Here is a 71474-nt window from a genome sequence, read left to right as displayed (position 1 = left end):
TTGGTTTTTTCAATTATTATTTTAAATAACTTTTTTATTTCAAAATAAAGTAAGCAAAAAGAAAGTGTTTAGTACGGAATAATTTGAAAAAAATAGACACGAGACAAAATAAAATAATATTTAATAAAATATATTTTCAAGCAGAACTAATTATTTTCTTGTGTTTTTAAAAACAAAAAGCAAAACGTGTCCATTTTTCAGCTTTAAGAATAATCAAATTGAATTTTTAAAAATAAAATAAATAATTAACTAAGTACCAATAAAATTTTGTTTTTTTTTTTTAAATGGACCATAATATATATAACTCAACATAACAAAGATGTAAATTTACGTTAGATGCTTGTCCATTTTAAAAAAAAAACAGAATTGAAATTAATATATTGGATAGAACATTAAAATAACACAAATTGCAGGGAAGATGATAAAAACATTGACTTAAATGATTTGAATATATGTGCAATCAGAAGAAGCTTTATAAAATTCTTAGTAAAAAGAATAAACCAATAGAAGTGTAAACAATTTTCTAAAGGTAAACTAAACCATAGAAAAACAATCAATAATGCATCCCTATAGTTGAATCAAGGAATATACCATTTTATTTGAAACAAAAATATCTCAATATATATATATAACAACCTATACTAAAACTGATAAAAAAATATATATCTAATCATCAGAATCATTTTTCTATTTTTTTTTCTTTAATTATTGTTTAAAATCCTGTATGATTTAAAATTTAACCTTCTATTATATATTTAACTTCTAGGTTGGTCGGACACGAGTACTGATACGGCACAATAAGAAGATATGACTAAATTGAAAAAATATAAGACATGAAACTGTCAATTAACACAAAAATAAATCAAATCTATCTATTTAATATTCAATATGGAAAAAGTAGTAATAGAATAAGATTTGTTTTTTATTTTAATCATCAAAATCATATTCAAAAAAAAAAAATCTTTTAAATTATACATAATGTATCCTACAAATATCATACGAGTATCCGTGTCCGACGTGTGGAACACATGACACTTTCAATCATATGCAATAAAGAAAATCATCAAATGATAATAATATAAAAATCTGTCACGACAACTACTCGATCTCAATAAAATTGCACATTATTATAACTTATTTAAAAACCTATAGAAGAAGAAAATTAGATTTGAAGTTATTAAAATAAATACGATAGAAAATGGAAACAAATGAGAACATCTGTGTTTCTTATAAAACCAAAACAGAAACACGAGTTGATGAAAGAAAGACATATGATGTCCAGAAAGAAAAAAGAGAGAGATTTGAGAAAAGAAGAGTGAAGAAGGTGAGATGAAACAGAAGGTGGGTAGCATCAGCAAAACGTGAGAGACTTAAAAAATGAACAAGTTTGAGAAGGAAGTGAATATAGAAGACAGGGATAATCACAGTAGGGACTTGTTGCATGTGACTGTGACAATTATATATATATTTAGTGAAACGTCAAGGTTCATTGACCCTATATATTATACCACTCCATTTTCTTTCCCTAGGCCACCCACTTCAAAATCATCTTTTTTAAAATATAACTTCCCAGATCAACTCCATTTTCATGTCTACTACCTTCGAAATTTTAATTAATATATCACCTGCCACCTCATCCATCTAAACAAACAACACTTCTATACCTTAACCATGATTAGAGATGTCGGATCAGTGCATGTAATACTCTTTTTTTATTAATTTTTAGAAAATAATCGGAGCAATATTGAAATGAGACATTGATTTAGTTGTCGGGGCATGCTTTTCGGATTAGGTAAATAATTTGGGAAAATAATGGAATCTGACCCAGTTGAGTCTGCGACAGCCTGGGCAGGGGTCTCTCTGCCCCCTTTTAGCGACCCTAATGAATTCATAACAAAACGTTTATTCATTTTTATCATAAATATCTTCGAAGTTGCAAAATTTAACTACAAAACGTGTGATTGTGGTTTGGGGGAGAAAGTAATGTAGATTGAAAAGGGTACACTTTGGTCACATTCACACAAGTTTGCGATTAGCGTGATGCGCTTGAGGAACTGAAAAAGTGACACCCTAGTGTTTGAGGTAGCGAGTGAGTTCTTGTCTTGCACATGTCTCTGGTTTTTGCTTCTTTGTAATTTGAGTGAATCAGAATGTTGTTTTCGACTCATTTATTATTGTTGTTATGATTTGGATCGCAGAGGACAAACACTGAAGACAAATTTCCCTAATCAGGATTACAATAATACACTTCGATACACAACAAAAACAAAACCACTCACTTCTAATCTTGTTACCTATCAGAAAACCAGTTATTGAGTAAAAAATGAAAAATTGAGGTAAATGAGAGAATATGAACAAGTGAAAAATGATGTTTGTGATGTGGAGATTGTTGGCACCGCCAAGTTAAATAAAAAAAATGTGAAGATATGATTAATTAGATGTTTGAAATTGACATGTGGAGCCCTTTGTGGTGATGGTTGATTAGTTATTTATGTTGAACAATTAGTAATGATATTCTCCCAGCTACATTCTTCTAACATAACATTCATTTCTATCTACATAGGAGCTGTATATTTGTTTCTGTCTGCTCCACTCTTCCAACAATTAATACTAATTTATATTATATTTTTCTCTGCAAATAATTTTATTTTTGGTTCCACTACGTTTCTTCTCCCATGGATACAAATTTTATATATAAATTAAATTTATGTTTTATTAATGTTATGTTAATATGAATTATGAAGGAATTTGTGTTTAATATTAATTCTTCTCGCAACGCTGTGATCAAAATAAATTAATTAGCAATTATGCAGGTCGGCGTTTTCTCTAAACTTACATGATAATATTTAAAATGTTGCTTTCAGGAATCCAATTCACACATTTTTGCTGTCTTTGTAAACTGATGCCATGTAAGTGTTATACATGTAGAGTATGCATACAATTTGGTGTACCACGTTTTGAAATTTATTGAAATTATTAATTTTAAAGAATTATAAAAATAGACAATTTGTGTTTGTGTGACACACACTTTCATGTTTTTTTTTTTAATTGTCAGTTTGGATAAACTTGATGAAAACAGACAATTTAGTAAATTTGTTGCCATATGCCATTAATGTGTTTGATGGAAGTTAGAAACCATGTATGTATTAATTGCTGCAAGTGAAACTTCTTCTAGATTATTTATTAGTACTAGAAAGAAATTATTATTCTGTACATAAACCTAATACATGTATGTGTTCACTAATTTCCATTAAATAATTCATCAATTATAATTGTCAAAATGGATTGAAATCTGCGAATTAACTCAGTCCACTACGAGTTTGAGTCAGGTTAAGCTAAAACTTTTTTACAAATTTCAGTATGGGTTAATTTTTGACCTGACCCACCTAGAACCCGTGGTGAATCGAGTTGGCTTACCAATATGTAAATAAAGAGTGACATTAGTGTTTTTTATTATATTGAGTTTTGTATTTGAGTCAAGTTAGATTGTTTTTTTACCTAACACATTGTTAATTTGTATTTTTTGTGATTTTGGTTTGTATTTGAAGTTTAACATCCTTTTAGATTGTATTTGGATTCTATTGAGATTTATTTAGATTTTAATCATAATTACAATTTAGTTTTTTTGATATTCGAAGAAAAAAATTATATATTTTTTAATTAAGTGAGTTTGTGAGTCAACCTGTTTAACCTACCAACCCGTATTAGATCGGATCAGATTCAAAAAATTTTGACTCGCTAATAAGTGAGCCGGATTAGATTGATTCATTAAGTAGTCAATCCATGGTGGATCAAGTCAAGCCGAACCAGATTATCCGTTTTGAAAATATTACATCATTAATATATTTTTTTATGAAATGTATTTTTTATTAGTCTTACGGATACGTATAATTACATATTACATAAATTTTCATTTAAAACAAATGAAAACTAATCAACTGATTTATACATTATGAAAATTTTGTTTTATACAAATGAATGCATAGAATTTTTGAAAATAAGTGAGAAAAAAGCTTTCAAGCTAACATTAAATCTTGAATATAAATTACTTCACCAAAAAGGTTATTTTAGTCTCTCTTTCTTTGAATACATATGTTAAATTTATTTTTTCACGAATTAATTTATTAACCCCACTCCATCTGAAAAAAAGATAGAGATGTTTACACTGTTCTCTCGTGAAACTTTTTTTTAATCAAATTTAACTTGCATCCACATGACATCTAACTGTGTTTTTTTTTTTTAATGGTGGACACATCTTGGAGTACAGTTGTTAAAATTTAGGTTTAAAGTTTGTTTGAATAATCATATATGGAACTTGTTATAATTGAGTTGTTTTCAAATTTAGTAATTATTTTTGTTTAAAAAGAATCTTTTTCTTGTGCGTACATATCTGAACTTTGAATACATATTAACTTGATTTGAACTTTAAGTGCAGGAGTCAAAGTTTATAGGAATCAAAGTAATGTGAACAAACATTTATCCATAAAATAATGTGATTTAGATGCTTCACTAGATTCAATAATTATTGTATAACTTCTTTAGTCTTATTCCTTGCCCAAAGCATGGAAGATGACAAACCTAACCCATGCATTCGGTAAAGAAAAAAACTCTTTTGCTTTTGCTTTTCATTACGATGCATACACTTTAAGAACTTACCCATTATTTCTTACATTTCTAACTTTATGCTCTTTATATTCACATCAAATCACATTTTTCCATATATAACTAAGTTTGAATAGACGGAACAAGACGTTTCCATCTTTGTTTAATATATATATATATATATATATATATATATATATATATATATATATATATATATTTTAAAATATATATCGATACATTTAATAAAGTTTCAAATCGTTTAAGAGTCGATGTCAAGTGAAGTTTAAATACTCTTACTTCTTTCTATTCTTTAAGATTTCTGTTAAGGACAAAACCATAACAGAATTCAAACACTCTAAAACAGACAATACTTTAGAAATACGGTTGTTGTTCCTATCAAATTAATCATAAATTATTGATAGTTTATAATATCTAAGTTTTTTATTAATGAATAACCCGTAAAAGTTAATTAAATGTCTTTGATATGACACCATATTATACATTGGTAGGTACTTTCTTTATTGCATTTTCATTCCCCTCGATCCTAACCAAAGTTTTCTTAGGATCGATCAATACAAGTCAAAACGTGATGAGTGTGATTATTACGACTTGTTATTATTTTAACAACAGAACGATGTCGTTTTCACATCCAACTTTTAAGTGTCTAACTAATTCACCTTTCAACTAAAAACAACACTATAAAGACATCATTGATAAAAAAAAAGTAATTAATACAATTTTATATGAAAATAAATACAAAAATTGTCCAAAAACCTCACGTTTTTTAAAAAAAAATAGGTATTTTATATAAATGGATTTCCCACTTCCCGAAATCTAATTGCATGATGGCGGAAATCTAATGGTCATTATTCTTCATACCTTTCAAAGTTTTTGACCTAAGTTAACCACACCTTAATAGTGTGTTTTAGTTCATAAATTGCGGAGAATTTGCCTTTCCTCATCCCTCGTATAAGGTATATATTCAAACCACACATTTAATTCATTTAATCATAAATAGACGATTAGGGTAATTACAAAAACATATACCCACTTCCAAAAAAAAAAATAAGAGAGTCGCATAATCGTTCATATCTTAATTTCTAACATTACTTTCTTATTTTAATCTCCACATATAATTTTTTTTATTTTATTTTAGTATTTGTAAATATACATACATATATATAATTCTTTAGTATTTGTTAATATGGAAGTGAATATCAATTATTAAGTTGATGATGTATCAGATTACCCTAATCATTACGGGACCAGAGTATATAATACACAATTGAATATTTTGCTGAAAAGAGAAAATAATGATTATGGGACCAAAATATAAACTGAGCCCTTTAAGTATTCGTTCTGAAGTTGGTTGGTTCCTTCAAGAAGTAGATGCCCACTGTTGTTGACATGTTCAAATGGTAATTGATAGTTCTATGATTGCTACTCACTTTTCATCCATGGAAGAGAAAAAAAAGAAAAAAAAAAAAGCAAAAGAAGGACCGATTAACTAAGCTAGATAAGTCATCTATCACGTTCTTTAATGCAAAAGTTTTAGATAAAGAGCACACACAAAAGTCTCCAAATAAAGTTTCTTCATTTTATCAATATCCACACCTATTCTTAAAGTTATTTCTCTTTACCCAAATTCTATCATCCCGACACAAAAAAGAAGAAGTTATATTACATGTATGTTTAGAAACAAAATAAATACAAAAATTGCATCGATGTTGTTTTACTCTTTTTCGAAAAATATATATCGTTAGAAATTTCAAGTGTGAGTCTAAATTCCACGTTGGATAGAATGAGAAAGTAGAGTACTATATAAGAATAAAGACTCATAAATCCATTGTCTTAAGGTTTTGGGTTGAAAGTGGTGTCAGTGTCTTATGTGATTAGGCTCAGGTCTTATTGATGTTGTATCTTTGCAGCAGAAAAGGAGTATTCGTGTGCTTCCACTGGAGGGAGAGTGTACCAATGTGGGTTAAGGTTTTTGGTTAAGAGTGATGTCAATGTCTTATATGATTGAGCTCAGATCTCATTGGTATTGTATCTCCATAGTCATACTCCTTTATAAAACCTAACAGTTAATATGGTGTACACATTAAATTATGCGATTGGATGTTGGTTAATTAAAATAATTATTGAAGGGTGGAAGGTTAATAAAGCGAAAATTGAGTTGCTTAAGCCGAGAAAGATCATATAAAAAAGTAATAAGATATGAGGACCAAATATTGCACCGAAAGTCAAATGCTTTATATGGTTATGTGTATGCTACTAATGCTCCACTAATCATATTCCCCACTAATAATCTTTTATAGGACTTAATAGGATCACCACCATCGGGTTAGCTAGGGTAATTACAATAATATTATGCTCGTATAAATCCATTACGGATTTTCAGTAACTATCACTTTTTTAAATTGCGTGTTTTTTTAATTCCACTACTACACGTGATAAATGTAGACGACAATACAAAAATGAGCATCGTTTGATGTGTGGTTTGTGAATAATGGTAAATATGGATTGAGAAATTGAATGGTGATTACGTGAAGCGAACGGTGTGTTTGATGTTGGGACTAGAAAGAAAAAAGTGTGTGACGTATTTTATGTATGTGTCTGTTTTTTGTTTTTGTTTTCCTTAATGTTTGCAACGCACGTTAAAAGACAGTGATATTGGTTTGTGTTGCTTCTTTGGTGATGATCTTCCCTGAACCATGCAAAAGCACTGGCACATGATATGATGCCAACAAACTCAGACACCAAACCCTATTTGCGTGCCGTTTCTTACTTCTTTTCAACCCAACTTAACATGCAATTTCTTCCCACTCTGCAACTTCCATGCTATATATATTTAATTCATCGTGTCTAGTTTTTTTTTTTTTTTGTATTAATTAAAGTGATTGAAATTTTGGGATTTCCATTATTTTTTTAATGAGTTTTGTTCTCGTAATCAGTATCCATCTTTCTACAAATGAATTCAATTACCTTATTAAATAAATAAAAAAAAAACATTTAGATTTATGGCAATGTGTGATGGTATGTTTAAACATAAACTAAAGTAGATTGATAAGTGAGATAATCAAATTGTTATCTTACAACATTTTTTTTTTATGAGCATACTATCTTATATCCTCGAAACATTGCTTCAAGGTTCAACTTTCTCCTGAATGATTCTTTTCTTGATAAATGAGAACCAATTTTTAATATTGGATCATTGAATGCTAGTTATATGCTTTGGTACTTTGTTATAAAATGTTAAATAGTTGAAATTTCGACATAACGGGAATAGCCCAAACTGTTCCACATGAGTTTCATTACTACACCATCTTGATTATATAATAAATTCTCAATGACTCTAATATGATATTAAGCTAGTGAAATTTAGACCTAGTTTAATCATACCAAAACGGATCAAGAAGAAAAATTTTACCTCCACTCATGCATTATAATTTAACATTGTCTTTAAAACACATGGTATTTCCAACAACTTAGTTACATAAATAAAGTAATATGCCATATTGATGTTTGAAAAAAAAATGATGGCAGAAAATTTGTCTAATAAATTAGTTGGTTAGTTTAAAGCTTAGTTTTTTCGTAATATGTCTTATATATTTATACAAGTGTAATTTAAACTCATATATACCGACCTCTAATCCTCATTTCGCAGTAGAGATTTTAATATATTTAAAAATTTTATTAAAATAAATATTCTTATTATTCTTTTTAATTAAGCTCACAAACAAAACCAAATTTTTAATTTAATAACATATTTTCATGAAGCTTTTTATGTAAAAAGAAATTCCTTTAAGATTTAATAATAAAAATTATTACAAAAAATTTTCATATTACATGGAACTTTTCTTGCAAATTTGTTAAAAAAATTAGCAAATTTTTTTTTGTCACCTTTTATAAAAATTTTAATTGGCAGTCAATTTCTTCGTGAATAATCATTTCTTACAAAATTATAAAATTTGTAAATATTTCTTACAAAATTTGTTACGAAAAGTGTTATACAAAATATTTTGCAAGTTGATAGCAATTTTTTGTAATTTTTTTTCACAACAAAATTTGTAAGTATTTTTTATGAAAAAAAATTTAAAATAAAATAACAAGAAATATAAATTTTTTTAGTAAGGAATATATAAAATCTAATGCAAGAGATTTTTGTCTTGAAAAAAAAAATTAACATTGACACGTTTATTTTATGTAGAGTAAAACGATCGTAAAAATAATTTATAATGAATGATAATATCAAATAAAAAGTAAAAAAGAAAAATAGATGTAGAAATACCATTGTTCTTTAATTTATTATGTTATAATTTAGTTGTGACGAAGATATATTTAATTTATTGTAATAAAGTGGCACAGCTTTTGGAAGATGTGTATGAAGATGACAGGATGAAAGAAGGAAAAAGGTATTGTATACGGCATTAAACGCGGCCAATGCCACCATTGCGATTCATTATGTCACACTAATCAAATCAAACCGTCACCAAAGAGATCAAACTGTAGCTACAGCTAAATCCATCACTATGGGATCCACCAATGGATTGGATTAGGTTTATTTGTGGAAAATAAATATTTTTTTATATTTTTTTAGTGTCTAATCTTTTGTCAAATTTGTAACGTGTCAATTTTATTAGGATATAATTTTAAAAATAAATAAAACATAAAAAGTTTTATAAACGGACTTAAAATAATTTATTATTTACTTTAATTAAAACTTTGTCTCTTAAGTTCTCAATTGATCAATTATCATCTTCAAACAAATTTCATCATTAAAAAATAGAACTGAAGATAAATTAAAATAAATTTAACAAACTATATATAAAATAAGTTTTGATTTTCTCTAGAGTGTAAGTCCCCTTCTTCCTTTTCAGCTGAGTAGTTGGGGCCTAGTCTTCGTGGGCCTAAGGCCAGCCCAATAAAGGGACCTAATACCCTTGTCAGTCCCTAACCCCTTCATTCTGTTCCATTTTCAGAAAAATCAGCTCCTTGTTCCCTCCCCTCGTCTAGTGTAAGAGCTCTGCTAGGGCACAGAGATTCTCCCCTTGTTTCAAGCTAGCAAAGGATATTGTACTTCCAGCTCCGTACCTGCTCTAGTGCTCCACTACTTTTCTTGGGTTACCACTCTATTCTGCTAGCGTATAACAAGGTAAGGGGAGCTAGGTTTTAAGTTTAAAGTTATTATGCCATGCTTATGTTCTGTTCCATATTGTGGGTGCTTGAATGGTGTTGGAATTGTGTAAAAATGGTTGGCTTATATTTTGGATGTTGCTCTATGTCGTTTTTCTGCCTTGCATGTGTGGAACAGTGGGGGAGAACTGATATTCTTGCCCAGGCGAGCTCGTCTCGCCTAGGCGAGAATACCAGCAGCTCGCTCAGGGTTCTGCCTTGAGCACTCGCCCAGGCGAGGGGCTGCGTTTTGAGCGACAGGCCAGCTCGCTCAGGCGAGACAGCCTCGCCTAAGCGAGGGATCGTGAAACTCTCCAAGACCCACTGTTGTAGGCTCGCCTAAGCGAGAGCCCGTCGCCTGAGCGAGACAACTTCTCTCGTCTGGGCGATGACTCCTAGCTTGAGCGAGGCTGCTGCAGCGGGTGGTTTCAATTCTGCTTTTCTCTTTGTTTGATGGGTGAATTGTGTGATTTATTTATTCACCCCTTTCTTTCAAAACCTAAAGCATGTGAATATATATGGTTGCTTGAATCTTATGAACTAAAAGTTGGTATGTTGGCATGAATAACACATGGATTTTGGTTGGTTGGTTGGTTGAGAACTTGCATGAGAATAGGATGTTTTGAGATAAAGGTGGTGGATATGGTATGAAACATGAATTTGTTGTGTGATAGGCGTAATTCCATGAGTCTCGTGGGGAGACCTCGTGGTGGTGTGTAGTGTATATATTAAGGTATGGATTCAAGTAAGGATCGCATCTCGAAACTCAAAGGGGTCAGTGAGTCTCAGGTAGAGCAAATTGACCCAAGTGGTGAGAGTGGCGGGAGGCCTTAGTCTTTGGCAGGATAATGGCCTTAGATGCTTGAAGGTTAACCTTGTGTGTGGTAGGGTGAAACCCATTGGCAATGGCTCTGCAGAACAGTAGAGGCCATCACAAGTGCAAGCGTCCAATGAATCCGATCTTAGTATATTTATCTGGATAATCGAGTCATAGTGTCTTGCTTGTCTGCGATAACATGATTCTCTGTGCTCACTGTGTTGAAATGCTTGAATTGTGTAAGTACTTGTTTGCTATACTATGTTAACTTTAAATTACACTAGCTTACCCTTTCTTTGTTGTGTATGTTCTTGCCTTGATTCTTTTCCTTTTGCGATGATCACCTTATGGTGGGAGCAGATGAAAAGAGCTCTGGAGGTGGATCTGCTGGTGGTAGCGGTGCTGCATAGTTTGGACCAGTTACCTGTAGCTCCTAATAGTAATTTTTATGGCTTTAATACCCCTCTCTTTTGTGATTTCTTGCTCTAGGAGCGACCCTTTTGTAAGACAGTTAACGTTCAGCCCTTGTTTCGATTTTGGCATGGTGTTATGCCTATGTTTCCTTTTAAGTACTCCTATGAATAACTGTAATAGTAGATCCGTACGTGTTTTGTTCCTCTGATTGTTTCCTATTATCATAATTATGCGATGCTTTGTTTAGTAGATTTAATCTATTTAAATGGGATGTCACATAGAGCAAAAAGTTATATATATATATATATATATATATATATATATATATATATATATATATTCGTATTACACAAATCATCTTAGCTTCTAAAATGTAAATATTTATTCTGTATGTCTAAAATGTATATAAATATATTATAATATAAGATGTTTAAGGTTTAAGATTTGAAGTTTAAGTTTCATAATTGTTATTATTGGATATCGATTTTTAAAAATATTAAAATAAAAATGTAATTAAAAGTTATATGTTATAATAATTATTAAAATAAAATTTTCAAAACAATCGACATGATTTTGTTATTAAAAGAAAATATGAAAGGAAGAAAAATTATTTAAATCGTCTCGGATCTCGAATTTTAAATAAAATGAAACTATTGAATATAAGAGGAACAATTATTATTATTATTATTATTTATATTAAATTTATAAAAGAATTAATATGGAAAAATAATCAAAAAATATTTTATCAACTTTTATAATATTATAATTTCAAAAATATTTAGAATATTTATTATTTGTAGTAAGTAATTTTTAAATACGAAATAAATTAATAAAATGGGTTCTATTATAACTATAAAATCATTAAATTAAAAATTGGTTAGCATAGTCCCTTATTAATAGCTATAACTAATAGATTGATTTTTTATTGTGATTCTGATAATAATGACTGTACTATGAGTAACAATTGATGAAGGATGCTATTAAAAGAAGGATACGAGAACCGAAAATAAGAAATAAATAAGGGTGTTGATTGGTCTTACTCTTGTCCAATCATTTTCTTTTAAATCCACTTTCATCATTTAATTTGTATTTTGAATTTTTGCATATAAAAAACTGCAACAATAGAACACGCCTTAATTCAGTGTCCTGAACTGTAATAATAGTATATTCAATAATATAGATAAGTTTCTGGAAGAAGCTAATAAAGCAGGAGCAAAAGCAAACGAAATAATTGAGATAAAACAAAAGAAAGAAAACGTCTTGCAATGGACGCATTAACCATTGGCGCATTACTTCCCATAACAAAACTAAACCACACATCTCCCAGAAACAAACACAACACAAAGGCTCTTGGAAAATGACTCTGAATCCCAATTTTCCATCTCTGATACCATCCTTTTCTGGTTCACCTAGCCATAAACACATAAATCCATCCGAGACACTTTCTAAGTCACATTCACATGAATTTTAGCAACACTTATTTACTAAAACTCGAAATCAAGTGACTTTGTGATACTAATTATTGGATGAAATGTTTGTAAGAGTTCAAGTATCACGAAATGATCGATACCACCTTGCAAAATTTAAAGATACTGAATTCGTAAAATCTGAATCCAATCATATAAGACATTAACACTACTTTCAATCCAAAATTTTAAAACAATAAAAATATGAGACTTTATCTTTATATAATATTATACTTTCTCATTTTTAACCAATATAAAACTTAGATTTACATTTAAATTCTTAACGATATCATCTTCATGATGATCAACACACCCACATAATGTGATCGAGCGCTTACCACTTGGTCAAAAGCTATAGCTATTAGTCAGGGTGCAACTCTTTCTACTTAAGAGTGTATGAGCCCAAGGACATGAGTTCAATTCCCAGTGGAAAATTGTTGAGGAGAAGATTATTGAAGGTGACAACAATTGTCCCGTGACAAAGGTCAGGTGAGCCGAGCCACAATCGAATCATGACACATAAACTCGTACACTCTTAAATAAAAAGAATTACGTCCTGATTAATAACTATAACTTTTAACTAAGTAGCAAGTGCTCGATCCAACAAGTAATACTGAAAAACACACAAAACCTGACCTGGAAGTGTGAGTGGTGACATAGTGACACACGCAGAGAAGGGTCCAAAGCGAAGGAAAAGGTGTAGAAGTAGTAGTAGTAGGTGTCTCTGGTTGATGATAATAATAATGGGTAGGTGGCACAGAAAGGACACACACACACCATTTGAAATGACATCAACATCTTTCCCTCAAAGCCTCCTTTCTGACAGCTGAGTCAATATTCTCCTCTCCATCAATTCCTATCTATCTATCTATCTGTTAATAATTTGCGTTAAACAGTGAATAACTGTGTTTGGAATTGGAGGCTAATAAAAAAGGAGCGGGTGAGAAATAATGCGAGACGGTTGTTGGTGCAGTGGTTAATAAATAGCATTAGCCATTAGGGGTTGTGTGTGTGTGAGTGTGAGTGTCACGATCATGTGCGAGGGTGTTGAAATGAGTAATTAAGAGCCCACACATCGTACATGTATTATGAAGAACTGCAAAATCGGACACACACAGACACCAAAAGCATGTCTGTGTCACATGCCTCAGGCAGCCCTATGCCTTCGTTACCTCAGTCCTGCACGTGAACAAACCCATTTCAAGGACCCAAACAAAACCCCATCAAAGTCAAAACTTCTGATGTATTCAGAATATTCTTGTTACATCTTTCTAATCCTCTCTAATCTTAATATACTTATATCTCATTCATCACTCTTATGATGTAACTCTCTACCTTACTTATTTATTTCCCATACCATTTATACATTTTCTAAAACTCTTTATTTTCTTCTGATAATGAAAAAAAATTAGATTTTGTAACGTGTTTTAGGTGGGACACTTTTTTTTTCGACAAAACCTAATTATCCTATTTACGATGTTCTCCTGATTTTTGGGATAAATAATTGTTGTTGGTGTTCTAGAAGAAGTGGATGGCGGCTCCTTGAAGGAAGACCCGTTCAAGAAGCAGCTTTTCAAATCTGTGTATGCCCTGTATATTCGGATCATGGTATTTTTAGTTATTTTTCTGTTAAAGTTGTTCAAATTTTTTCTAACTGGATAAAATACTTTTCACCCTTTTCAATTCAAAATATGTTTAAATTTACACACACAATAATACAATAAAATTTAAGAAAAAAATGTATAAAAGGAAAATATTTATGTAGGTAATGTATCCGATATCAATTTTATCGACAGTTTTGTAATTTTTATTACCAACGTATATTTTCAGCTCCCTTTTAATGAATTGAGTCTGGTATAATTTAATTATTTTGGGTTTTAGAATTTTAAGTATTTGACATTCGGAGAATATTCAGAGAATATTTGAAGAATTTTGAATGTTGCATGCTTACACGGTGGGTCGCAGTTGTAGAATAATTACCATGCATTCCACTGGTTTTTATAATTTTAATAGCTATATTTTGCCCTTGTAATTGTTATGAATAATATTTTTTAATTATAAATATTTTATTTATTAAAACAAGATTTAAGTTTTATTTAAATATATTTTTAAATAGATAAAAAAATAGATAGTCAATAAAAAAAAAACTACATGCACTTTGTTTTTCTTCTAAAACGCATTCCAGTGAGTTCTCTTTAAGTTTAAAAAATAATTAGAACTTTGTGGTGTAGTCTGATTATAATGTTAAGGAGACAGTAAAATATATATATATATATATAAACAAATTAAAGTTGTGATTTTGGTATGTGGTTCAACTTTTATTAAGAATTATTGTTTTTATATTATGTTCAACTTTTTTATCTTTACTTAATGTGAGGCTTAGGTTATGAGACTTAAACTCACACTTGGATTTCCAACAATTTTTTGTTCAAGTGTGAGTCCCTTCACATTGGTACCTCCGGATACCTTAAGTCATTCAAGTTGGTCACCACACGAACCAGACTCAATACCACTTGTTGGGTCTTTTGAGGAATGATCATTAGAGAGATACAACACTGATGAGACATGAGTCAAATCACATATAGGGGATTGATATCACTCTTAACAAAAAACTTTAAGGTGATGGATTTATGGGCTTTCATTTTTATATGGTGTTCAACTTCCTCATTTTTACTCAATGTGAGATTTAGACTCACATTTGAATTCCCAACCGTATATAATAATTATTTGTACTTCTCACCCCTATTCAAGCATAAGTGAAACATTAAGTTTCATGTGGACCTTCAAGCGATAAAAAAATAGTTCAAATGAGAGTGTGTAGCTTAAGTGAGAAAGAAAATGAGACAACTCTCTCATGGGTTATTGCTCAAGCAATAGGTTATTTACATAAATGACAAGCATGACAACATTGTATGGGTTATTGAATCTCGAATATCCTTCAACCATTATAACATTGAAGCGTATAAGTTGGTACTTTAGCGAGGAGAAAAAAAAAAACAATTTTGATATTTGAAGTTATCTCACTCAAATGATGATATCTATATGATATGAGTATTTCGTGGTTATCCCTTTGTCAATATGTTGCTCATTTGTGGATATGATGTTACCAAGTATACGCTAAATAGTATCATGATTTATGTCAGAAGAGTTGATATATATCAAAAGTAAAACTCATTAATAAAAAGAAATATTCATCATTTGTGAATAATTTGATTGCATAGACTAATATATCAAGTCATCTTAAACTGAAATAAATTTTATCTTTAGTCTCTTAATAAGTGTATGAGATTAGGATTAACTACTACAGATAATATTTTCAATGGATAAAATATTAATATCCAGTTAAATATAATTAACCAACATCAGAGTTAGACTCATGTTTAGTTTATTTATATTAAAGGTGAAACTTAAACTTAAACTTAAATTTTCTGTTATAAATATATTTTATTTAAGTTATATCAATAAATACCTTTATAATAAATTATTAAAGGTAAAAAAATATTTGAAAAGGTTATAGGTTTTCTTCTAGACGAAGAAATAAAATTATTTCCAATTTTAGAATAACAAAAAACGAAGAATGAGAAAAACAATGTCTCTCTGAAACATAATTCCTCCGAGTCGTATTTTAATTTCTGTTTTTTTTTTCGTATATTAAAGTAAAATTAAGTCCATGCACAAAAATAAAACTATCAGGGAATATTATATATATATATATATATATATATATTCACGAGTTTATACATTAAATAAATGCAAATTCTGTACATCAATTCGTTATTACAAAACTTCATTTTTTACTGTTTGAAAATAAGATGAGGGGATGAGTTTAAAATGAAAAGTTAAATAGTCTAAATAAGATGTTAAATAAATAAAAAAAGTAAGATAATTATAGAAGTGATTATTTTTCCCTATTAATGAGTAGAAGAGGATTGAGATTGAAAGGTGGATGATAGGAATGAGTAATTTCCAGTTAAGAGTTGAGATAGGTATGATGATAAAGAGAAAGGAAAATGATGGAGACACCCACTTTTGTTGAATATAAGATAAGATAAAATCATAACCAACCATCCATCCACCCTTTCTTTGCCAAAACAACCTTCAATCGTCAATTTACAACCTCAACTTTCTAAAATATCACTTCTCCTTCACAACACACTTTAATTATTGCCCTACTTACCAAACCATAATTCTACTTATTTCGATTTTATATGCTAATCATTTACCCATCTTTGACCAAACTTTTTTTTCCACATTTTTATAAGAAAAAAAAAATAGTCTATCAATTAAAATTAGCCTATATAACAATTAATTTATAGTTTTTTTTATTTTATTTTGAATTTTAGCTCATGCTTAAACTTTTAACTTGTAGAAAGCATGATATGACACTACATCGTCACGATTTTCGGATCGTGGACATTGTGTATTCTTTAGATAATGATTATTTAATCGTTACATCTTCGTTTGGAACATAATTAGTTAATGATATGAATTGATATCAATTATTGGATCAAAAACTTATTACTAGACCAAAAGTTATTGGTGATAGTCAAAGTGTAACTTTTTCTACTTAAAAACATAACAATCCAAGTTTCATGGATTGATTGTGACTTGACCTATTTAACATCTGTCATGAGACAATCGATTCACCTTACAATAATTTAATTATTATTTAGTAATATGAAATTTTGAAGTTAACTTACCCATAATTGCAAAAAGGTGGACTAAATTATCAACATTTTCTAACACATTTAAAACAAATAGTTTAGTGTAGCCTAAAATAAAAATAGAATAATGAAATAATAGCAGTGTAAACTATATTTTTGTCCGGTACTTATTACATATAACTTGTAATTTCAAGTTTTTTTTTCACGTCACACATATAATATAAAGGATTTACAAAGTTAGTAATAGTTAAAAATATTACTCATTTATGAGTCACCTATAAATTCTATATGAAACATTGGAAACAATTTCTAAAAGAATCCTAGTTTTAATTTTTAATGAGATTTTTTAAAGTGTTTTATCCTCTAAATTTTTTCATCCTTTTACAAACAAAGAGATGTTGAACAAAATATTAGAAGATTTAGGTTGTAAAAGAAAAGTTGTACAGTAAAAATAAATAAATAACGATTATCTTCTCGTGTACCAGGTAAGTCAAAACATATTCCAAATATGGCAAAAAAAAGGATTAATTATTGAAAATAAGTATGAAATACTACTTTATATAAATATTCAATATATTTTAATATGTTTCAACAAATAAATCAATATCAATCAACTCAAATTAATATCATTACTATGTCTTATAGGTATATAACGTGTCTAAACACATCCTACTACATACTAAAATGTGAACAAACCTAACTTGATTTATAAAAAGAACACAATGTCAATAATCAAGATAAATTTATTCCAATCTATGTTCTCACATCTTCGAATGTCCTAATAAATGATAAGTCTCATTTCATTTAGTATTTCATCATTTAATGTCTTACTTTACTCAACTTAAATATTAGTGAAACAATAGATTTTTATTAAATATAAAAGTTTATAATCAATTTATGCAATTACAAATTACATTACCACATCTTACATGTATGACATCAAACAAAAAAATATATCATAAATCTATAACATTCACAATTAATCAAATCGATAAAATATAACAATTTTATTTTTACATTTAAAATTTGAACTAGCAATAACTTGAACATCAAAAAATAACTCCTAAGGGTCTTACATTAGAAAATATGAAAGTCTCTTATTAGAGTTCCACACTGAAATTGTAAAATGTCACTTAAACAAATGTCATATCATTTGAGAAATGCGTGATTGTGAGATTTTACGAAGATGAAAAAGCTCATAGAAAAACATTTAAAAGTGCATTGCTTAAACGATCAATCATTACTTCAAGAAAATAATGAATATTCAATGTTACTCTTTCACTTAAATTTTTGACTTAGCTAAGTGTTGTTTGCAAACCATGTACTAACAACAACAAAAATATAATTTCACCAAAACATTATAAATAAAAAACAACGTAACCATCTGTAACAAAATATAAAGAAATCACCTCTTTCGTGTCCATATTTCTAATTATCAATTTTACCCTTTAAAATATAATTATTTATTAAATTTTTGAAAATTAATCGTTATTGTTATAAACATTTTTAAAAAATCGTTTATTTCATCTTCTTCTCTTTTTCTTTATTTATCAATAGTTATTTTCTTATATTCTTTGATATATCTCATTTTATTTTATATAATAATTTAAAAATGTTACATTATCATCATCTACTAATATAATATCACGCATATTTAAAAAATGCGTAAATACTAAAAATCATATAACAATCAAATCAAGCGAGACATTTTTTTAACTAACGTAACTAATATTGATCTTAAATATTAGTGAAAAAGAGTTGGGACAATTTAGAACAATTTTCTTTTTCAAAGTAAAATTTATTCAATTGAAATGATTTTGAACATGTAAATTAATGATAGGGATAACGGATTAGATCAAGCACGAATAGTAAAGCTATCAAAATGGGTCGCTCGGCTCGACCTACCACGGATTGGTCACTTAGTGGATCAACCCAACCCGGCTCATTTATTAGTGAGTCGAAAAAATTTGAACCCGGTCCAACCCATCACGGGTTGATGGGTTAAACGGGTTGGCTCACTAATAACTAAAAAATTATATTTTAGATTAAAATTTAAATAAACTTTAATACAATCTCCATATAATCCAAAATGATGTTAAACTCCAATACAAACCAAAATAAATAAATAAAAATACAAATTACTATCTAAGATCAAAGCATTATTGTGACTTACCCAATCTTTTATTGAATGCAATACTTTTTTCAGCAAACTAATTGTACTTTTTTCAATAATTATACTTTTATTAGTTGAAGCTAGTTTTCATTTGCCCACCCACCAATGTGTTTGGTTAAAAAAACAGCCCAACATTGCAAAGTTCAACATAATGTGTGTCACCATGCGGGTTGGTGGGCCAACCTGGCCCACCACGGGTTCAATCCGGGTGAGTCGGGTTCTTGGCGGACCGGACCAAAAATTGATCCGTACTGAAATTTGTAAAAGAATTTCAACCCAACCCGACCCAAACCCGTGGTGGGCCGGGTTGGCCCACGGGTTTTGATCCACTTTGATGGCTCTAACGGATAGTACTCACTACTCGACCCGCACAAAAACACCCGCTACCCATTGTTTACTCGTCGATCGTTTAAAAAAAAATGCAATTTTTTTTAAATCCACGGGAATATTCGTATATCTTCAAATATTTAAAAAAATATTTTATAAATTTTAAAAATAAAATTGAAATAAAATGTACTTTAAATTTAATTTAATTTTAATATTAATTAAAATTAATCTAATAAAATATATATTAAAATTTTATTTTAATTAAATTTTCATTTTTATTAAATTTAACTTAATAAAATATAAATTAAATTTTAATTTTATTTTGTTGTCGGTAACATAAACCTATGGGTACGAGTAGTATGATTCCCATCCCAAACCGTTTATAAACGAGTATTAAAATATCTACGATCTGTATATATTAACTATCCACCACAAATCTTGTCCAAAGATACTCGCTATCATAAATATTTTTGCAAAATTTAATTTTGTTAATTAAGACGAGAAAACTTAAAAATATAAGAGAAGAAAAAAAAGTTAGATTGAGAAAATCATGATTTTGAAAGAATAGAAAATAGAAAAAAATATTAACGGACTTGACTCGTTGACTACATACAAAACTAATATTAATAATAGTAGTATTAATATTAAAAAAATATTAGGATGCAATATAAATTATATTTAAATGACAAAATTTCACTAAAATTACACATATTTTTTTTAAATTCACTTTCAAATTACATTATTGTACAAACTATGGAAATTATAATCATATATAATATTTAAAAATTATAGTTAGTAATTTTAATGTTTATGTAGTTTTAGCACCTGAATAAATAATACAAACTAAATTAATTTTATAACTACAAATACAAATACCTACAATGTTAAATGTAAAATTATATTATCCATACAATTATTTTTCTCAAAATTACAAACGAACTACATAAGTTTTGAAAATTAGTTGTGATTGGGTGAGGTTTATTATTAACTTGTGTCACGAGCTATAAGTTAAAAAACAATAAAAAAAAAAAACATTAGTTGATAATATTTTTTAATCGATGAATAAGTAAAGTGTTACTATTATTGTTGTATGCATATACAAAGATATGTTACGAAAATAGAAGTGTGGCAGTCCCCCCAAATAATAGCATTACTTTTTTGATGGTGTTATTTGGTTGTCTTGGCCATGAATTTGGAGTTAATAGTAACGTAGTGATGAACATAATAAATCACAGTGATAAGTTGAAAAACCAAAAAGCGATTGACACGAACCTCACAAGCAGTTGAACGAAAGGGAAAGAGGAAAAAGAAAAAATTGAAATTAAGAAAGTGTAGAAATTAGAAATGTTTACGCAAGATGACAGAAAATGTTTAAGGTGTGTACGATTAGTTGCCCGATTGTGATAGATGTCATTATTTTGTATCTTATTAAAGATGAGTCCAGTCACTAAATTGTTGCATGCTTTTTCCACTAAAAAACAATTTATTTTCCGATCTATACCTCACTCGAAACATAATTTGCTGCCTACATTTTCGTAAAAACATCCATACAATTAAACACCATGTCACACTCTGTTTGCACCCCACAATTTTTTTATTATTTCTGCTTCTGTTTCTTGTATTTTTGTGTTTTATAGCTACTCTCTTAATTCATGCCATCAACACTTGAAAATGAAATAATGTTGCTCACCAAAACGTCACCACAACATAAATAAAATAGCAAAATAAATGCACAAATTCTTTACCCTTTGTTGCCTCTTCTGCTACTACAACAAACACCAACAATTTCTCCTCACTCCAATTTCACCACCCTTAAGAGACATGTTTGAAATAGTTATTCATTGTCACATCACTGTTATAAATTAAAATTAAAAAATGGAAATTATTGATTTGACAATTAGATATTAATTATGTACTTATCCACCTTGACCTCGAATTGACGTACACAACGTAAATTAATTGGTATATAATTTAGAGAGAAAAAAAAGAGTAATACATATACCCATTTTGAATTTCATTAATGAGAGAGGTTGGATAGAGGCTCTTTAATAAAGATAAAGAAATCCGCATAGAATGGTTCTTGTACTTTGTTACAGAAAGGTGTTTGATGTTAGGATTTGTTATTAATTATAGAGATGACTGAAGGTTGAATTTATTTTATTATTATGTGTTTATAAAGCATGGAATAAAAAGAAAAATTAAAAAAGGATAAGAAAAAGGGAAATAAGGAGAAAGGAGAGGGGTAAAGTTGTGAGAGAAAAAAAGAAAAGAACTTTTGGTCCATGATTCATGATCATCGTCATCGTGCGTATCTAAAACATCTTCAAATCTATCTTTGACCGTCGTACTCTCTCTCTCTCTCTGTGTTTTTAATTTTTTTCTCTCATCATCACCCTTCGCCTTTTCGCCGCTGTTGCAGACTCTGCTGAAAACACATACACAACACAGCCACCACACAAAAACACGAACACGAACACAGTCACAGTTTCACTTCACCCACCACACCCGAAAGACAGAAAACAATACGATATCTCCATTTTGCCCCTCTTCCCCTTCTCTCACACACACATCTCTATAAATATTATAATTTCTCCATTCATTAGCATAGCATAGCAGCGGAAAGAGAGACAACAACAACTCTCACACTTATCTTCTTCTTCCTCTGATTCCATTCATCATTCATTACTCTGATCCCACGGCTGCGATCTTCTCGTTTCTCCAATCGTACGGCCAGGGGTCCTTTGTCTGCCCAACTCAAACCTTCTCAGCTTTCTCTCTCTACGTAAGTCTCTCTCTCTCTGTGTATGTATGCAACAACACAACAAAGCCTTTATTATAACCTGCTTTTTCGCTCTCTGTATGTATAACCTCTTTTTCGTTACGAATCATATCATATCCGCATAATATCTATCATCACTCGCACGCACACACTCACACGCGCACTCCGCTATGCATTCTTTCTCGATTGTGCTTCGAATCTACTACCTCTCCTGACATTCACTGTACCGTTTTTCCTTTTTTTTTTTTTCTTTTTATTCCTCCCTTTCCGTTTTCACTCCCTTTAATTTTTCGATTTTTTTTTTCAAAAGTTGCTTTTTTTTCGGCCCACCCCACTTCTTCAACTGGATTCCGGGTTCGATTGCTTTCGCTGTTACATGCATCGATACCGGGTTGAATTACGCGTTGTCGTTATGGGTTTTGCTTCTTCTGCCAGATTTAGATCCATCGTGGGGATGTAACCGCCTTTGGTAATTTGCCTGTATTGAGAAATTGAATGCTTTTCTAAGGTTTATGACGCAATGCGTCTGAAATTAATGAGTGTGTTCTATTTTTTTTTTTAATAATAAAAATAATATGCTTTGGGCTGCAACGGGTTTGTGTAGTTCGCTCTTGATGGGGATCCGTTAATTACTGAGTTTGATTCTTTGTGATGCGTATGCATGTGGTTTCATATATGTGTTAAGATGCTGATGGGCAGTACTGTGGTCAAGATATTGGCGAGTTCTGTTATATACTGTAGAATTTGTGATGGACTGTTGGGCTGTCAATCAATGATTTTTCTCCGACACAAAAAAAAAGCACATTGAATTCTGTACCAGATACTACTTTGGGTTTCAAATTTGGGGCTTGTTGTAAATTCAGTGGATTTGCGTGAGTGTGTTTAGTTTAGCCTCTAATTTTGAACCCTAAGATGGTTTTGTTATACGTAAGTTACTTTTCTTTTACTTGTTGGTTATGTATTTAGTACTCGAAGGATAACTGATATTAACCCGCGGTTCATTGCAATACAGAAATTCTAGTTTTTTGAAGAGACTTCTGGTTGCATGTTTTCATTTAGCTGTCTTATTTAATCCTCTATCAGTTTGTGGTTCTTATGCATGTGTGCAGTTTTTACTGAGATACAATGACATACGGGGACTCTTTTTATCTCTTGTTTGTTTTCTTAATATATATGTATATGTATGTATGTATCATAACACTGAAATGCAATTACTCACGGATATTTAATACTAATCAAGTTCATGCTCCGTGTGTTTTCCAATTGTGAATAATGAAATATTTGGTGTGCTTTTATAGAAAACGGGGGACTATTTGTCATGGCATCTGTTAATGATCTTATTTCTTTGATTCTTATTGTAGGTAGAGAGTATAGCTTCTGTGGAACACTGAATATGGAGTCCAATGGTCATGCAAGAGTAAAGAGAAATGATATTATTAAAGAAAACGGTAATTCTCATTTGTCAAATGTAGATGATGAGCATGATCCATGGACAGCATGGGCATACAAGCCTCGAACCATCACATTGTTACTTATTGGTGCTTGCTTTCTCATGTGAGTATCTAGCTGGATGAATTAATGTTAACGAGTGGTGTATTTTTTTCTCCTAGGAAATTTTGTTCATCAATAAAATCAGATTTCTTCCATCTACTTATTTTTTTATATTACTGTTGTATATACCAGTTGGGCAAGTGGAGCACTTGATCCAGAAAGAGATGCATCTGGTGATCTTGTTACTTCTGTTAAAAGGTTTGGTAATTTTAGTTTAATTACTTCTCATTTCATTGTGCTTATATAATTTTTGCTGAGAACAACATATGCTAAAAGCCCGCACAACTGTTTCTCTGCAGGGGTGTATGGGCCATGATTGCTGTTTTTCTTGCTTATTGCCTGCTGCAAGCTCCTTCTACGTGAGTAATCAGAATGAATTTATTTTCTTTAGTTTGGTATTTTCCATTTACGTGTTGTTTTTCGACGTGTATATTAGTCTACTTGCCTTTTTCCTTTTATTAGATTTAGATCCCAAACGTGTCAGAAGACATTCCTTATTTTCGGTGACTTCCACATGATTGGATTATTTTCTTGCCTGTATCTGGAAGGGGACTGAGTATCTAAACTTTTAGTCTCGGGTTTGAGAGATGGTGTTGGAAGAATTTAATTCCAGGCTCCATCGGTTAATTTATTTCACATTTAAAGTCAAGAGAATAAGGCAACAGCTTCATACTCACAGATCACTGTTTTAGAACATTATTAATGGACTAAGTTATTTGAGATAATCAAGATATCATTCAAGATTGGATGGTTGTCGTTGCTTTACTTGCTGGGTAGAAAAGTTTGTTCTTTTCAAGGTTGGGTTAGAGAGAGTGTGTGGATGGGATATGGAAACTGTATGAAGATAACTGGGAATCCAAAGTGTTTATTTTTGTTTGGTGGACGTTCTTTCTTTACAAAGTTTTAATATAATTCCGCTTAAAATGGTTTTGCTATGTTATCAATATAACACGGACGATAATATAAACATGAGTTTGTTACTGCCTACTGATAGTGTATGACGGTGGAAGTTTTGTTCATCTGAAGTTGTTAATTTTCTCGCGACTATTACCTTAATAAATATTTTCCCACTTTCTTTCAGGGTTCTTATTCGGCCACATCCTGCAATTTGGCGCTTGGTTCATGGGATGGCCGTTGTTTATCTTGTTGCCCTCACATTTTTACTTTTTCAGGTTGGTTTCCATGCTCCAATTTGACAATTCTTGTTTAAAGTCTAAGCAATTTTGTCAAGCTTGGATTTACGGCTTTAAAAAAAAACAAACTTTACACTAGATTCTTGCTTACTTTTTTCTATTTGCATCTGTTAGCTTCCTCAAACTTCATTTGTGCTTTGTGTGACAATAATATTTGTCATTTGTTACCCTGTTTCCACCAAGTGAATGAAAGTGGACTAACTTTTATCCTCAATTTTTTGTCCCTACAGAAGCGTGATGATGCTCGACAGTTTATGAAGTTTCTTCATCCTGATCTTGGTGTTGGTAAGGCAATCCGATTCTTTTTTTTTAAGATTTGAACTGGTTGGAATTAATTCGTTATGTATGTGCTGTATTTGGGATTTTAAAACATTTTTGGGTTAGTCATGGATCAGTCTGTTTCCTTCAGTTTAAAAGTTTTTAATTAGTATATGTGATCTTGGCAGAACTTCCAGAAAGATCTTATGGTGCCGACTGCCGTGTATATCTGCCTGAAAACCCTGCAAGCAGGTTTAAGAATGTTTATGTATGATTTCTTACACGACCTTTGATTTTGTATACCTTCTAAAGTTACTTTATACCTTTCTGTATCCTATTTGGATCTAACACGGGGCTTATATTATGTTTGATTTCCCAGGAGACACTTTTTGATGAGTTTGTTCTAGCTCATGTTATTGGGTGGTGGGGGAAGGCAATATTGATTCGTAATCAGCCCCTTCTTTGGGTGTTATCGATTGGTTTTGAGTTGGTGGAGGTAAACCCTGATACTTGTACCATTAATACACTCTTTTTGATATTTTGAGACAGGTCTGGTTGTGGGTTTGTGCCTTCATAAAGCTTTGACTTTTTTGTTGCTTTGGTATAATAACTATACTTTCGGATTGCTTAAAGTATTTGGTGCTGGCCTTTTCAGTTTACTTTTCGTCACATGTTGCCAAATTTCAACGAGTGCTGGTGGGACAGTATTATTCTTGACATCTTGATCTGCAATTGGTTCGGTAAGAGTTTTGGACCCATTTTTGTTTTGTTTTAGGCAAGTTTCAAAGATTGCATGTGTTTTACTAGTCGAAGAATGATCTTATTTATTGTACCACCATAATTACAGATTGCATCTATAGACTTTCATTTAATCTGCAATCAACAAAATAAAAATAAATATTTTAGATCTTCATTCTACAATGAAGCTTCAAGGAATTAATTGTATTGACATTTTTTGAACTCTGTCCCGGAAGCTATTCAAGCCTATATACTTACTACAATTTTATTTCAAATTTATTTGTTTTATTTCTAAACAATTTGTTCATACCAAAAAACTTTCAGTACATCATTTTAATTTTGGTTAGTTCTTTAAGTAGCATAGAATCAGTTGTTTTTTGGATTTGAAATTGTTTCAGCCGATTGTAACATCTGTTGGATCAATTAATCTGCAGGAATTTGGGCAGGAATGCATACTGTTAGATACTTTGACGGGAAAACCTACAAATGGGTCGGTCTAAGCCAGCAGCCTAATATAATAGGAAAAGTATGTTTGTCTGTCATCAGTTATTCCAATTATGCTTGACTCTTTGATTCCTATTGAAATTGAAATCACCAATTTGAAATGTCTTTTTCTTTGCCTACTGGAGCAATAGCCAATTGTCTGTGCTCTGAAAGATTTTTTTACTAAAATGTTCTTTCTTTAATCTTGTAATAATAATCTGGTACAGTCTATTCATCTCACCATCTGCTACTTGATATTGGCATTAGGTGAAACGAACATTGGGTCAATTCACACCGGCTCAGTGGGACAAAGACGAGTGGCATCCACTGCTTGGTCCTTGGCGTTTCATTCAAGTGCTTAGTCTTTGCATTGTATTTTTGACAGTAGAGCTCAACACATTCTTTTTGAAATTTTGTCTCTGGATACCTCCTCGAAATTCAGTGGTTATATATAGGTTGATTTTGTGGTGGTTACTTGCAATTCCAACAATTCGCGAGTACAATTCATACCTTCAAGACAGGTGCATTCCCATGTTTTCTATTTATATATTGTCAATTGAGTGTTGATGAATACCAATGTTGGCGACATCGGAACGAGTTCTTGACATTTTATGTCCATATACTGTGATTTTTACAGAAAGCCAGTGAAGAAGGTTGGAGCATATTGTTGGCTCTCTCTTGCCATTTGCATTGTGGAACTTCTGATTTGCATTAAGTTTGGACACGGTACGTTGGTCTCTTGCATATAAATCCTTGTGATGTGTGACGTATTTGGAGGTTAGTATTGATTATTGTTGAAGTCACTGATTACGTACATGGTGGTTGTTTTTGTTGACAGGCTTGTATCCTAAACCAATGCCTATATGGCTGGTAATATTCTGGTCGAGTGTTGGAGTGGCTATTGTTACATTTTTGCTTTTGTGGTCTTGGCAAATCCATCGCAGTCTAGGGAACAAGAAGAGGCGATAATTTTACTACTACTGCAGTTGCAGCAGTCGCAATGCATTATTCTTTGATTGATTCCTTCCTCATTTTTATGGATTCCAATCCATAGCCATACACACATGGTGTAAATACTATCATCAACCTCATAATTAAATTGTAAATGAATATTAATTCTCCTAGCTTAGTGTAGTGGATCACAGTTTCTTTGGGCGGCAAATATTAGTTCCAGCAGCTGGTAGAGAGGTGTACTTGTTATTTATGAGGCTTGCTTTTTGAATAGGTTTCCACCATTGGTAAATTGGCCAATTTCTTCCCTTCCATCGGAATTAGTCATTCTGAAGCGTGTGTATCCAGTCATTTTAATGAAATTTTGAGTGAAGAATGTTTTTGCTTCATCAATTGTGTCTGAATGTTAGCATAATGTTGGAGATTTACAACACCATTACGTTTAGGAATATGTTATTAGGCTAACATTTGCAGCATCTGTAATGTTTTCAGATTTAATATTTTATTGTATGATATAAAAATGACTATACACTACAAAACCGAACATTTGCTTACTAATATTTTCACTTAATCCTCATTCTTTTTGTATACATGCATGTGATTTAAAACTATTTTATCTGAAAAGAGGCCATAAAATCGTTTTACTTTAATCGTGCAGAGATTAAAATGAATCACAGGTGTAAAGAATAGTGCTTGAATGGTTACGTAATATTGCATGCACCGAACCATGGTGTTTACGTAATAATGCGTACACAAATAAGAGGAAAAAAATGTTTTAAGTGTGCTTTTGACATGTTTATGTGGGGTTATCCTTCATTGTTTCATGTTTACTGATGAAGTCGCTCCTAATGTTACTTTTTCAATATGGAAATGCCTTTCGTTAATTTAGAAGATCCACTTTTACTTCCATTTGTCTGAAACCATTTTTTGTTTTTTTAGTTCAAAATATAAAATATGGCTTATGGACTCCTATCATATAGTGCCAACAATTTACTACAACTAACTAATCACATTTTATATTGATTTCATAAATCAAATTAGATCACAACTAACACTTAATTAGAATTGTTACATGTATTTTTTTTTTTCTCCAAGCACTTCCTGGTTGTCCTTTTCCCATCATATCCCATTTTCGTTTAGACCAAGAATTTCTTGGTGAGTACACAAGAGTATATGCCAACATTTGTCCCTTCCCAGTCCACATATCTTACTAAGTCTAAGTGGAAAATGGCTTTGTAACAATCTTCCTCTTCCATGTTGTCCTTCCTCTGACAATTTCGTCGTTTTGTTTCTCTCCTTTGATTTGTAAAAGGTGTGTATACCTTGATGGCCTCTGCTCAAGATAACTCAGCACTCCACTACCATTTATAATTTCTGATGATAACCCATTGAGAAGATTTGTGCAGTAATCTGGCTCTACCACACCATGAAGTATTTCATCATCTTCTGGTTCACATAATGATTGAACTATATCTGAGCTTCCACACTCCCTTCTGTACTCCAGTGTGATACTAGATAATTGGTGCCCCTCCAGAATTTGGTCTGGGATGGTCTGTAGAAGCAATCAAGAATAGAATTTTGGGACTTAGCTATGAGATTCATAATGTTCTATAAATGAGTATTCAGCATTGAGCTCATAAACCTTTGCAATTTACCTCTAGCATCCATCTTACATACTTCACATTATTAACATGTTGGTTCATGTCCAAATCACTTCTCTTGGGCTGAAAAGTGGGGAGGTGCACAAAGTCAATAATTGTGTACATTCTATGTGCTCTGGCAGAGCCAGCAGTAATTTAACTGTAATGCACAGAGTAAAGAGCAAATAGTGTATGTACATACAGTGCAAAGATTTTTTATGCTATTATCCAATTACAAATTGTTAATTATGGTAAATTTGTTCATTTCTTTAATGACTACTTTAAAAATTATTTAATGATTTCTGATTGATTGACATATATAAATTGACAGTAAGTACTGAACTCAAATGCCATATGCATATATATATATATATACCTTCAAATCAGAATTCATGTATTTTGCCTCTTTATCCAATTTGACTATTTTTTCTTGAGCATCTTCTTTTATTGCTTGCTTCTCTATAAACCAAGGTGCAACTTCAGCTCTCACCTCTTCTGGCATTTTGGAGAGACGTCTTGTTTTGCGGTTCATCATCACCCACGTGCTGTTTATGGCTTATCTCAATCAGCACACAGGTATAAAACGTGGAAAATTTGAAAATTGTTAGAAACACTGTGCAAGACATGTATACAGTGCAGAGTACATACCTTGTCGCACGTGCAAAAATGTGGCCTGTGGCTTGGCTTCTTATCAGCCAGTCCCGCCGCATTCCATTTTTGCCTGATGCTCCAACCCATGTGTCAATTTCAACTACCTCTCCCCTGACACGTGTCAAATTAATCTCTTGTTATTATGGTTTTGCTAATCAACTATGTGCTGCTAACACTAAATTTTCATTTCATCAAAATCGGTGCAAATCTTAAGCAAATATGCTGAGCATATGGCCAGCCACAAAGTAAGTGACTTGAAGACAAGGCAAGAGTTCTTGAATACGGAGAAGATTTCAAGAAAAACCTTCAACAAAGTAGTACAACAACTGTGACAAGACTTGTCTCAAGCGAGTTGAAAGTTCTCAAATTTGATTAGTATATTCCAACAACAGAAAAAAAATGTACACATTCATTCGTGTCCTTGTAATAACCATGGTGAAAAGGGACTTTACCAGATGGGATAGTAATCAATCAGAACTTGCATTCTTGAGACAACCCAAATGAGATCGTTCCTCACCATTCCATGTGTCGCCCCAAACCCATCACCCAGCAGCCCAGACATCCAAACATGGTTTAATGCTGTTTCCTGTATATAAAATTGCATTTAGCAACAAAACAAGGGAGCCCTAGAGCTTTTTGAGCAGTGAAAACTCTGGTTATGTGATAACAACATGTGTATTTATTTAATCACCTGAAGAAGATTGAGGATGCTCTCAAGCGTGGCAGTTTTATCAGCTCCAACTTCATAGGACCTAATGACAACGGTCTGTCTATAACCAACTCCACCTTCAGTGATGAGCCCTTGACGATGAGGATCAACCAATTGCTTCTTTGTTGGGATGTTTTGGCGCAGACAATTTTTATCAATTGTAACAGCTTGACCGAGAGTGGTGGAAGTTGTTGCAGCTATTTGGCTTAGTGTCTCAACTTTAATTGGCGACCTAAAACTCCCATTAGTTCTGATGCCGGTGTTCCCTGGCTGCTTAAGTTGGTCATGGTTTTCTCTCATGGAACAAGACCTAACAAAGTAGGTAGAAGCTGGAGATGTGAAAGTGGCAACCATTGTTCTCATTTTGTTCCTAACAAACTGGAACAGTACCTTAGAAGGAGAAAGGTGGGAAGAGAAAAATGGGTACCAAAACTTTTTATAGTTTAACTTTAGACGGGGTTAACAAAGCAGGGCTTGGAACTCTGAGAGACAAATAAGTGAACCTTGTGAATCAGCTGACATATCAAAGAGATTTTGGTGTTTGCTGCGGAAGTAACTTTTAGTTGTCCCCATCTGAGAAGGGAAACGCCCTAGTTCTGATCGATCAGGTAGTAGACAAAAGTTTGTTTAGTTTGTGTCAGACAATTTTGTGAGTTTATGAAAAAAGCAATGCAGTTAATACTCAACTAAAATAACGTTAGCTACTATTTCATAATGTGAATCTGGACATGTTATATAGAACTATGAAAAACTGAACATAGAAAATATTTAAGTATTTATCAGACAGTACGTAAGAAGAATAATAGAATGCTAACAAGGAAAAGAAGATTAACAGAAAGTATCATTGGAGGATTTTAAATTATATCTGTGACGATTTAGGAGTTACTAGCCTGACATCATTCATAAACGTTTTGTTCTTGTTTATTACTGAGTCTAGTAGGACTTTAAGAATTGGTAACTTATAGATATAGTGCTTAGTATTATTGTATCAGATAGGTAGAAGTATAAAAGAGGAACAAAGAACGTCCCTCTAGAAATTTACATCAGCCAATAAGAGAACTTTGTTGAAAAGTCCACTATTGTCAAGGTTTTCCATGTAAGTTTATGTTACAGATATAAAAGACGAATTTAAAGTATATAACTGGAAAAATTTTGTAAGATTGAATAAGATTTAAAAGTTTACTGATATTGTATGTGTTAGTAAAGAGTATAAGAGAAATAAATGTTTCTTCCGAGGAGAAAAGATAAGGGAAGTTTCGAATTGAAAAATTGTGAATTCCTTATAATGTTGCGTGGAAGAAACCAAACTATCTATTGGAATTACTATGTCTTCTGTTGGTCGTTAGGAATAGTGAAGATTATGACAAAAACTAGGACAAAATGAAACCAACTAAGAATTTGGTGAGGCTTTCCAGTGATGCCAAGTTAGTAGGTCTGTGTATTCAAGTCATTTATTGTTGTTTGCTCTGTTATCATGCTTCACACTTTCAGCAATAAATGCATTGGAGGCTCAAGGAAATAATTCCAAATCAGTTTAATTAATTTTGCATGCTTCAAACTTTTTCGGTATGAACCAATAAAAATGACATTATATCATATGTCATAAATGGAGGCTAAATATTGGACAACAGTAATAATATTGCAGCACAGTACACAGAGATAGGCCAAAAAAATTATTCTCCTCAACAGTAACCTACTTGAAGTTTTAATTCTAACAATGTTTCTTTCGCTTTAACTGTTTGCAAGGTTACTTCACAAATTAAGAATAATGGAAATTTTAAATAATGTGTAATTACAATGGATTACAGATTAGACTTTAATTTTGACAAAAGAAAGGATATGTGCACAGATAAAGCCGTGGCAGCAATTTATTTTAATCTTTTTGGAAGATTGTTTCGTTGTACACTTCATTCTCTCTCTAATTTTGAACTTGAACGTTGAGAGAAATCATTGTTAAAGATAAGTAAAATAAAATTTACAATTAATTTATATAGAAAATGAGATAAAAACTAAACGTGAGATAGTTTTGTGGTTGTAACAGTTTATTTGAATAATAAGAAATTGAAAAATATTTATTTTATAAATTTCATTCATATACATTTGTATATAGAAGTTTTATTCTTATAGCATTTTATATTTATAAATTAAGATTAAATTAAACAATATTTTATATCTTTATTAAATCTATAAGTTAGCTAATATCTCAACACTTCTTGAATGTGATCTCTATACACTAAATTGTAAAATAGTCTTCAAACCAACTTTATATATTTCAAATGTTAGTGCAAAGAGTTGAAAGCACAATCTTTTTATATTTTCTTTTCAACTTTTACCACTAGGTAAATTTTATAACTCCCTTTATATAGGTAAGCTATGATCAAGAAGTAGATTGATTTATGATATACGCATGTTAAGTTTGGAAACATGTTTGAAAATTTAGAAATAAGATTTTAGTTTGATTTAACATATTTGTAGTACTGGGATTGAATTACAAACAAGTTTGATAAGTTGGAATTAAGAAATATTGGTGGTTATGTGCAAATGTTTTTTTTTAATGTTATTTAATAAATTGAATGAGAAAATTTGGATGGAAGTGAAACTATTTTTAGATAATTTTTCAAATAATATAAGTTTTGTATAATCCATTTAACCATATATATTTCGCTGAAAGAAATTCATTCCAGCAATCAATCTCACTCTCCGGCTAAATCTCCTGAATAAATTTTAACTCAATAAAATTTAGAAAAAAATTAGATTCAGTTCAGTGATTTTTTTTGTGCTCAATGAAATCACCTTATTTACATATGATGTGATGAGAAATCGATAAAGAATTCTAGCACAAACTATAATATGACATTTGTGTAGAATTTGATGCAATAAATTCACATCAATATGAAACTTAAATTTATAAATCTAAAAAGTGCCTAAAATAGATAAAATATTTATTTTTAGTAAAACATACTTAATATATAAAAAATCATTTTATTAATTATTTACTTTATATCCAATTATAATAAGCCCTAATAGAATTTATCTAATTTTATATCCATTAAATATGATTATATGGACTCAAAATATTAATCTCTTCATCCTTGTATTGTTATAATTATATTTGAAAACAGAAAACGATACACGAAAACTAAGATGGTTATAGAAATTTAGTTTATTGCATTTTATAATATTTTGCTGATAAAAGTTATAGATTTGACAAACGCTCTTGTTGAGTAATTATAATTTAATTTGATGTGTAAAAATTTAGCCAGTTCCTATTTAATTTGTTATTTTTGGTTGTCAGATATCCTACCAAACTATCTTTAATATAATATTTAATTTCAGTGATGTCTTTTCATAAGTGCATTACTTTTTTGCTCTCAGTATTTATTTGTGTACTGTTCAATTCTATTTCATAAAATGTACTATAAAATGACTCACGTATCATTATTTTGTAAACTTTTTACTTAATAGTGTAGAAAAAATTACAATTACTTGATCTAAAAATTCAGTGGAAATAATGAGGAAGAATAATTTAAAGAGTTATTTGATTTGAAACTTTTGATCCCAACTATTATTTAGCTTTCAAAATATGCGTAGAAGTGAAAACAACAATTAAAATTTTCCGAGCTCTTCACAAAATAAAAATTGGTTAAAATACTCTGTTAGTCTTCTTTTTTGTTGCAGAATCTCAATTTGGTCCTCATATTTTTTATTAGTATCATTAAGTAGGTGCCACGTGTCAGTTCCTCATTCTTTTGAATTTTCTTTATTTTAAATTTTTTTTAAAATATTTATGCCACGTGTCACTTCTGTAGTGTGCCACATGTCATTCTAATATGGTGACATTAATGTATGAATCTCAATTTGATCCTCATATTTATTAAATTGATTTGATTTGAGTCCCAATTTTTTAAAAAAAATTTCAATTTCAGGTACTCCAAATTTAGACCAAATTTTACTTTTATATAATGTTATGATTATTTTTATTAAAATTGATATTTATATTAAATATTTTAATAATATTAATTATATTTAATATTAAAATTTTAAATATATTTATTTTAATTTTTTATAAAATTATTTTAAAATTTAAAATTTGAATTTATAAAATTGTTACTTTTAAGCCAACTCTAAAATATTGTTGATATTGAATATTATACAAATATTTCGAATATAAATTTCTTAATCTATATATTTAAAATTTTAAAATAAAATTTAAATAAAGTTTAATGTAAAATATAAATTTAAATAAATTAAATGTTGTTAAAAATATGTAATAGAAATATCACTTGTAATAAAAGTATCATCATTACATTTATAAAAAAATTAAATTTGTTCTAAATTTGGAGCACATGAAATTAAAATTATTTTAAAAAGATTTAGGAGTGAAATCAAATCAAATTAACAAATATGAGGACCAAATTGATATTCTTACATTAATTTGACACGTGTCACCATATTAGATTGACACGTAGCACATTATAGAAGTGACACGTGACATAAATATTTTTTTTTAAAAATTCAAAAAAAATTCAAAAAAAATTCAAAAATTCAAAAAAACGAGAAGCTGACACGTGAGACCTCCTTAACGGTGTTAGTTCTCTACTAACGGATAAGACCTAATTGATACTAATTTACAAAAATGAGACCTAATTGAGACTAATAAAAATACGAAGACCAAATTGAGATTTTGCTACAAAAACGAGGACCAAGTTTAACCATAAAAATTAGAAAACTTGGTATAAAAATTAAAAAAAAAATATATTTCTTAAACTAAACATCGTCCAGTATTCTTTTTAGTTTTATGTTTGACTATCAAAGCAAAATATGGATTATTGACTTACTGAGATGAAAACTATGTAAAATAAAATAGAGTACAATTTTTTTGAATCATTATTTAATCAATTATTTTATGCGTGTATAAATTCAAATAATTTATATAATAATTTATCTATTTATATGTCTTCATCGCACTAGCTATCACACTTACACTTCCAAACAAGACTATATTCTTTTCCTGATAAAAATGTAGGAAAATAAATAAATTGACAATACTATTTCTAAATAACAACTACCAAACATTTTTTCTAATAAAATGTTATTTTAATAAAACATTAATTTGTAATGTTGTAGAGTAAGTTTATAAAAAAAATATTATCAAGGTAAGAGTTAAAATTAGGATATAAAAGTGAGGTAACTTGATTTACACAGATTCACTCGTCAAGGATTGAACTAAAAAAAGATCAGATTAAAAATTTTGTAACCTGATTTAACCCATTAAGGATTGATAGATTAATGGATTGACTTACTTATAAATATTTTTTTTTGCAATTTATTTTACATATTTATTACATAAATGACAATGAAGAGACTTAATTTATTTTATATAATAGTAAATCAAAGTGTTTATCTAATCCTCAAATTAACTAAACATTCAAACTATTCAAATATTATTAAACAGCATTATAACATTTAAAAATATAAAATTATCAATCTATATAATTAGAAATATTAATAAGAATAACAAAAAATATTTAAAAAATTGTAAAAATATGTTAGTGAGTTAATCTATCCTTCAATCCAGTTTGAATTCGCTTAATTTGTTAGTTAAGAAAACCATATTTAATTCAATTCACTTTTGAAAAAATTAAATTTTTCTCAACCTGATCTAACTCAAACCTATATTAAACCGAATTGACTGAAACGCATTTTGACCTTTATAGTTAAAATTATGTATGAAAAAAATCCAAAAATTAAAACCTATTTTAACATCGTTAGTTAAAATTATATATGAAAAAGTCTGAAGACTTAACTTTTTCTTGCAAATCCGCTTGTTTATTATAAGATAAATCTCAAAAATATCCTTTCAAATTAGATGTTGTATTTCAAATTATATAATTAAAAAAACCTATTAAAATTAACATTTTCACTTTTGAATCATACTCTCGAAAAATATATTTCAAATTACATAATTTAAAATTAATTTTGTTCACTTTGGAATTGTATAATATTCCAGGTTCATAATTCAAATTATTTTTTTTTCTAGATTATACAGTCTTAAAAATATTCTATATTTCCTAAATTTATTTCTATATTTGTTAATCCAAAATTAATGTCACTACAAATAAAATTTATTTCTTTGCGATTGCGCATCGGGTTGAATCACGATTGCGGAGAGCATTCCACATTCATCCAAATAAAATAAGCTAAATTCTGACTACCACAAATTTTGCAGCTTTCCCAAATACATCATTAATTCTTTAAATATAAAAAAAATCACAATTTCTAACACATTCAATTTCATTTAGTTTTTAATTTTAAATGGATATTCATTTTTTAAATATTTTATAGGTTAAATTATATTTTTAGTCCTCATTTTCGTAGCAAAATTTGAATTTCGTCCCTCAATTAATTTTTATCTCAAACTGGTCCCTATTTTGAGAAATTTGACCCAATCAAGTCCTTTCCGTTAGTGGTGGAGTAACGGTGTTAAATGGAGTGCCACATGTCTGCTTCTGAATTTTTTGAATTTTTTTTTGAATTTTTTTTTACTTTTTATTAATTTTTTTAAAGTTTTTTAAAAAAAAAATTTTGCCACGTGTCAAGCGGACATTGTGCCACGTGGCAGTGACAGTGCCACGTGTCACTATTTGGGAGTTGTCATTTTTCATTCTCAATTTGGTCCCTGTATTTTATTTTTTGTCTCAATTTAGTCCCAATTTTTGTAAAAATTGTGCAATTTTATCTCTCTCCAAATTGAAACCAAATTTAATTTCTATATAAATATGCACAAATATTTCTATCAAAATTGATATTTCAAGTAAATATTTTTAATAAGATTAAGTTTATTTTAATTTATAATTTACGTTAAACTTTATTTAAAATTGTTTTAAAGTTGTTGATAGAAAATAATGTTAATAAAAAAATTCATAAATTATATTGATATTTTATTACATTATACTTTAATATTGTTTTTTATTCGAATTTATATTTTAAATAATTGCATATTTTTAAAATGTGTAAAATTCAATAATTTTTATACAAATATTTTAGTTAGTATAAAAATAACAATTATATAATTTAAGAAAAATTAACTAGTTTATGTAACAATAAAAAACAAATAAATTTAAAATTTGGAAACAATTTTAAGTAAAATTTAATGTGAAACAAATTTAAAGAAACTTGGTTTTATTGAAAATATATAATAAAAAAATTAATTTGAATAAAAAAATTAAATTTAATAAAAATATTTGTATAACATTTTATAATTTTTGTTTCAATTTGGAGGGGGACGAAATTGCATAATTTTTACAAAAATTGGGACTAAATTGAGACAAAAGATAAAATACAGGGACCAAATTGAGAATGAGAAAATGACACCTCCCAAATAGTAACACGTGGCACTGTCACTGCCACGTGGCACGATGTCAGCTTGACACGTGGCAAAATTTTAATTTTTTAAAAAGATTTAAAAAAATTAATAAAAAATAAAATAAAAATTCAAAAAAAATTCAAAAAAAAAAATAAAAAAATTCAAAAAATCCAGAACCTGACACGTGGCACCCCATTTAACACCGTTACTCCACCACTAACGGAAAGAACTTGATTGGGTCAAATTTCCCAAAATAGGGACCAGATTGAGATAAAAATTAATTGAGGAACCAAATTCAAATTTTGCTACGAAAATAGGGACTAAAAGTATAATTTAACCTATTTTATATGGATAAAATAATTCATATTTAGTGAATTTTATTTTTCTTGTTTAAATAAAGTATTTCAATTTAATAAGATCAAGCCCAAGTTGGAGTCAAGTTGAACCAAGTCAGCTCGACCTTAATCAAGCTACGTTGGTTAGACACAAATCGACTGAGTTGGTCCATGCATAGGTTGCACTAGATCGATTCAGACCTAAGTTGAACTGAGTTAGTTTCAATCAAGATAAAGTCAAGTCAATCTAGACTTAGATCGATCTAAGTCTATCTAAACCAGGTTAATCTGGACCCAAATTGAGCCAAGTCTATCCAAGCCCAAATTGAGTCGTGTTAGGACAAGTCCACATTCAGTCGAGTTAGGATGAGTTCATGTTCATCTAAGTCAGGATTAACCCACATTCAACCGAATTAGTTTATGCCCAAGTCAATCTTGAGTGATGAAGACTAGGTCAAACCTAGCCAAATTGCGACCAAGTCAAGCCAGGTTGAGATGAGTCTACTCAGGCCTTATCGAGTATGCTCAAACCTGATCAAGTCAGATTGAGTCAACTTGAATGAGTCTAGGCCCAAGTCAAACCAAGTTAGTCTAAGCCTAATCAAGGTGGATTCATCTACATTGAAGACGACTCATGTTTAACCAAGTTGGGTTAGACCTCAACAAGTCCTGGTTCGATACAAAATAGGTCAAGCCTAGCCCAATCAAGACCAAGTAAAGCTAAGCTTAAGTCAAGCAAAGTTAGCCCTAGCCTCTCATGTCAAGTAAGTCTATCTGAGTTAATTGATCTGAGCCTATTTGGTTCAATCAAGCCCAATCGATATGGGTTGGTCAAGTTATGTCGACTTGGATCCAAGTCAAGTCAAGTTGGAACATGATCACATTTAACTGTGTTGGGACAAGATCACATTTAATTGGACAAGAACCACGTCAAATCAAGTTTAATTAGGTTTAAGTCATGTTAGGTTGAACCCAAGTTAGATCGAGACAAATTATGTCAGATTTAGCCAAGTTCAGTTGGGTCTGTGTTGGATGTGACATTAAATCAGAATCACGTCAAACTAAGTTAAGTTAGGTTGAATTTACCTAGACCTAGATTGACCCATACTACAAGATCAAAAGTATGAATTTGAAATATGTATAGTTTCAAATTCTTACGTTGTTGATAGGATTTAAAATCATTTGCTTCTAAATAATTTAATTACTCTAATAAAATTTTAATATTTTTCAAAATTCCTTATCGAAACAACATTTTATCATAAAACATATCAAATTCTCTGAAAAAATAAATTACCCTTTTAACACTATTGGGCTTTCCAGCACAACAAAGTGTTGACTATATATGATCAGAACAAAGTGTTGACTAAACAAGAGAGGAGATTTAGTAGACAGGCTGAATTGAGCAGAATTTGGAATCGTACCACACAATGCAACATGAAGCACCAACAGACATGTCCCTCAAGGGTTTTAGCCTTCACGATCCATTAACTTTATAAGGTAAGCCTGCAAAAAATATGCAATTTGATGAGTATTTTGGTTTCTCAAAATATCCTTTTATCCTGTATGGAAGAGACTATTCTCTCTAGTAAATGACCCCTAAAGTGGAGACTCCTGCCAACAGTTATTGTGCCCCATCATACACATGAATCTCAAAATTGAACCTAAGGTCATATTATTGAGAGATGCAAGCCCCTTCACTTCCAATCAAATCCTCGCAATTCTTATTTTTCAATCTGGCACATAATTAATATACAGCTGAGCTAATTGAGTCAGTTAACTTACAGGGCATGAATTATACGCTCTCAGTCCCTGATGTAGTTCAGCAGATGAAATTAAAAGCTTTACAGGACGGAATTCAACAGACAAATTCTGTCCTCTATTGTCTGTGAAACATATCATCTCACGATGAATAAGGTGTTCAAATGCCTGCGTAAAAAAGGAAAAAATACCCCAAGTAAGTTTGGGATTGCAGACAAAGGGTAGGAAACTTACCATAACCATTATTTGCTAGGATAACAAGTTTGGCTTAAAAAATTCATAAAGGAAGATGAACACACCCGTAAGCAGACATTTCTCGAATAATACTCAGAAGTTCGGAAGGAATCATGCATACTTTTATACTCTGCAAAGTATAGCAGTCACGTTAAGGAATAACACAAAAAATTGAAAGAAAAACAACAAATATTACCTTTCATTACAGAATTGAAATTGCATAAACTTTTCTCTTTAACTTCCAATCTCTTCATGCAAACCAAAATATGAAGTTCTAAATTGGAGCAATCTGCTTGCAAGTTGAAATAATAACCAAGACGCCATTATTAGTTCAAGACCCATTAAATGGGAACAGTTTATAGCTGAATATAACGTCAATGCGATGGCCTCTCTATACAGAAAGAATAGCATCTGTTAAAATTTATAATTATTTGAAATTGACATACTTCTTAAACATTCTAGTTTCGGCTGTCTCTGGATGCTTGAAAATGCAATTTCAAAGCTCTCCTGAGACAGGAACCCAGTCTGCAAATCCATATGAGAGACTGCACAGAATCTGGAAGATAATTAAACTCACAAAAGTGTGGAAAATATCTATATGACATTCAACAGCCAACAGAAGTGCTAAAAAATTACTTACAGGAACCTCAGCAAATGTTTGACACAGGAATCAACATTTAAATATTTTTGTAGGGTTTCTTTGAACTTTCTATCTTCTATAATATTCTGTAATCTGTCAAGGATTTCTTAATGAGCTAAACAAGTGTGAATTTTCATTGATCAAGAAAATACATAAATAAATTTTCCATACATAACAGTTTCAGTAGATGCGATGTAGCTGTTTCTCAATGAAATAAGTTTACTCGGAGAAATACAATTGCAGGGTTTGCAACAATATTTCGTTCTGCAAAGCTCATTAACTTAAGTATGAGAATAGTAACATATGGACAAACATGTCAACATGTGTGGATTATGAACTAATCAACTAGAAGCAACATAGGAAAGCATTCGCAATAAAAAAAGGATACTTGGACCCTCGTGTTAAACTCAGTAGCATAATCATGTGGAAAGCTTGAATCGATTGGTAATGTCAGCATATGCATTAGTAACCTACATGACAAGTCAATCATTGCATTTAACATCGTTTTCAGCATATCTCAGTCTAAGGAAATTACAATCCACCTACTTCTGTGAATCTTCCATGGAAGGTGGTAAGAACAACAGTTTTCTATGTGAAAACCGAGATCGTACTCTTTTCTCCAACAGTTGATCCGCATCCTGCAAGGTGAACTATCCTGATTTGTAAAAGTTATCTTATGTTCTACAACAACCACATGATATGATAGATTTTTTTCTCAAAAATACATATACAAGCAAAACAAAGTGGAAAACACTTAATCCAATAACAATAATTTGTAAGTTACAGAAATAACATCAATTTTTTTTTTTTTTTCTCACCAATCGCAATAAGAAATTAAAATATTACTATTCACAATTACTCAAAAGTTTATAGAAGAAAAACGAAATAACTGCAAAGCACATACCAAACGGCAACTAATGCCAAGTACAACAGCCTGTGATGCTATTGATTGCATTGCATCTAACAAACTATAAAGTAACCGCTGTTTACCCTGCAAATAATCAGGATGCAAAACATAGCAAATATATGTTTAAAAAGTCAAACCAAAATATTTCAGTGATCACAAATAGGATTACTTAATAAAGAGTAAGAGGTTGAAAATAACTACAATTATAACCCATAATTTGAACTACAAGCTTTCGACAAATGATCAAAGGGCAAAAGCAAGAGAAGCCTTACCTGAGCAAATAAGTCAAACTCTTCCAGAACAAATATCACTGTTTTATGTGCTAATCCACATTCCCTAGAAAACAAAGATATTAAATGCTCCAGAACTTTAAATTATTTTCCTTTTTCAACGAATGAAACTTTCACTCACTTTAGAATGGCAACCATAAACTGGGAGTTGTCATCAAATGATGCCTGCAGAATGTTCATATCAAGGTAAAAATAAATAAAAAATCAACGTCCGGTAATTGTAAATGAATAGTGGGGATTTTGTATAGGTAGATTATGTTACCGCTTTTGAGAATAGCAATTGATGCTCCATGCACAACTGCCTAGCTATTTCCTGTTTCATCGTGGTTTGCAACAAGAAATGAGACACCAAACAATAACAGATACAGTGCAACCTAAATCTATCTGTTCAAATAATCTTTACTTGTATTGAGATTTTTTATAGTGAAGAAAGAAAGAAAAGGAATATGAAGTGGACAAGGAAGGAAGAGAAACTTCTGAGAAATAAAATAGAAATAGAGGTAGTCTCACTGAAAAAATAGAATGAAGATTAATTTTTTGAGATTATTAAATTTAAAAAGGAATTAAAAACATTATGTAGTGTGTTCTTCTGATTTTTCAAATTTGATAGGCAAATCATTTAATTTAAAAAATATATAAAATTAAAATTATATAAATGTTAAATTTAGCTCATTAAAATAATATAGTGTGATAGAAATTACAGACACATAGACACAAGAACTCTTGTACTTCTGCTAGTAATTAATTATAATAAAACATTGAGATTAACAAAAAGAAGCAAAACTTAAGAGCCATCCTTCCATCTGGTGTTCTTCCACATTCATTTCTGTACTATCCTACACCTAAGGTGAAATGAAAGTGCTTGAATTTCGCTCCATTTATCCGTAGGTTTTAACAGCCAAATGGTGCACAAATCCAATAATTAACTCTCTCCCTCGCTATTTCACTATTTTCTCATTTACCTCTGTGTGATCGAACTGACCGTATGACAAGAATGGTAAATTCTATAACATGCCTACAGTTCCAGAATTATAATCTACAAGCTTCCTAGCTAAATCAAAGTGGAAGATTATCTTCCAATTAGTTGTCCCCTTCTGCAGTAAGACTAACCAGTTAATCACCAACCTATGCGCCTATATTATTAAGTGTAAGAAACTCAATAGGGCGGCAAACTAGCCATATAAGTCATGGATTACGTAAACAAATCACAACTAATAAACGTCAGTAAAGTCGTTATCAGTAGTAAGTCCACATAAACAATCAGGAAAAGCAATTCAAGAAAATATTAACACAAACAGAAAAACAAAGGGCAGTAACAACGCCATAGTCGTTTAAATTAGTAACATTATAAGCAAGTTTTATGAATGCTAACCTTGAATGCGGAGACGTCATCGCTATGTAAAAGGCCATTCAACCGTATCTGCAACGAAAAATTTATACTAAGATGACAGACATACTTCCATTCCCTTAAATTATTACTATCATTATGTTTAATCGCTCCTTCAGTAATATTTGAACATTTCCTTTTTAATTTTAGTCTGTCCACATGCACGTTTTAATCTGTTTTAGTCTCTGCCGGGGACTAAAATGGATTATAAATGTATTTTAGTGACTAAAACGTGTTAAAAAGTTAATGTGTAAGCCTTAGGAAAGTAACTTATAAATATAGTAATGAAGCAGTAATGATTGTGCAGGCGCAAGAACCAAATGACTAAGACTAATTAAACCATATCATTATTTGCGTACAATGATTAATTACCACTGAAATCGAATCTGGATACTCTTGCAGCAAATCTTGAATGACAACTTCCAAAACCTGACAAGAGAAAACATATTGAAAAGAAACTGGAAGAAACCCTTAAACCGATGTTGAGGTTGAGGTGAGTGATGAACACACCGCGTTCTTTCCAGAGCCGCGCGGACCGAGTAGCAGAATAGAATTGTTGCACGCTTCCGTCACCGAATTCGATATCATGAATTTCAGTTTGCTGATATGTGAAATCGGTAAAGTGAGACAACCACCGATTCGGATTTGATTGAATAACAATGAGAAAAGTTAACTGCGGGAAAAAAGTTCAGACCTGTAGTTGCTGTCTGGATAATCGTTCTTGAAGATGAATTTAGGGTCGCAGATTCTGCTTCGAAGCACGTTCACTGCCTTCGTTTTGTGATTCTCTGGCTCCATTGCCCCGAAGATACAACACAGTTGGCGGGAACAACAAACGCGCCTGTTTGTTTATAACTAGCGAAGACCTTGTGTTCTCTGTCAAATGCGGCCCAATTCCACTATGATGGGCTTAGTTCTTCGGTAATGGGCCGAAAGTCCTTCATGATAACACAAAATAAAGACCTGTCTTTGTAATAGTAGTAAAAAATAATTTTTGTTATGAATCTAAAACAAAATGTAATTGACCAAATCTTTAAATTAAATTTTAAAAGAATACAACTTGATCAAGAACTCATTTATTTATTCGAGAATAATTATACAAAAAATAAATTTATATTTAAAATTATTTTTTAACAATACTAAAGTTATTTTTATTCAATTATAATTATAAAAAATTATATTTTCCCATTCATTAAAGATGTCTATCCCGAAACAGTTGTGCTAAAGTTTTATTTTCTCGCATAATATCCTTTAGGAGCAAGCAAAAATCCACGAAAAATTACAATGTCTCAAAATAGAAATTCCTGTTACCAATATTTTCCGACAGACATGAATCTAGAAATTATGTTCTGCAACTATGTTTCATTATTTAATTTGTGTTTATAAAAAACTGAAACAATGATTTAAAGAAAATATCTAAACGATAATTTAATTTTCGAAAACTAATTATAAGAGTTTTGTCTTTGTGTGCAGAATTATAAGAGTTAAAATATCAGGCGGCGAGGCCACACACAACGTGAGCGAGCAAGCCAGAATCAAAGCAAATCGTATCCAACAAAATCAAAAGATGTTACGGCTCACCATGGGATTGGTAACCACCACGGTTCCCGCGAACGTCGTTCCTCAGTTCGGGTCGGTCCGAGCATCTATTCGGGTCGGAAACCCATCCGGGTTGAACTTCCCTCTCTCACTGTCACAGAAGAGGAATAGGAGCTATGTTTGCTTGGCTGTGGATGACGACCTCAGACAGGAGCAGCAGGACTTGAGTACAACCGGTATTGGGTTGGGCTCTGCCCTTGAAGAAAGGCCCGGTAAGTACCACTGAATCCCGTTTCATCGAATTCAGTCATTTCAATTTAATGTTATGATTATATCATTCCTTAAATGTTTTTAGAAAAAAATTAACTTTGCTGAATTCAAGTTGTGCTGTTATTTGCGTTCTTATTTGTAGCATATATTAACCTTGTTCATCAACCTGCATATTGTTATATAAATTCATGGTGATTGATCTGGACGACATACAAAAATGTGGGATGACTTAGTTGTATTAAGGTCGCTTTGAATAAACTCACCCACAAACTTATAGTAGAACAGTGTAAGAAAAAATCAATCTTATATGAAATAAAATTAATTTGAACAAATACAGAGTTACAGATTTAGTTTTCTCCTGTGGAAGTAACTTGTGTCATTTATCCTAGTTATGGAGAATTTTATACAAACATGACTTATTATGTCTAATATTGTGTAAGGATGCTACGAAGATAAATTCCAAATATGATTGGTGAATGTTGTTTTTTGTTCATATTATACTATTTAGCTCAACTTATCCTAGGGTGGTTTCTTGAGAACATTGTTAATGCGGGTATATTTGAAATTGTGCTAATTTTTTCCCCGGTTAATTAATGATTATGGTGATATGATTCCTCAAGTGTAGTAGATATGGTCAAGATTCTAAGATCATTCTTATGTCAGAAAACACAGATCTTTTTGAGAGTACATCAGAAGAAGTGCAGGGAAATTTTGAGCAAGATGGTGAACGAAGTGCTATCTATGATTTTCTTTATCCTAGTAAAGAGCTTCTTCCTGATGATAAAGAAATGAGTGTATTTGATCATCTTGAAGAGCTGCGACAGAGAATCTTTGTATCAGTTTTAGCTGTTGGAGCTAGCATTATGGGATGCTTTGCATTTTCAAAAGAATTGATAATGATTCTTGAAGCTCCTGTTAAATCACAGGGTGTAAGATTTCTTCAGCTGGCTCCTGGTGAATTTTTCTTTACATCTTTAAAGGTAAGATATCTTAGGTTACATAAATCTCCGAGATGGTTGTTGCTTCCTTCCTTATCAAATGAGCTGCGATATTTTATTTCCTGGTAGACATTTCATTAAATTAAACAAGTGTTTTATGTTGTTGGTCCTGCTTTATCAGGAATGTACAAAGCAGCCTTAGTTCTTATGTCTGCCTCATAACTAGTTGCCAAATAAGATTAATGGCATAGTATAACTGAAATATCTTTATTCTCGTGCTAATTGTGTTAACTAAGATCTTAACTTAAAATTCAATCCAAATAAGCTGTGATTTAGAAGATCGAGAAGAATGGAAACAGTTTGTTCATTTATACTCCATCACATCAATTGGTAAGATCTCATAGCCACATGGTGCATAGTATTCATGAATGAATGTGATGGACCGATAGCTCAACCCCTCAAGAAGCCCAAGCAGGTGATAATTAAACCTACTGGGCTAAGGATTACTATGGGCTGAAGTGAGTGCTAAAGCAAATATAATAGGTGTTATGGAATCGGTTACTTCCCTAAAAGGGCTAGCTGGGAAGTCCACTTGATAAGTGGATGCCCTTTTTATGATGCAGTCCCTCTAATAGATGACATGAAATGAAATATTCATTCTCTTTTATATTTCCTTTATCTTTTGTCTTGTAGGGTAACCCCTATTCAATCTCCCGTGTTACTGGTTTTGCCAAATTAGTGGAAGAGTAACTTAAGGATGTCAAACCTAAACCCTTGAAATCCCAATACTCTACCTCACAACCACCTTACACCCAAAACTGTCCCCTCAACTTCACAAAACTCTCTTCCTGTCAAAAAGTTAAACACTGTTCGGATGCAAGAAAGAAGGGCCCAAGGCCTCTGCTACTATTGTAATGAAATTTTTTACTAGATAACAAATGTGCTTCAAAAAATTTCCATCTCCTCATGATAGACGATGAGGATCCCATTACCTCATACATACTTGACCAAGGATATTTTCACTCTCTCCTTACTCCAAAAACACCACCATCACTTACCGATACTAATATCACTCTTCCCCATACCCTATCTAGTTGCAATTTTTGTCTCAAGGGCCAACCTCCCCCAAATCTCACATTTAAAGTTAGCATTTTTGTGTAACGTCCTCATTGACACTAGGAGGTCCCACAACATTTTTGCAACCTCTCATTGCCTTCCACCTCCATCTCACGACCAACCCTACTAAACCATTATCAGATATGGTACCACGATGACCACATCACCTGTACATGCTTTTGTTCCCACATCTAACTTGATCACTAAACTCACTCCTTCACCATTCCTTATTACATATTAACTATTTGGGGTGTTAACATTGTTTTGGGTTTTAAATGGTTATCCACCCTTGGCAATATATCTAGGGATGTAAAAGTGAGTCAAACCGACTCGTAGAGGTTGACTCTTCATGGGTTGAGCTAAAAGAGCCAACACAACTCAATCTACTTTTTAGTGAGCCAAAAATTATCTAATATAGATAGACCCACCATGGGTTGATAGGTTTGCTCACCTAAGCATGTATTGTTCCCTCAACATGCTTATATTGTAGTACAATCAATGTAGATTTGCTCAACCCAACTATTTAAAACAGTACAATCAAGGTATTTACCTATTTCAATGAACATTAACCACAATTAAAATCAAAGTGTGAACCAATATAGTTGGGCACAAAAATGAATTAAGCATCCAAACCATTCAAACACTATTGAACAAAATTGTAGTCTTAAAAAAGACCAAAGTCTCAACCTACATAACTAAACATAGTAAACAATGATGATTGAAAAAATGATAAAGGGTTGTTATTGGTGAGTTACAAGTTAACCTACCTCCAACCCAGCTTAAACCTGTTAACTCATAGGTTGAGTAAGTTAGGTTCAGTTTGACTCATATTTAGGAAAGAAAAAAATCCAGCCTAATCGTGTTCAAACCCAAGGTGAGTTGGATTGGGTCATAAGATTAAACCCATTTTAACACCTCAACCAACATTTTCACCCCAAACATCACTTTTACCCATAATCACACACTCATCACTTTGTTGGGCCAACCACCATCTCCAGACTCCGCCACCATCCACCATCTTCCACCAACTATCCTACCTTCTTCATTCTGGCTCCATTTCATCACTTCATTTCATTATGTTTCAATCATTGTTATCAAGCTCTGAAATTGTAAAAGGATAAAAAAGGAGATAAAAGATCATAACTTGACTTGTAAGAGTTATGCATATATGAAAAACTATATTAATAGATAATATAGACAAGAAAAACAACTCATAATACCTTGGCAGAAACTAGTTTGTCCAACAATTTGTTCATTGCAGGGATGGGCATCTCTTTCACGTGACTACGTTCAAAGTGCAATAGGCTGCATGAAAACGCTGTGAACCATCTTTCTTTATCACAAGAAGGTTGCACCCTCAAGATCAGGGTAATGATGGGTTGATAATCCGACCCCTCGAGAAGCCCAAGTGAGTGATAATGAAAACCTATTGGACCAAGGATTACCATGGGCTGAAGTAAGTGTTGAAGCAAATTCAATAGTTGGTATAGAATATTCGAATTTGCTTGTAAGATCTCATTGGCACGTCGTATTCGTGACTGAATGGACAAAATCTACTTTGTGTATTACCACTTAGAATTTGAATTAGGATCTACTTCAACCCCGCAACACTTATAATGTGAGGACTGTAGGAACTTATTAGAACTAGTCTATTATCTGTACTAGGTTTAGTAGTCTATTATCTCATTAGAACCAGTCAAAATCTTATTATCTTTATGCAGTGTTGTGTTATGTTGTGCATTTAACCTGTTTTTGCATACCCATATAAGTTGGGATCAAACCCTGAATAAAGAGATAAAATAAAAGAAGGCAGGAGCTACCTCGATAGTATTAATTTTTTGTCACTCTGAACTGCAGGTATCTGGGTACTGTGGCCTTCTTTTGGGAAGCCCCATCATCCTCTATGAAATCATAGCCTTTATACTTCCAGGACTTACAAAATCCGAAAGAAGATTTCTAGGGCCAATTGTTTTAGGCTCATCAGTTCTTTTCTATGCTGGAATAACTTTCTCCTACTTAGTTCTGACACCTGCGGCTTTAAATTTCTTTGTTAACTACGCTGAAGGTGCTGTTGAATCATTATGGTCCATTGATCAGTACTTTGAATTTGTTCTTGTGCTTATGTTCAGTACAGGCTTATCTTTCCAGGTAAATTTTTTCTTCCTGGTTTCTCTTCCTTTTTTGACACACTAGCTGACACCAACTCTTGACAGTGGTTATTGATATGATTACATTTTTAAAAATGTCTGCTTGGGGTCTATTTGGAGTTATGAACAATGTGGACATTCCAGCAACATGATTCTGTTATGTATTCGAAAGAAAGGCATGCTATGGTTACTAAGATGAAGAATGTTCATAAGATAGTTTTTGCTTGCACTCCATATATAATCAATCATTCCTTTGGATTTTAGTTTTGCATAAATAGTTGTGCGTTTTACCTGTGCTTGATGAAACAAGAACAAGAAGTAATCTTGAACAACATAGGTACCTCCAAACTCTATTAGTTATGGAATCTAAAGGAATTCATATTGCAGGTACCTGTCATACAATTTCTACTGGGACAACTTGGACTGGTGTCCGGGGACCAGATGCTATCCATTTGGAGGTATGTTGTGGTTGGTGCAGTAGTGGCAGCTGCTATAGTTACGCCATCTACCGATCCTCTTACTCAAGTTCTTCTAGCAGCACCTTTATTGGGTCTTTACCTTGGTGGCGCATGGATGGTCAAGCTTACTGGACGATGACCTTAGTCCCCTCTTAATTACGTGCCAGAATTTTCGGTCTGAGTAAGATGTTAATGTACATTCACACCGTAATGTAGTGTATATTTTTACTCGTACCAGAGCATTACTTTTCCTGTATTCCAATTGAATCAAAAACGTACAAGTCTGTCGGGTCATTTTTAAATGAAAAACTTGCTTTTTATTTTCAAATTACACACAAAAGAAAAGTACAATACAACTAAATATGGCTTTTCAAGTTGAATCTCCTCGCCCGTATGTTTAGAGCAATAAAGCTTAATTGTCCGAAGAACGTGCCTATAAGAAGTGAATTATAACAGAAACTGAACTGAACCAGTTAGATTTTGATGGAATTGTAATTGAAATCTTAATACCGAAATTATAATTATATTCAAATGCGGGAGATGCATTCAGCAATTTTATTGATATCTGAGGTCGACCAGCACACTCGTATATATATATATATATAATTGTAAATTCAAAAGATCATTTTCAGAAGTTCTACAACGACAAATTCATTGAACACATTCTAGAACCTGGCTAATGTCAGAGTCTACTTATCGGTTAATGTTATATTTTCCAGTCTGGCTGCTTCATCAGCAATACTAGGATTACTTAGTTCAGATGCAAGCTGTCTCAGCGAACTCCTTAGGCCATTGCATGGCTCCATAAATACATCTGATGAGCCTAAAAGTTGTTCTACCTCCACTTGCACAGTATCAATAATGCTGAGTATTTTCTCCGAACCTGCCTTGATGGCAGGAATCTCTTGCGGGGGGTAAAGACATGCCCCAATCTCATCAATCTGTCGACCAAGTTCTTGACACAATTGCAACAATTTCTCCATCGAATTTACAAAACTGCTATTGTCGCTTGGTTTTTCTACCTTAAGCAAGCCAATGATGGAGTGAATGAGTAGTTTTATAAATGAAAGTGTATCTGAGACCACCTCAATTGCTCTTTCAGCCACTTTCATCTCTTCAGGCGACAAGTCATTCCCTATATCATCTTCACTTGAATTACCATCATGGGGCTCTGGCGCAGCTTCTGGACAACTCTCACCGGAAGTTTTGTCAACTTGATCATTGGATGATGCAGGCTTCAATTCTTTCATCTCACGAAGAACATCCTTCACTGAAACAGCAACCTGCGTCATTCCTCGCCCAATTGCTGTAACATTTGTGGAAGGAGTTTTTTTAAGGGCAGAACATGCTTCCCATACAGGACCAACCAATTGTGGTACTGATAGTTTCTGGTCTTTAGAATGGGTCCCTGTTGGTGTTTCATTAAAAGAGAAAAGTTGTCAACAATCCAAAGGGATTATTACAAAAGAATATGATAATTAGAGACTATTCATTAGAGTATGCTGCGTGCATTCCAAAACCAAAAATATCCTTAATCAATGCGTATTAAAGCAGAAGTATCCTGGGATTTTATTAAATCAAATTTTAATTTTAAACTAGATTGATCAGAGAATAAATTAAGTAACTGAAATACATTCTCTAACACCATACTTGTAAAGGGAGAAAACTCCAAATCACAACAGAACACCATACCTCGTATATATCAAAGAAAATGTTAGGAATACACTATCTAACACACTCTCACTCGTTAAATTTACTGGAAATTAACAATTTGGTCGGTCCCATACCTTATTTAATGAATCTCTCCCCCGACTTTTGTAGTATAGTATCGAATAAATTTGAATCAATAAAAGAGAGTATTAGGGAGTTTGTGTTTCTAGCACTATTCATAAATCGACTTCATAGCTTCCAGATCAACTAATGACATGACACTCAACATCACAAAAAGAAAAACGGCATAAAAAACTTCTGTGGTGAAAACATAGCGTGATAGGACGGACTTAAAAAACATCTCTACCACCAACTAAATATCTTAGCTAGGTCCATCTCTTTCTCTATCACCTAAATCATGAAATGGAATCATCATCAGGTTGCGTGTTTTCTCCTCAGCTCAAGCACAGAATCCATTCTACATGTCTGGCAGAGTGTATAAAAGACATCTAGCTATTAGATTCATTCGACAGTCCAGAATCACAGAGAAAAAGGTGTTATAACTACTGACCAGGGTCACTAATCATCATAGAATAGCATAAATGAATAATCACCATACCATATAAAGAGATTGTTTCCTTCATCAACCTGAAGCTGGAATCAACAACTTGCTTCACGGATGCATGAACAGCAGAAGATAGAGTAGGCCCCGCACCAACTGTACTACCATGGGAAACCAAAAGGAAACCTTGTAGAGTGTTGAAGTATGATGCCATATTTTCCTCAATTGCTTTGGACTCTGGCTGCTCCCCGGTCCAAAGCATTCCCACTGCAGAAAAGCAAGACACAATTACTAACACAATTGAAAAACTAGAAAGAAAATTTATGATATCCGAAGAGTGCAATTCTTAATAAAAAGAAGGCAAAAAAAAAACATTGAAAATCTTTCCCCTTTCATTAATTTAAGAATTGATACAATGTTCAACACAATTCAATTCATGCAATCTCTCTTACCCTGTTCGGAAAACCCTCGTGAGTGATGCAACACTGAAAACTAAATAATGACGGGGAAAGATCTAATTTTGGGAGTGCTAGATAGCAAAATTGAAACAGGGCATTAGAAAGAAACAAAATTTAGAGAGTGAAATAAGAATGGCTGACCTGTGGTTGCTTGTTTAGAAACTTGGTCACCCATTTTCATGACATCGTCCCATGTAACTTTGGTCGCAGAAGACGGCGGTGTTCTATCCAAAACCTAGAAGGGGTGTGAAGAAAGAGATGTTGAGGGATGGTGATAGATAGCAGAGTAGACAAAAACAGAGAGAGGAATGGTGTCGTTATTACCTGGAGGGTTTCGTGGATAGTTGCAAGGTGGGAACCAAGTACTAGATTGAGATGTTCTTTCTCTTTCTTGGATCTTACAGCCATCTTCAGCTCTCGTTCTCTCCCCAACTGCACGCCGCTGCGTTTCAATCTCCAACCAAAGCTTTCTGCCAAATGACAAGGGCGGTGACGGCGTTGGGAACAGTTTGAAGCTGATAACAGGGGTTAATGCCTGCGTGGCACTTCTTTATAAACAATTTGGTTTAATCATGCCTCTGGTCTCCATTTTGAAATCAAAATCTCAAAATGATACCCAAATTTTTAAAAGTATCAAGTTGGTTCCCTTTTTTGTTAAAACATCTCACGTTTACCCTTTCCCTTAATTTAAGATTGATGCCGTTAGATTGTCACGTTTCAGTTCCTCAATTTTTTGAATTTTTTTATCTTTTTTTTTTATTTTTTTACTTTTGATTTTTTTTTTTTTTTAAAAAATAAAAAAATTTGTCACATGTCAAGCTGTCATCGTGCCACGTGACGATGACAGAGTGATGTGGCAATAATATTACGTCAGGTGTCATTTCCTTAATCTCAATTTGGTCCCTTTATTTTAATTTGTCTCAATTTAGTCCCAATTTTTGTAAAAATTAACAATTTTGTCCCTCTCGAAATTGAAATCAAATTTAATTTTTATATATAAATTATTAGGAATTTAAGTGTGAGTCTAAGTTGGTTATAAATGAGAAAGTAGAGCACTATATAAAAAGAAACTCATTGCCTTAAAGTTTTGGGTTGAGAGTGTTGTCAATACTTGATATGGTTAGGCTAAGGTCTCGTCTGGTGTTGTATATATCACAGTGATACTCTTCCTTAAAAATCTAACATAAATATTTTCTCATATTGATTATATTTAGGTTAAATTATACTTTTGGTCCACATTTTTGTAGCAAAATTTGAATTTGGTCCCTCAATAATGGGATGCCACGTGTCAGTTCTTGAATTTTTTGATTTTGATTTTTATTTTTTTTAAAATTTTTAAAAGAGTAAAAATTTGCCTCGTGTCAAACTGACATTATGCTAGGTAACAATGATAGTGCCACGTGTCACTATTATGCTGTGTGTCATTTTTCTATTCTCAATCTGGTCCAGTATTTTAATTTTTGTCTTAATTTAGTCCTAATTTTTGTAAAAATTGTACAATTTTGTCCCTTTCCAAATTGAAACCAAATTTAATTTCTATATAAATGTGTATAAATATATCTATCAAAATTGATATTTCAAGTAAATATTTTTAACAATATTAAGTTTATTTTAATTTATATTTTACATTAAACTTTATTTAAAATTGTTTTAAAGTTGTTAATAGAAAATAATACTAATAACAAAAAAATTCATAAATTATATTGATATTTTATTACATCAAACCTTAATATTGTTTTTTATTTGAAGTTAGATTTTAAACAATTGTATATTTTTAAAATGTGTAAAATTCAATAATTTTTATACAAATATTTTAGTTGGTATAAAAATAACAATTATATAATTTAAGAAAAATTGAACTAGTTTATCTAACGATCAAAAACAAATAAATTTAAAATTTAAAAATAATTTGAATTAAAATTGAATGTGAAATAAATTTAAATAAATTTAGTTTTATATTAATTTGAATAAAAAAATAAAATTTAATAAATATATTGGTATAATTTTTGTTTCGATCAGCTTTTTGCCAAATGACAAAGATAGTGATGGCGTTGGGAACAGTCTGAAGCTGATAATAGAGGTTTATGCCTGCGTGGCACTTCTTTATAAACAATTTTTAATATATAAAGATTTTCTCATATAGATTATATATATTTAATTAGTAGAACGATTTTTTTTTATTAATGTTAGAAATTTTTTCAGTAATAATACTTTTTATTTGTATTTATAGTTTCTTACTTAAACTTAATTATGGGTCAATTGTTTTTTAATATTGATTACTCATCTTATTTATGTTAATTATAAGATTAATCAATTCATTTTGACGTCGTTCGACATGATTTATCAGACAGTGTGACCCATAATTTATATAAAGAATTCGAATGAAATTTTGCGGACAGTCCAATTACGGGTACTGAGGGAACCGTTCAGCTCGAGCGGTTACTGATTGCATGAATAAAGATCTTCTTCAAAATAATCTGACACGAGTCGTAGGCAAATGTTGATCACATCTCTAACACTTTCTTCAAAATAATCTTACACAAACGGTAGGCGAGCGTTGATCACATATTTGGACACCTTCTTTAAAGTAATCTCATAAAATCGATTATAACTCCAATCGATAAATTTTCAACTACACTTGATTTCTTTAAACAAATATAATTTTATTATAAAAAACTTTAATTAATATTAGAAAGGTTTATACAGCAGCACGAAGTATATAACTAAAGAAACATAAAAAACTATTTCTAGCTATTAATATTTTGAAGCTAAACAAATTACAAAATGACTTCATTATCGATTTATATTAAAGCAGTTTATTGAAATGTTGTTTAATTATAATATAAGTCCTTGATTTAACATAAACTTAACGAAATAAATAGTTAATTTTGCCAACTACTTTAAAAAAAATTCAAGAGTTATTTCCAAAAAATAAATTAAACAAAAATTCATTAAAATAATTTTAAATAAAACTTTTTAAAAACGCTAAGAAGTGACAAATAAAAAAACATTCATTACATTTTTTTTTAAAGTAAAATTGTAAACAATGTTAATTTTGTTTTCTGCTAGAAGTCGAAGTGTTTAGTTGGAGGTAGGTGACGAAATCTTAAAATTTATCTATATTTTTTAATTATATTGCGGTGAAGGATAAACAAGGTACCACAATGTTTTGTTTAATTTTGAATAGTCACGTGACAAACCCAACCCAAATTGAAAATTTCAATTTGACTATTCTTTTTTGAGTTACAAAAACCGATGTTAATGGATCTTGGCTCGAAATTTGCTTATGAACTAGTGTAATAGTTATTAATGTATAACCTTAGTTTTACTATATTTATACGCATTTGGTTTCAAATAGCACAATACAAATTCAACTGGTATTCGCACCTAATATTTAATATGGTTTGTTTTTATACGAACCAATAATTAAAATATATCTAAATAATATGTAATATTAAAAGGTATTATGTTTTTTTTTTACACGATATAAAACTAAGGACACTGATATTTTAATAACTTTGTCGTACAATTTGAGATATCATTTTCTAAATAATTTTAAAATATAAAATAAAGGAAAAAATAAAAAATAAAAAACCATTTAAAACATGTCATCTCAAATTATAAAATTCAATTGTCAAAAAAATCATTTCTCATAAAACTAATATCAATGATTTTAAATTAATATAAAGTAACAAAAATAATTGGCGTACCATAAAAACGAATTCAATTAGTATTTACTTACACTCAGCATAGAAGGAAATAAAAGTGCTGTGAATCCAGCCAAGTACTTTTACTTTTTGGAAATTAGTTACAAAACCTCTTACAAAATTGGGTTAGAAAAAGGTAACAAAATATTGTTACACTCGTCATGTTGTGAAAATATTTTTCCCTACAAACTAAAAGTAACTCAAATTTGATCTTTTCTGCAACCAAAGCTATATGCTTTACCAAATGGATAAGAAACCTTTTGCTTAAACCAACGCATCTTCTACAGAAGAACTTCCCTGAAATATCCTTTCCCTTGCTTTAATTGCCTGCAATCACAGAGATTCCACAAATAAGTACAATTTAGGAAGTACTTAGTGGCACATGTGTGCTCTAAAAGCCAAACTTACAAATGCATGTGAAATCTGAATCTTAATAAGATTGCACGGGTTAAGATAATACTTTTTCTTTGAATATAAGAGATCATTTCTCTGTTTTAAACATCATATTCAGAAAGTTTGGTTTTCTATTTGAGAATACATAACATTGTGAACATGGTGTTTTTGGACCGTGTCAAGTGCAGAGTGACAAGATTTGGGGAAATGGAGGCAAACCTGTTCTTCCCAGTTTGTAAATATTGTTATGAGAGATAGCATAACTGTTTGACAGGTTGCACCAGTCAGTATTCCAATCCACAACCCTTTTCCTGCTAGTGGAAAACAGAAACCCAATATAGCAGCAGGTGGAATTCCAAAAACATAATAGGCTCCAAGGTTTACATATGCTCCTAAGTGCTGCCATCCACATCCTCTAGCAATACCTGCAATGGACAAGTATTACAGAATTATATTTTATGGCACAACTCAGATTCCATTGTACAACAAGAGTGTTTTGTATTGAAAAGTAGTTGAAACAAGAGCCAACCTGACAGGGTACCATGTAAGGAATCCATTATAACAGAAAGACTCAAGAGAGGAGCCATACTCATGACATAATCCGCCACGTCCTGATCATTGGTAAATACATAACCCAAAATATGCCTGCAAGCAAAAATGATTGAGCTCACCAGAATAGCCTCGGAAGTTGCAAGAGTCATGGCAGCATAAACACATACTCGTGCTGACTGTGGACTTCCAGCTCCTAAAGCATTTGAAATTCTAGTGCTGAATAACAACCCAATAGAGAAATCAATCAGAAAGAGAGAAAAAAAATTCTTACTATATACACAGATTAACGTTAATCAAAACCTTGCAGCTGAGCCAATTGATTCTGGGATCGTGTAGATTGTTGTGGTGATGTTTAAGCTGGTCAGAAAATAGTTAACAACAAATCAGCATCACTTCAATGAATCAATTCAATATCTGGCTGCGAGTAACAATTTCAACGCAGATTTTGAGACACACAAAACCATCCATGTCAAGAGGATTAAGACTAGTTGCATACCATATGGATAAGACTGAAGTTTCTAGTTCTGGATTCGGTAGAAGACCAGAAAGCAAGATTAGTAGCTCAAATGACCACCATTCAAGGCTGCAATGATCAAATATGTATGAAACAAACCAAGGGTGAAAGTTTAAGGGCTAATAAAAACACACACAACATAAAAGATCAAATACAAGAGGAAGAACCTTACCAAATCATTCCAGCAGAAGGAATGGCATAGCGAATGAATTCTCCAATCCCATTGAATAGTTCCATTGAAATTGGGACTCGAGTCTTTTCACATTGAGCAGAGAATTTCATATATAATCCAAGTAAAATCACATTCAGCCAGTATGAAGTGCTGATAGCAAATGCTGCTCCAAAGTTACCGAGTCCAGATTTAAAAATCATTAACCAACTGAAAGGCACATGGAAGAGAAGAGTAATGGAGGAACTTATGACAAGGGGACTGATCAGGCTTTGCATCAAAAAGAATCGCACCAAGGTCTGAAGTGCTGCGTAACCAAAGAGAGCAGGGATCATGCACATAGCAAATTTTCCAGCTTCTTGTGAAATCAAAGGGTCTTGGCCAAGTACATTGAGCAGCTTCCCCAAGTACACCCACAAAAGACTCAGAGGAACACAGGATAAAGCAAGCGAGACAATTGCAGTGTAAATTTGAACACCAAATTTTCTGTATTGCTGCGCTCCATATGCTTGCCCACATTGAGTTTCCAGTGCACATGACATTCCAAACTGTTTGACAAAAATCAAAATGCACTTAATTCTCATATCTCACACACAATTCACAACAACTACCACATGCATCCATTTCAATATCCCATGAGAGTTAAAGAAACAACAGCATTCAGAACATAAAAAAAAAAAATAGATAACTTTTTTTAAAAAATAAATTCCCCTCCTTTGATAGAAGACTATCTCATATTATAATGGTGTGATAATAGAAACATAAGACTTACGATAACACTGAAGCCAGATACAGCACAGATAGAGATGGCAATGGCTGTGCTGGAGAGAGCAAGCTTACCCAAATGACCAACCATCATCAATGATATTATTTGCAGAAAATACTGTGACAGAGTCACGGTAACCATAGGACCGGCCAAATAACCGACCCTTTTCACCTCTTCAACAAACACATTCCATCTTATTTCACCTGAACCACCATTTTCCTTCTCTAAGAGACCCTTTTCCATATCCTTCCGTGGGTTACACGAAAGTTGTCACCTTGTTGAGACTTTTTATGTGAAAACCTGACTGGTGCAATCGAGGGTTGATTTCTGGTAAAATAAGCTATTGATTTAGGGTACAAAACAGAAGTTTGTTATGTGTAAACAGGTTTATAAACCTTCAAACGTGGTTTATTGGAGCTTATTTTATTTTATTTATGTGCCTCAGTCTCTCTATTATTTTATGTGGCTCGTGCTGTCATTTTTTATCTTGCTCGTGCTGCAATATTATTAGGAAAATTTTGTTGTGACAAATTTTTTTTAACAAACTTAACAAAGTTTCTAAAAATAGAATTAAAGTACATTAAATTTTTATTTTTTAACTAAAATAAAGCAAGAAAATAATATTTTTTTACCTAAATAAAAAAGTTTGTCAAAACTTTTGTTAAAAAAATTGTGTCAACCTATAATAGCTCATATTATTTTTTAATTTTGTATTTTTAATTTTGTAGAACTTAGCAAATACATTTCTTATGTGACTCAAATCTTATTTATAATTTAGAGTATTAAATTTATATAGGAGAAGCATGTTTTAATATAAATATCTTATAAAACCTAAACCTTAGGTTTATGTTATAGTTATAACTACTATGTTGAAAATGTACATTGTCAACAAATTACGGGAGTAAAAGAGATTTGATTAAATTGTTTTAATTCTTTATCTAATTATTTAATATATTTTAAGCTTCATCAAATACAATTCAATTTAAAATGAATATTACTTTTATTTTTCAAATAAAATATTAAATGAAGGATAAGATACGTGATAAAAATAGTCGATGAGAAGTATATGTATGTGTGTTTTTGTATAATTAATATAAATGTATTCACCTTAATAATTTCATACGTAATCCTGTGTTTAAATAGTAAATAAAATATTTTTAATTAAATGTATTTCTACAAATATTGTTAAAATTAATTTATACACTTAATAATTTTACTTATATATCTTTATTCAAATAGTTAATAAAATATTACTTTCAGTCTAATATATTTTCTATACATAAGTATGTGTAAGATAATTTTAGAAATGTATAACAAATAAAAACGTAAATACGAATATATATATATATATATATATATATATATATATGATGGACGTGGATGTTTCTTTTATAAAAATTATTCATATGTTTTTTTTTTTTTTAAGTTATGGACGTGATCTACATGTTTCATTTTATACTAATCTGAAGTCATAAAAAATAAAAAATAAAAAATAAAAAAGATGTACAGTTAAAGTTGTATGTATTTTTTTATCAGGTGACCACAATGATTACATTAATAGTTGTGTAGTGTAACTCTGTGGGTTTCGGAATGAATGTTTACTTTAAATAAACAATTTTTAATTTCTTTTATAAGTATTATATCATTCATACTAGCAACATTGTTTGCAGAAATAAATAATATTAATCACCCATGGAAACATATCAACATCAGTTGAACCTAGCTTATGTGGTTATTACTAAATATATTTGACTTTTTTTATCTACTACATAGATTTTTTTAACTTTTAATGTGACTTGTTTTTTCTCCCCTCTAATTCGGAAATCACAGAAAATTGATCTTTTCTACATTCTAAAGTTATATATACACTTAGGAGTCTTCTCCACTTGCTTAAGCTAATCCATCTTCTACAGAAAAACTTCTCTGAAAAATGTTTTCCCTTGCTTCAATTGCCTGCAATCACAACATCCCAGAAATAAATACAACTTAATTAATACATGGTAGCAGTAAATGTTCAAAACTGATAAGATTCTTTGACCATTAAGAGATAATTTGTCCAGTTTAAACTTTTTCAAAATGTTTAGTTTGATATTTGTGAAGATATTACATGGTGAATGTGGTGATTTTGGACTATGCCAAGTGCAGAGCCACAAGGTTTGGAATTAAAAGCAAACCTGCTTTTTCCAGTTTGTACACAGTGTTATGAGAAGTAGCATAGCTGTTTGACAAAATGCACCAGTCAGTATTCCAATCCAAAGCCCTTTTCCTCTAAATTGGAACCAGAAACCCAACATAGCAGAAATTGGAATTCCAAGAGCATAATAGGCTCCAAGGTTTACATATGCTCCTAAGTGCTGCCACCCACATCCTCTGGCAATACCTGTAATGCACAACAAGTGTTACAGTGTTATATTTTATGTCATAACTCAGATTCCACTGTACAAGAACAGTGACGTGCATTGAAAAGTAGTTTAAAGAAGAACAAACCTGAAAGGGTACCGTGTAAGCAATCAAGTAAAACAGAGAGACTTAAGAGAGGAACCATTTCTGAAACATAATCCACCACGTCCTGCTCATTACTGAATGCATAACCCAAAATCTGTCTGCAAGAAAAAATGACCGAGCCCATCACAATGGCCTGGGAAGCTGCCAGTATCATGGAAGCATAAGCAGATACTTTTGCTGATTGTGGACTTCCAGCACCTAATTCATTCGAAACTCTAGCGCTGAATAACAACACAAAAGAGAAACCAATCAAAAAGACAGAAAAAAAAATAAAAATCCTTACTGTACTATTAGTATTGTTCATGAATGTGGATATGCACAGATTAATGAGGTTATGACTTATGTGAATCAAAACCTTGCTGCTGAGCCAATTGATTCTGGGATGGTGTAGATTGTTGCGCTGATGTTTAAACTGGTCAGAAAAACAGTTAATAGTAAAACAACAAATTAGCATCATCTGAATAGTTGAGTCAGGAGTAAAAATTTCAACACAGATTTTAAGACACATAAAGTCATCTTTATCTGAAGGACTAAGATTAATTACACATACCATACGGATAAGACTGATGTTTCTAGCTTTGGATTTGGAAGAAGACCAGAAAGCAAGATTAGTATTTCAAGTGACCACCATTCAAGGCTGCAGTGATCAAATATATAAGGAACAAAGCAAGTTGAAAACTAGAGGGAAATAAAAACACCACATAAAAGATCAAACATTATAAAAGGAAGAAACTCACCAAATCATTCCAGCTGAAGGAATGGCATAGCAAATGAATTCTCCAATCCCATGGAATAATTCCATTGAGATTGGGACTCGAGTCTTTTCACATTGAGAAGAGAATTTCATATATAATCCAAGTAAAGTCACATTCAGCCAGTATGAAGTGCCAATAGAAAATGCTGCTCCCAAGTTACCAAGTCCCGATTTAAACACCATATACCAACTGAATGCCACATGGAAGCAAAGAGTGATGAATGAACTCATCACAAGAGGACTCATCAAACTTTGCATCAAAAAGAATCGAACCACAGACTGAAGTGCTGCATAAGCAAAGAGAGCAGGGATCATGCACAAAGCAAATTTTCCAGCTTCTAGTGAAACCAGATGATCTTGGCCAAGTAAAACGAGGAGGTTTCCCATGTTCATCCACAAAAAAGTCAGAGGAAGACAAACTAAAGCAAGAGACACAATTGCAGTGTAAATCTGAACACCAAATTTTCTGTATTGTCGTGCTCCATATGCTTGCCCACAACGAGTTTCAAGTGCACACGACATTCCAAACTATTTCACATGCACAAAAGAGCAAACACTTAAATGTCTGAAAACTTAATAGCATAACGACAACCTTAAAAACCAGCAGCTATTTTTTTTCAAATGATGCTTCAATAGAAAAGAAGACTTACAATGACACTGAGGCCAGAGACATTACAGAGAGAGATGGCAATGGCTGTGCTCGAGAGTTCAAGCTTACCCAAGCGACCAACCATCATCATTGATATTATTTGTAGAAAATACTGTGACAGAGTAACAGCAACCATAGGAGCTGCTAAATAAGCAACCCTTTTCACCTCTTCACCAAACACACTCCATCTTATTACGCCTGAACCACCTTCTTCCACCTCTCTCTTCTTCTCCAAGAGACCCTTTTTCATGTTCTCTCGAAGGGTCATAGAAAAATTGCGCCTTGTCAAGGCTGATACAAATAGCAGTACAGTCATGGCGTTTTATACATACTTGCTCCGAGACTCAACGCAACAAATATTTATATATACGGTAACAAGGAACCAGATTTTTTGTCCCAGTAATTGTATTTGGAATCCTCTATAATAAAAATTAGATGAAATTTTAGTAACTACTTACCTTGAATAATTTAATCGATTTAATTTATAAAGAATTAAAGAAATTTGTGTTCTTTAAGATCTTAATTGGGATACTTTCTATTTTTTTAGAGCATAATCATTGTCTTTTTATTGCTTTTATTATATTAATAATATTGGTAGGAAATATTTATTGAATTTGCTAATTACTAGTCTTTATATTACATTAATAATAGTATTGGGAAATATTTTAGTTCCCAGGTCAAACAAACTTACGTCTCAGATTTTATCCATTCTTTATTTTTTTATTTAATAGTTTTACCTTTAAAATTTCATCAAATCCAGTTAATTTTTGTGTGTGATACAACTTCTGAATCAGTATTACTTTTCATATTTAAAATATCAGATTTACGAAGCTTAATATTTATATGCATTTACCTTCGTTTTAAATAGTTACAAATATTATTTCTAATCAAATATATTTTCTATGATCCTTTTGAAAAACGTACAAAAAATAAACGAGATAATATGAATGATATAAATGAATGGATAATGATATTTTGATTTATTTTGTTAATTGGGTAGGTAGGGTATAAGTAATAGTTCTTCCTTATCATCTTCAATTCAATATTTGTTTCGTATTTGTCAGTATATTTGTTCGGATATATGTTATGTGGGTATGTGTGTATTTCTCAATATTTCTCAATATTTATGCATACATATGAATATTTAAAAATAAAATTTTAAAAATATTTTAACCATCAATTTAAATAAAATATAATATATCACTATCACACATTTTGAAATAAAAATAAAATCAAAGTCTATAAGTCCAAATAAAATTACAACATATTAGATAATCTTGTAAGTAGTGCTTAGATCACCAAACCTATTTTATGCGAGTGATTCTTGAAAAATAAACAAATCAAAATTACTTGATATTATTGTTTATTTTTTTAATAAAATATTAAATAAATTGCTAACTCTATCAATGTTCATGTCTTGATACATTATATAAAGTTTCATATTGTTCATTTTTAATCTTCAAATTAATCTTATTAATATATATATATATATATATATATATATATATGAATATTTTGACAAATTAGAATTTAATGGATATAAATATTATAATATCTATACTTTTTCTGTTAATAAACAGATATGAAAATTACTTATTTCTATTATACGTGGACATCCATTTGTGATATTTATTTTCTACTCATTTCAAATTTTATCTATAAATACTCATGGATACATATTTTTTTAATAGTCGTATATATAAACCAATTATCCAATTATTGATATATAAATAAAAATATACGTGAGAATTTTTTTAAATAAATAAATGTATTACTTTCTTTACAATTGCACCCATCTATTCGTAAAACGTAGCCATATGACACAAACTATATTCTTTCAAGAATGATTTTTTTTTTTTTAAAGTATGTTTATTTATAAAAGGTATATTTAGAATAATATGAATAATAAAAAATGTATTGTATCATCGAATGATGTCTTTTTTAAATTGAAAATTGTAAAATATAACTCTTTACATTAGTTATAATATTCGTTTAAAAAGTTGTGATAGAAATATTATTTAAAATATGTTTAAATATAATTAAATATTATTATTAAATTAAGGGATACAATTTCACTTCACCTTTCATTCCTTTTCTTCCCCCATAGATTATTTTGTTTAATGGAGTAGAAGAGATGGAAAGAAAAATAATTTTAAAACATGTAAAATAGGTTGAATATGACAAAAAAATTGATAACCTAAATTAATTTGGATATTTTTTTTAAGACTTTTTAGTTTGAGTCAAATGTGTTTTGCCTCTGTCGTTTCATAAATTTCAGTCAATTTGATTTTGTAAATAATAATTATACCTTTTAAAATATAAAAAATATATTATTTATTATAATATTTATATTATAATTTATGTGTCAAATATGGAAAACTTAAAATTAATTTTCAAAATATATATTATACTTTTAATGTTTTAATTTATGGTTTTTTTAATTTTAAAAAAATAGTGTCGCCATACTTTTTTTATTTTTTATACAAATATGTAGTTGTTAAAACTGATGATAAAAATTATAACATAAAGATAGTTAAATTGTAATATTATAAACTTATAAAATAATAAAAAAATATAAATAAGATGATGATTAGATAATAACACATCATTTAATTAATAGTCACATCATCAAATTGTTAAAAAAAAAATTCAATTTCACATCATTAAATTAAGAAAAATATTCAATTACAAAATATGATTTTATTTGAGTAATCAATTACCACAAAAATATAGAAAATAAATTAAAAGTATTCGAACTTATGATATTTTGAACTTAGTTATGCTAAAAATAAATAAAAACCAACATTTATCATCTATTTGAGTATACGTTTTTTTTTTCACATCTTCATCCCTGTCTATACCAACTCATTTACCATTCTAAACATTAATTGAAAGTTTTTTTTTTTACAAAAAAAAAAATCACAAGTAAAATATGATGTTAAGATATTAATTTTTTTTCACATCTTCATCCCTCATTTACCATTCTAAACATTAATTGAAAAGTTTTTTTTTTTTTAATCACAACAAGTAAAATATGATGTTAAAAGATATTTCTTTTTTTATCTAATACCAAATATTATAATTACATGAATATCACATATTTTTAAGTATCAAACACCAATAATAAAATAATCATAGAAAAATCTAAAAAATATCAAATATGTAACTTAAAATTTGATTATGAAATTAAAGATCAAATTAATTTTTTATATTATCTAAGAAATTGAAAGATGTTGTAGTAATTTCAAACAAAAATAGTATAAAGAAAGAAAATACTGAAATAAGGATGATTTGCCATCTTAAATTTAAGATGTTAAACAACACAGCAGAAACAAAAATTGGTAAAGATGATCATTATCCTGTTAATTAACAAAAAATGCCGAGTATTCTTAATCAGATGCACCAAGTTTTCACAAAACCAAGAACTCATTACTTCCAACACATGAGAATAGTCTCCATCTTTAGAAAATTGGCCTTTGATTAAGAGCTTCTCATACCAATATATTTTCTGCTGACAATTGATGATCGAATAACCTCTTTCTTGCCTTGATGGCCTGCATGGTAAAATCAAACAATTGAAACACAATGTGCAAAAGGGACATTAAGTTTTATTAACCAAATCAAAGTTGCTCCCAGAAGTGTTTGGAATCATTTCATTGATCTAAAATTTTGTTATAGCATACTTGTGAGAGAAAGGATAGAGCTTTTATACCTGGTTTTCCCAATTTATGTTGGTGGTTATGAGAGAAAGAAGAACAGTTTGAACAAAAGCACCACATTGTATACCAATCCAAAGTCCTTTTCCTCCCACTCGCACCACAAATGCCAATATGGCAGCCACTGGAATCCCACAAAGGTAGAAAGCCCCAAGATTTACATAAACTCCTAAATCTTGCCATCCACAACCTCTAGCAATTCCTGAACCAAACCATTATTAAAATTGATTTCTCGAGAAAGAAAGATCGATATTTTCAATTCTAGTGTTTATACAAGGATCAAATTAAAATATTTATTAAATGTTAAAGATGCCAGAAACTTATTAATCCTATGATATAAGGTTACCTGTTTGAACACCTTGTATACTGTCTAGTATGACAGATATACATACGAGAGGAGCCATGACAGTGACATAATCAATAACTTCCTTCTCATTGCTGAACACATAACCAAAAACATGGCGGCAGGCAAAGAGTGTTCCGCTTACTACACTTGTCTCAATGACTGCAAGAGACATTGCAGCTAACACAGCAACACGGGCAGCATATGGTTTTCCAGCTCCTAATTCATTTGCAACCCTTGTGCTATAATCATCCAGGGGACAGGATGGTTAGTTTAGATCTATACTGTGTGTACAATGAATATTATGTCTATGGTGTTACCTTGCTGCAGCACCAATTCCAAAGGGTATTGTATAAAGGGTTGAAATAGTGTTCAGACTGTAGAAAAATGACAAATAAATTAGTTTAGTCATACACATTAACTTATAAAATCTCATAAAGAGAAAATTGGAAGCAGAATAGATCATTGGTTGCAGTTTTAAAGGGAGTGTAACATACTTACCAAACTGATAGAACTGAAGTTTCAAGTGCTGGATTTGGTAAGAGCCCTGACAGCAATACAAGCAACTCATATGACCACCATTCAAGGCTACCATCATCAACATGAATACAAAAAAATGCATGTTATATACAAATTTTGGAAAAACAGCACAATATATTACACAAACTTTGTATGATCTGATAAAGTGAATATGTAAAATATTAACTGAACAGGAAGATTAATCACCAAACCATTACTGCCGAAGGGATGGCAAAACGAAAGAACTCCCACATTCCTTTAAACAGATCCAAAGAAAGGGGTGCACGAGTTTTTGCACAGGCAGAGGAGTATCTCATGTATAATCCAAGAAGAATCACATTTGACCACGTTGAAATGCTAACTGCCAATGCTCCACCAACATTATTCAGTCTTGTTTTGAACACGAGGGCCCAACAAAGAGGTATATGAATAGCAAGTGTGAAAAAAGAACATGCAAGCATGGGAAGAAGCATGCTTTGGATTTGGTAATATTTAACTAATGGCTGTAGAATTGCCATTGCATAAAGTGCTGGTAGAAGCCAAAGTATGAATTTCCCTGATTCATGTGAAATTAGAGGGTCCTGGCCCATGAAAACTAGTATGTTTTCTATGTAGAACCAAAGGACTGACAGTGGAATGCAAACCAATATGAGAGAGAAAATGGCAGTGTATGTTTGCATTCCAATTCTTTGATATTGCTGAGCTCCATAAGCCTGTCCGCAAGTTGTCTCTAGTCCACTAGCCAGTCCCATCTGTTAGCATAAGTAGATTTTCAAACAAATGCATAATTACTTTCTTGAAATAGTTGATGAGATAACTGATTACTAAACACAAACATAGTGTTACAGTCAAAATATTAAGAGGAACAGTTCTTATGTGATAAATCAGTTTTATTATATTGAATTACGTTCAAACAATTATCATGCATTGAACTATTTTGTTACAAGTTACAAGATGTTTTCATAAACAATTCTTTTGAGAAGCATACCCTGAGTCATCTCCTAAATGTTTGCGCAAGTGCTTATCTCATTTGTCAAAATGCATACAGGTATTGATAAGTCTGACAACTTTTACACATGCAACAGAATAATCTATCATCACCCTCCTCAATAATAATACTCATCATATAAATAAGATAACAATGCCAAGGAAAACCAGAGAAAAACCACATCTCCTCTGATGCTACAGTCTCAAATGTGGCGGCACTTCTGGTCGCCTAGTGCAAAAACAACGTTGGGGGAACATAGCAAGTGTGTGTGAGAGAGACAAAAAACAGTGACAAAAGAATATGATAATTTTTTATTATTTTTATTTATTAAAAATAATGAGAATCCAAGGTTTTACCTAAATAAGAAAACTTTGTTAAAAAAAGTTTGTCAAACAATAATAGCTCTATATTAAAAAAACCAAGTATATTAATACATTTTTTAATAATAAAGCAACAGATATGACACGACACGATGAAATCATAAAATTAAAAGAAGCAATAAATGGGGAAGTGTGAAGTAGGTGATTATTTCAACTGTGTGTGGTATCTTTCTGGCAGCACAACCATATCATATGTCTTTCTAAAAAGGCACAGTGCCCTTTCTGAAAGCTAAACCTCGAGTGTCACATTGAATCATTAAAATTACTGTTAGTTTCACACGTTAGTTTCCATCATCAAAATCAAAAACAACGTGGCAACAACCAGGTTTTTGTTCATAAAAGAAAAATTGATTATCTGGGTCCTGTACAATCAATAATGTTTATGAGAGAACCAACAAAATATGACATAAATTAAATGATATCTAGATCTAATAATGATGAAACAGAAAGAAAGTGATAGTAGGAGCTTACAAGAAGACTGAAACCAGTGACCCCTGATAAGGAAATGGCTAAGGCGGCGCTAGAGAGATAGAGTTCACCCAAATGACCAACTACCATGGTTGACACAGTTAGCAACAAGTATTGGGAAGAAACCACAGCCACCATAGGCCCTGCTATAACACTTATCCTTCTCATTTCTTCACTGAAACCTCTCCATGTCACTCTTTTTTCTTCACTTTCTTCTTCGTGCTTGTGTAGCAGACTTTCCTCCATGTTTTTCAATCCTCAAAAGGGTTGCAGAGAGTCACAGAGAGAGATAGAGAGATATATAGAGAAGTGGGAAAAGAAAAAACCACAGGTTTTTCCTTTGTTTACTTTTCCACATTTCAATTTTATGAACACACTGGGCCTTCTGTATTTAATTCACTTTAATCATGTAAATTTGACTGTCACATCAGTCCCTACTTATTATTTAATTATATCGTATTTATTTGTTTTACTTAAGATATTATCAAATTCTTTTTCCTTGTCCTTCTCTCTCATCATTCTATCATTATAGCAACTTGTTTTAAAGAGGAAAAATATAGGTTGACAAATTTTTATTTCCTTTTACAATTGAAAAATTATCTATTTAAATAAAAGAGGTACTATTTTATTATTTTATTTTGATTAAAAAATAAAAAAAAATCTATTTTAATTTTATCTATTTATAAAAATTTTGTTAAATTTGTCTATAAAAATTAATCCAATTTTTTTTTAAATCCGTGCATAATGTATTTAAATAACTTCTACATATAAGTATCTTTTATTTGTTTGAATTTGTTACGGTTTTGTCTTAGAAAAAAGAAAAATAACTTCATTATTTTCTCTCACTATAACCTTACATTATTTTAAATAAAATCCTTTCCCCCAGCATTTCGAACCAGCATCATTTAATCGCTGTATATAAATTAAATTGAAATAGTGTAACATATAGATTTAGTTAAAATAAAATGAATATAAAAGAATAAAATTATTCAAAGATTTGTTAATATTATCTTGTCGTTTTGGTAATAAATAGTATTTATTCTTATTAACCTGATTTAGAAAATTATTAAGTTACATTTTTCTTCTTTTCATGACTTTTAAAATGATAGAAAACGCGTGGAACATGTTTAATTTCTGCCTTTCATCATTTGATTGATTTTCAATTTTTGAAGATGAGTTTACAAAGACTTTGTTATACAATGAATCTAATATTAAGAAAATGTATTATTGGAACAAAACGATTACAATTACGTCTCTAATTATAATTATAAAAGGTGTATGTGTTGGATTTTGCTTCTTCCATGAGAAGAAGTGAAAACGAGGAGGACCACCCATTTTGCCTTCATGTCGTTTGTGTTAGACACTTCTCTTGTCATTTTGTCTTTTGGTTTAGTAATAAAAGAGAGAAAAAAAACGAAGATAAAAATAAGAAAATAACAATAAATAATTAAAAATTCCATTTAGATTTGACTGCTGTGGACCGGGTCCTCACTTTGCTCCACAACTTAATAACTTTCTTAATGCTAAAAAAAAAAACTACTAAATGAAAAAGAGAGATAGGAAAAAAAAAATACAATTCTTGGTGAAATGGTTATAAAATGAAGATGTTCATATTTATATACTCATGAATAGAAAAAATAATATTCAATTCATAATATATATATACCAATTCCTAAACGTATATTTATTTACCAGATTGGCAAACACAATAAATACCTATGTGATTTGATGATAAAATAAGATTTTGTTTAGGAATACTGTATTTTAATTCACTTCCTCAGATCATCACATTATATCATTAAACAATTAAAAAAATAATTAAAAAATATTAAAATAATAAATTTAAAAAATGATTAAAATATCATTATTTTTCGAATAATAAATATTCTTGTACTGTGCACACAACACAAATCACCATTACATTTTATTCGACTTCTTATGACACTATAAATTACACAATCCAGTTTATAAAAGTTGACGTCAGGTTGTGATAAGCTTGCCTAAATAATAAAGGATTAAATATGTTTTTAGTCCTTCAAGTTTTACTGAATTTTAGAATTAGTTCTTTCTCGAAATCTTATACCAATTCAGTCTTTTATCTTTAAAAATATGTGGATTTAGTTTTTCTTACCAAATTTTGTTAAGTTTATTTAATATTTTAAACGTATCTTATGATAATATTTGAGTTAACATTAAAGCGAAAATGTGTCAAACGGTGTAAACAGTTCAAATACTATCATGAAATGCGCTTGAACATCATATAAACTTAACCAAATTTGGTTAAAAAGACTAAATTCACGCAATTTTAAAGATAAAAGACTAAATTGGTCAAAAGTTTTGAAGAAAGACTAATTCCAAATTTCACAGAAACTTAAAGGACAAAAACATATTTAACCCAATAA

At 30.9% G+C, this 71474-nt stretch overlaps 7 protein-coding genes and 1 pseudogene across 10 annotated transcripts; 2 read left to right on the top strand and 6 right to left on the bottom strand.

Moving 5' to 3' along the window:
- Window positions 1–21765: 21765 nt before the first annotated feature.
- On the top strand, window positions 21766–27983 carry PSS1 (phosphatidyl serine synthase family protein). Of its 2 annotated transcripts, XM_028080929.1 has the most exons (14): window positions 21766–22423; window positions 22731–22889; window positions 23782–23974; window positions 24104–24169; window positions 24271–24330; window positions 25053–25143; window positions 25395–25449; window positions 25611–25690; window positions 25802–25918; window positions 26078–26162; window positions 26595–26686; window positions 26911–27164; window positions 27281–27369; window positions 27482–27983. In XM_028080929.1, exons 3-14 carry the CDS (start codon window positions 23814–23816, stop codon window positions 27610–27612), a joined length of 1281 nt encoding a protein of 426 aa, XP_027936730.1. In that variant the 5' UTR covers window positions 21766–22423; window positions 22731–22889; window positions 23782–23813; the 3' UTR covers window positions 27613–27983. The 2 variants fall into 2 exon arrangements, with proteins under 2 accessions (XP_027936730.1, XP_027936728.1); XM_028080927.1 differs by lacking the exon at window positions 22731–22889.
- Window positions 27984–28679: 696 nt separating this feature from the next.
- On the bottom strand, window positions 28680–31166 carry LOC114191631 (palmitoyl-acyl carrier protein thioesterase, chloroplastic-like). Its single transcript, XM_028080930.2, has 6 exons — window positions 30577–31166; window positions 30338–30471; window positions 29883–29996; window positions 29611–29779; window positions 29250–29318; window positions 28680–29146 (listed from the first exon to the last, which is right to left on the bottom strand). The coding sequence occupies exons 1-6, from the start codon at window positions 30955–30957 to the stop codon at window positions 28811–28813; spliced, it is 1203 nt and encodes a 400-aa protein (XP_027936731.1). The 5' UTR covers window positions 30958–31166; the 3' UTR covers window positions 28680–28810.
- An 8344-nt stretch (window positions 31167–39510) lies between these two features.
- On the bottom strand, window positions 39511–44364 carry ORC4 (origin recognition complex subunit 4). Its single transcript, XM_028081869.2, has 16 exons — window positions 44206–44364; window positions 44022–44112; window positions 43884–43940; window positions 43497–43544; window positions 42387–42437; window positions 42246–42289; window positions 42107–42170; window positions 41832–41918; window positions 41474–41565; window positions 41316–41397; window positions 40928–41013; window positions 40734–40843; window positions 40484–40576; window positions 40353–40417; window positions 40078–40221; window positions 39511–39798 (listed from the first exon to the last, which is right to left on the bottom strand). Exons 1-16 carry the CDS (start codon window positions 44307–44309, stop codon window positions 39763–39765), a joined length of 1254 nt encoding a protein of 417 aa, XP_027937670.1. The 5' UTR covers window positions 44310–44364; the 3' UTR covers window positions 39511–39762.
- A 628-nt stretch (window positions 44365–44992) lies between these two features.
- On the top strand, window positions 44993–50307 carry APG2 (Sec-independent periplasmic protein translocase). Of its 2 annotated transcripts, none has more exons than XM_028079910.2 (4): window positions 44993–45322; window positions 45993–46300; window positions 49232–49522; window positions 49909–50307. In XM_028079910.2, the coding sequence occupies exons 1-4, from the start codon at window positions 45079–45081 to the stop codon at window positions 50116–50118; spliced, it is 1053 nt and encodes a 350-aa protein (XP_027935711.1). In that variant the 5' UTR covers window positions 44993–45078; the 3' UTR covers window positions 50119–50307. The 2 variants fall into 2 exon arrangements, with proteins under 2 accessions (XP_027935711.1, XP_027935710.1); XM_028079909.2 differs by having other exon boundaries at window positions 45001–45322; window positions 45984–46300.
- A 261-nt stretch (window positions 50308–50568) lies between these two features.
- Window positions 50569–53183, bottom strand: LOC114190855 (uncharacterized). Its single transcript, XM_028079908.2, has 4 exons — window positions 52974–53183; window positions 52791–52884; window positions 52249–52458; window positions 50569–51387 (listed from the first exon to the last, which is right to left on the bottom strand). The coding sequence occupies exons 1-4, from the start codon at window positions 53055–53057 to the stop codon at window positions 50669–50671; spliced, it is 1107 nt and encodes a 368-aa protein (XP_027935709.1). The 5' UTR covers window positions 53058–53183; the 3' UTR covers window positions 50569–50668.
- Window positions 53184–56397: 3214 nt separating this feature from the next.
- On the bottom strand, window positions 56398–59096 carry LOC114191901 (protein DETOXIFICATION 14-like). The gene is made up of 7 exons (XM_028081349.2): window positions 58757–59096; window positions 57988–58532; window positions 57798–57884; window positions 57602–57658; window positions 57279–57517; window positions 56969–57174; window positions 56398–56683 (listed from the first exon to the last, which is right to left on the bottom strand). The coding sequence occupies exons 1-7, from the start codon at window positions 58991–58993 to the stop codon at window positions 56621–56623; spliced, it is 1434 nt and encodes a 477-aa protein (XP_027937150.1). The 5' UTR covers window positions 58994–59096; the 3' UTR covers window positions 56398–56620.
- Window positions 59097–60619: 1523 nt separating this feature from the next.
- Window positions 60620–62974, bottom strand: LOC114191432 (protein DETOXIFICATION 14-like; annotated as a pseudogene). Its single transcript, XR_014996717.1, has 7 exons — window positions 62660–62974; window positions 61993–62537; window positions 61806–61892; window positions 61611–61667; window positions 61238–61476; window positions 60925–61130; window positions 60620–60703 (listed from the first exon to the last, which is right to left on the bottom strand). The product of XR_014996717.1 is annotated as a protein DETOXIFICATION 14-like (transcript).
- A 2944-nt stretch (window positions 62975–65918) lies between these two features.
- Window positions 65919–69436, bottom strand: LOC114191900 (protein DETOXIFICATION 12-like). Its single transcript, XM_028081347.1, has 7 exons — window positions 69076–69436; window positions 67444–67988; window positions 67219–67305; window positions 67038–67094; window positions 66721–66959; window positions 66371–66576; window positions 65919–66212 (listed from the first exon to the last, which is right to left on the bottom strand). Exons 1-7 carry the CDS (start codon window positions 69316–69318, stop codon window positions 66150–66152), a joined length of 1440 nt encoding a protein of 479 aa, XP_027937148.1. The 5' UTR covers window positions 69319–69436; the 3' UTR covers window positions 65919–66149.
- Between the last annotated feature and the right edge of the window lie 2038 nt (window positions 69437–71474).

Source organism: Vigna unguiculata, chromosome 7 (assembly GCF_037176805.1).
Source record: "Vigna unguiculata cultivar grain cowpea cultivar isolate G323 ecotype 2 chromosome 7, ASM3717680v1, whole genome shotgun sequence".
NCBI classification, from domain to species: Eukaryota; Viridiplantae; Streptophyta; class Magnoliopsida; order Fabales; family Fabaceae; genus Vigna; species Vigna unguiculata.
The sequence above is the reverse complement of the archived record's forward strand: the minus strand, read 5'-3'. Positions and strand labels throughout refer to the sequence as shown.

Bases quoted from the DNA above. Each gene is read 5' to 3' on its own strand.
- APG2 (XM_028079909.2), top strand. From the start codon at position 45,079: ATGTTACGGCTCACCATGGGATTGGTAACCACCACGGTTCCCGCGAAC. The intron at 45,323-45,983 runs GTAAGTACCACT...TTCTTATGTCAG, and splicing joins TGCCCTTGAAGAAAGGCCCG to AAAACACAGATCTTTTTGAG. The intron at 46,301-49,231 runs GTAAGATATCTT...TCTGAACTGCAG, and splicing joins TTTTCTTTACATCTTTAAAG to GTATCTGGGTACTGTGGCCT.
- PSS1 (XM_028080927.1), top strand. From the start codon at position 23,814: ATGGAGTCCAATGGTCATGCAAGAGTAAAGAGAAATGATATTATTAAA. The intron at 24,170-24,270 runs GTTTGGTAATTT...GTTTCTCTGCAG, and splicing joins CTTGTTACTTCTGTTAAAAG to GGGTGTATGGGCCATGATTG. The intron at 27,165-27,280 runs GTGCATTCCCAT...TGATTTTTACAG, and splicing joins AATTCATACCTTCAAGACAG to AAAGCCAGTGAAGAAGGTTG.
- LOC114191631 (XM_028080930.2), bottom strand. From the start codon at position 30,957: ATGAGAACAATGGTTGCCACTTTCACATCTCCAGCTTCTACCTACTTT. The intron at 29,780-29,882 runs GTATGTACTCTG...AGCCATAAACAG, and splicing joins ATTTTTGCACGTGCGACAAG to CACGTGGGTGATGATGAACC. The intron at 29,147-29,249 runs GTAAATTGCAAA...TTGCTTCTACAG, and splicing joins ATGTAAGATGGATGCTAGAG to ACCATCCCAGACCAAATTCT.
- LOC114190855 (XM_028079908.2), bottom strand. From the start codon at position 53,057: ATGGCTGTAAGATCCAAGAAAGAGAAAGAACATCTCAATCTAGTACTT. The intron at 52,459-52,790 runs GTCAGCCATTCT...GCTTTTCTGCAG, and splicing joins TTCTAAACAAGCAACCACAG to TGGGAATGCTTTGGACCGGG. The intron at 51,388-52,248 runs GTATGGTGATTA...AAACACCAACAG, and splicing joins GGAAACAATCTCTTTATATG to GGACCCATTCTAAAGACCAG.
- ORC4 (XM_028081869.2), bottom strand. From the start codon at position 44,309: ATGGAGCCAGAGAATCACAAAACGAAGGCAGTGAACGTGCTTCGAAGC. The intron at 42,290-42,386 runs GTAACATAATCT...AACATTCTGCAG, and splicing joins AATTGCTATTCTCAAAAGCG to GCATCATTTGATGACAACTC. The intron at 41,398-41,473 runs GTAGGTGGATTG...CTTGTCATGTAG, and splicing joins TCCATGGAAGATTCACAGAA to GTTACTAATGCATATGCTGA.
- LOC114191900 (XM_028081347.1), bottom strand. From the start codon at position 69,318: ATGGAGGAAAGTCTGCTACACAAGCACGAAGAAGAAAGTGAAGAAAAA. The intron at 66,577-66,720 runs GTAACCTTATAT...GGTTTGGTTCAG, and splicing joins TATACAAGGTGTTCAAACAG to GAATTGCTAGAGGTTGTGGA. The intron at 66,213-66,370 runs GTATAAAAGCTC...TTTACCATGCAG, and splicing joins ACATAAATTGGGAAAACCAG to GCCATCAAGGCAAGAAAGAG.
- LOC114191901 (XM_028081349.2), bottom strand. From the start codon at position 58,993: ATGGAAAAGGGTCTCTTAGAGAAGGAAAATGGTGGTTCAGGTGAAATA. The intron at 57,885-57,987 runs GTAAGGTTCTTC...TGATCATTGCAG, and splicing joins CCTTCTGCTGGAATGATTTG to CCTTGAATGGTGGTCATTTG. The intron at 57,518-57,601 runs GTTTTGATTAAC...GTTGTTATTCAG, and splicing joins TCAATTGGCTCAGCTGCAAG to CACTAGAATTTCAAATGCTT.